The following is a 72,089-nucleotide window of genomic DNA, read 5'->3' as shown; positions in this document are numbered from 1 at the left end:
AATATTATCAAAAAAAGTGTATGTATCTCACACGTACAGAACCACACTAGGCCCCAATTACTATTTTTTGTACCCCTAAAAGGCAGGATGAGGAGTAGGAGGAGTTTGGAACAGGCAGCACCCTCAAATCTTCGGAAGTATGAGATGAACCCCAAAAATTGGAAAGGTGTATCTCACACGTACCAACACAGACTATCCCTCAATTTAATTGTTTATACCCAAAGGTTTTTATTGAATAGCGGAATAGAAAATATTATCAAAAAAAGTGTATGTATCTCACACCTACAGAACCACACTAGGCCCCAATTACTATTTTTTGTACCCCTAAAGGCAGGATGAGGAGTAGGAGGAGTACGGAACAGGCAGCACCCTCAAATCTTCAGAAGTATGAGATGAACCCCAAAAATTGGAAAGGTGTATCTCACACATACCAACACAGACTATCCCGCAATTTAATTGTTTATACCCAAAGGTTTTTATCGAATAGCGGAATAGAAAATATTATCAAAAAAAGTGTATGTATCTCACACGTACAGAACCACACTAGGCCCCAATTACTATTTTTTGTACCCCTAAAAGGCAGGATGAGGAGTAGGAAGAGTTTTTGAACAGGCAGCACCCTCAAATCTTCGGAAGTATGAGATGAACCCCAAAAATTGGAAAGGTGTATCTCACACGTACCAACACAGACTATCCCTCAATTTAATTGTTTATACCCAAAGGTTTTTATTGAATAGCGGAATAGAAAATATTATCAAAAAAAGTGTATGTATCTCACATGTACAGAACCACACTAGGCCCCAATTACTATTTTTTGTACCCCTAAAGGCAGGATGAGGAGTAGGAGGAGTACGGAACAGGCAGCACCCTCAAATCTTCAGAAGTATGAGATGAACCCCAAAAATTGGAAAGGTGTATCTCACACGTACCAACACAGACTATCCCGCAATTTAATTGTTTATACCCAAAGGTTTTTATTGAATAGCGGAATAGAAAATATTATCAAAAAAAGTGTATGTATCTCACACGTACAGAACCACACTAGGCCCCAATTACTATTTTTTGTACCCCTAAAAGGCAGGATGAGGAGTAGGAAGAGTTTTTGAACAGGCAGCACCCTCAAATCTTCGGAAGTATGAGATGAACCCCAAAAATTGGAAAGGTGTATCTCACACGTACCAACACAGACTATCCCTCAATTTAATTGTTTATACCCAAAGGTTTTTATTGAATAGCGGAATAGAAAATATTATCAAAAAAAGTGTATGTATCTCACATGTACAGAACCACACTAGGCCCCAATTACTATTTTTTGTACCCCTAAAGGCAGGATGAGGAGTAGGAGGAGTACGGAACAGGCAGCACCCTCAAATCTTCAGAAGTATGAGATGAACCCCAAAAATTGGAAAGGTGTATCTCACACGTACCAACACAGACTATCCCGCAATTTAATTGTTTATACCCAAAGGTTTTTATTGAATAGCGGAATAGAAAATATTATCAAAAAAAGTGTATGTATCTCACACGTACAGAACCACACTAGGCCCCAATTACTATTTTTTGTACCCCTAAAAGGCAGGATGAGGAGTAGGAGGAGTTTGGAACAGGCAGCACCCTCAAATCTTCGGAAGTATGAGATGAACCCCAAAAATTGGAAAGGTGTATCTCACACATACCAACACAGACTATCCCGCAATTTAATTGTTTATACCCAAAGGTTTTTATCGAATAGCGGAATAGAAAATATTATCAAAAAAAGTGTATGTATCTCACACGTACAGAACCACACTAGGCCCCAATTACTATTTTTTGTACCCCTAAAAGGCAGGATGAGGAGTAGGAAGAGTTTTTGAACAGGCAGCACCCTCAAATCTTCGGAAGTATGAGATGAACCCCAAAAATTGGAAAGGTGTATCTCACACGTACCAACACAGACTATCCCTCAATTTAATTGTTTATACCCAAAGGTTTTTATCGAATAGCGGAATAGAAAATATTATCAAAAAAAGTGTATGTATCTCACATGTACAGAACCACACTAGGCCCCAATTACTATTTTTTGTACCCCTAAAGGCAGGATGAGGAGTAGGAGGAGTACGGAACAGGCAGCACCCTCAAATCTTCAGAAGTATGAGATGAACCCCAAAAATTGGAAAGGTGTATCTCACACGTACCAACACAGACTATCCCGCAATTTAATTGTTTATACCCAAAGGTTTTTATTGAATAGCGGAATAGAAAATATTATCAAAAAAAGTGTATGTATCTCACACGTACAGAACCACACTAGGCCCCAATTACTATTTTTTGTACCCCTAAAAGGCAGGATGAGGAGTAGGAGGAGTTTGGAACAGGCAGCACCCTCAAATCTTCGGAAGTATGAGATGAACCCCAAAAATTGGAAAGGTGTATCTCACACGTACCAACACAGACTATCCCGCAATTGAATTGTTTATACCCAAAGGTTTTTATTGAATAGCGGAATAGAAAATATTATCAAAAAAAGTGTATGTATCTCACACATACAGAACCACACTAGGCCCCAATTACTATTTTTTTTACCCCTAAAGGCAGGATGAGGAGCAGGAGGAGTACGGAAAAGGCAGCACCCTCAAATCTTCAGAAGTATGAGATGAACCCCAAAAATTGGAAAGGTGTATCTCACACATACCAACACAGACTATCCCGCAATTTAATTGTCTATACCCAAAGGTTTTTATTGAATAGCGGTATAGAAAATATTATCAAATAAGTGCATGTATCTCACACGTACAGAACCACACTAGGCCCCAATTACTATTTTTTGTACCCCTAAAGGCAGGATGAGGAGTAGGAGGAGTTTGGAACAGGCAGCACCCTCAAATCCTCGGAACTATGAGATGCACCCCAAAATTTGGAAAGGTGTATCTCACACGTACCAACACAGACTATCCCGCAATTCAATAGTTTATATCCAAAGGTTTTTATTGAATAGCGGAATAGAAAATATTATCAAAAAAAGTGTATGTATCTCACACGTACAGAACCACACTAGGCCCCAATTACTATTTTTTGTACCCCTAAAAGGCTGGATGAGAAGTAGGAGGAGTTTGGAACAGGCAGCACCCTCAAATCTTCAGAAGTATGAGATGAACCCCAAAAATTGGAAAGGTGTATCTCACACATACCAACACAGACTATCCCGCAATTTAATTGTTTATACCCAATGGTTTTTTTTGAATAGCGGAATAGAAAATATTATCAAAAAAAGTGTATGTATCTCACACGTACAGAACCACACTAGGCCCCAATTACTATTTTTTGTACCCCTAAAAGGCAGGATGAGGAGTAGGAGGAGTTTGGAACAGGCAGCACCCTCAAATCTTCGGAAGTATGAGATGAACCCCAAAAATTGGAAAGGTGTATCTCACACGTACCAACACAGACTATCCCTCAATTTAATTGTTTATACCCAAAGGTTTTTATTGAATAGCGGAATAGAAAATATTATCAAAAAAAGTGTATGTATCTCACACCTACAGAACCACACTAGGCCCCAATTACTATTTTTTGTACCCCTAAAGGCAGGATGAGGAGTAGGAGGAGTACGGAACAGGCAGCACCCTCAAATCTTCAGAAGTATGAGATGAACCCCAAAAATTGGAAAGGTGTATCTCACACATACCAACACAGACTATCCCGCAATTTAATTGTTTATACCCAAAGGTTTTTATCGAATAGCGGAATAGAAAATATTATCAAAAAAAGTGTATGTATCTCACACGTACAGAACCACACTAGGCCCCAATTACTATTTTTTGTACCCCTAAAAGGCAGGATGAGGAGTAGGAAGAGTTTTTGAACAGGCAGCACCCTCAAATCTTCGGAAGTATGAGATGAACCCCAAAAATTGGAAAGGTGTATCTCACACGTACCAACACAGACTATCCCTCAATTTAATTGTTTATACCCAAAGGTTTTTATTGAATAGCGGAATAGAAAATATTATCAAAAAAAGTGTATGTATCTCACATGTACAGAACCACACTAGGCCCCAATTACTATTTTTTGTACCCCTAAAGGCAGGATGAGGAGTAGGAGGAGTACGGAACAGGCAGCACCCTCAAATCTTCAGAAGTATGAGATGAACCCCAAAAATTGGAAAGGTGTATCTCACACGTACCAACACAGACTATCCCGCAATTTAATTGTTTATACCCAAAGGTTTTTATTGAATAGCGGAATAGAAAATATTATCAAAAAAAGTGTATGTATCTCACACGTACAGAACCACACTAGGCCCCAATTACTATTTTTTGTACCCCTAAAAGGCAGGATGAGGAGTAGGAGGAGTTTGGAACAGGCAGCACCCTCAAATCTTCGGAAGTATGAGATGAACCCCAAAAATTGGAAAGGTGTATCTCACACATACCAACACAGACTATCCCGCAATTTAATTGTTTATACCCAAAGGTTTTTATCGAATAGCGGAATAGAAAATATTATCAAAAAAAGTGTATGTATCTCACACGTACAGAACCACACTAGGCCCCAATTACTATTTTTTGTACCCCTAAAAGGCAGGATGAGGAGTAGGAAGAGTTTTTGAACAGGCAGCACCCTCAAATCTTCGGAAGTATGAGATGAACCCCAAAAATTGGAAAGGTGTATCTCACACGTACCAACACAGACTATCCCTCAATTTAATTGTTTATACCCAAAGGTTTTTATTGAATAGCGGAATAGAAAATATTATCAAAAAAAGTGTATGTATCTCACATGTACAGAACCACACTAGGCCCCAATTACTATTTTTTGTACCCCTAAAGGCAGGATGAGGAGTAGGAGGAGTACGGAACAGGCAGCACCCTCAAATCTTCAGAAGTATGAGATGAACCCCAAAAATTGGAAAGGTGTATCTCACACGTACCAACACAGACTATCCCGCAATTTAATTGTTTATACCCAAAGGTTTTTATTGAATAGCGGAATAGAAAATATTATCAAAAAAAGTGTATGTATCTCACACGTACAGAACCACACTAGGCCCCAATTACTATTTTTTGTACCCCTAAAAGGCAGGATGAGGAGTAGGAGGAGTTTGGAACAGGCAGCACCCTCAAATCTTCGGAAGTATGAGATGAACCCCAAAAATTGGAAAGGTGTATCTCACACGTACCAACACAGACTATCCCGCAATTTAATTGTTTATACCCAAAGGTTTTTATTGAATAGCGGAATAGAAAATATTATCAAAAAAAGTGTATGTATCTCACACGTACAGAACCACACTAGGCCCCAATTACTATTTTTTGTACCCCTAAAAGGCAGGAGGAGTTTGGAAATGGCAGCACCCTCAAATCTTTAAAAGTATGAGATGAACCCCAAAAATTGGAAAGGTCTATCTCACACGTACCAACACAGACTATCCCTCAATTTAATTGTTCATACCCAAAGGTTTTTTTGAATAGCGGAATAGAAAATATTATCAAAAAAAGTGTATGTATCTCACACGTACAGAACCACACTAGGCCCCAATTACTATTTTTTGTACCCCTAAAAGGCAGGATGAGGAGTAGGAGGAGTTTGGAACAGGCAGCACCCTCAAATCTTCGGAAGTATGAGATGAACCCCAAAAATTGGAAAGGTGTATCTCACACATACCAACACAGACTATCCCGCAATTTAATTGTTTATACCCAAAGGTTTTTATCGAATAGCGGAATAGAAAATATTATCAAAAAAAGTGTATGTATCTCACACGTACAGAACCACACTAGGCCCCAATTACTATTTTTTGTACCCCTAAAAGGCAGGATGAGGAGTAGGAAGAGTTTTTGAACAGGCAGCACCCTCAAATCTTCGGAAGTATGAGATGAACCCCAAAAATTGGAAAGGTGTATCTCACACGTACCAACACAGACTATCCCTCAATTTAATTGTTTATACCCAAAGGTTTTTATTGAATAGCGGAATAGAAAATATTATCAAAAAAAGTGTATGTATCTCACATGTACAGAACCACACTAGGCCCCAATTACTATTTTTTGTACCCCTAAAGGCAGGATGAGGAGTAGGAGGAGTACGGAACAGGCAGCACCCTCAAATCTTCAGAAGTATGAGATGAACCCCAAAAATTGGAAAGGTGTATCTCACACGTACCAACACAGACTATCCCGCAATTTAATTGTTTATACCCAAAGGTTTTTATTGAATAGCGGAATAGAAAATATTATCAAAAAAAGTGTATGTATCTCACACGTACAGAACCACACTAGGCCCCAATTACTATTTTTTGTACCCCTAAAAGGCAGGATGAGGAGTAGGAGGAGTTTGGAACAGGCAGCACCCTCAAATCTTCGGAAGTATGAGATGAACCCCAAAAATTGGAAAGGTGTATCTCACACGTACCAACACAGACTATCCCGCAATTGAATTGTTTATACCCAAAGGTTTTTATTGAATAGCGGAATAGAAAATATTATCAAAAAAAGTGTATGTATCTCACACATACAGAACCACACTAGGCCCCAATTACTATTTTTTTTACCCCTAAAGGCAGGATGAGGAGCAGGAGTACGGAAAATTCAGCACCCTCAAATCTTCAGAAGTATGAGATGAACCCCAAAAATTGGAAAGGTGTATCTCACACATACCAACACAGACTATCCCGCAATTTAATTGTCTATACCCAAAGGTTTTTATTGAATAGCGGTATAGAAAATATTATCAAATAAGTGCATGTATCTCACACGTACAGAACCACACTAGGCCCCAATTACTATTTTTTGTACCCCTAAAGGCAGGATGAGGAGTAGGAGGAGTTTGGAACAGGCAGCACCCTCAAATCCTCGGAACTATGAGATGCACCCCAAAATTTGGAAAGGTGTATCTCACACGTACCAACACAGACTATCCCGCAATTCAATTGTTTATATCCAAAGGTTTTTATTGAATAGCGGAATAGAAAATATTATCAAAAAAAGTGTATGAATCTCACACGTACAGAACCACACTAGGCCCCAATTACTATTTTTTGTACCCCTAAAAGGCTGGATGAGAAGTAGGAGGAGTTTGGAACAGGCAGCACCCTCAAATCTTCAGAAGTATGAGATGAACCCCAAAAATTGGAAAGGTGTATCTCACACATACCAACACAGACTATCCCGCAATTTAATTGTTTATACCCAATGGTTTTTTTTGAATAGCGGAATAGAAAATATTATCAAAAAAAGTGTATGTATCTCACACGTACAGAACCACACTAGGCCCCAATTACTATTTTTTGTACCCCTAAAAGGCAGGATGAGGAGTAGGAGGAGTTTGGAACAGGCAGCACCCTCAAATCTTCGGAAGTATGAGATGAACCCCAAAAATTGGAAAGGTGTATCTCACACGTACCAACACAGACTATCCCTCAATTTAATTGTTTATACCCAAAGGTTTTTATTGAATAGCGGAATAGAAAATATTATCAAAAAAAGTGTATGTATCTCACACCTACAGAACCACACTAGGCCCCAATTACTATTTTTTGTACCCCTAAAGGCAGGATGAGGAGTAGGAGGAGTACGGAACAGGCAGCACCCTCAAATCTTCAGAAGTATGAGATGAACCCCAAAAATTGGAAAGGTGTATCTCACACATACCAACACAGACTATCCCGCAATTTAATTGTTTATACCCAAAGGTTTTTATCGAATAGCGGAATAGAAAATATTATCAAAAAAAGTGTATGTATCTCACACGTACAGAACCACACTAGGCCCCAATTACTATTTTTTGTACCCCTAAAAGGCAGGATGAGGAGTAGGAAGAGTTTTTGAACAGGCAGCACCCTCAAATCTTCGGAAGTATGAGATGAACCCCAAAAATTGGAAAGGTGTATCTCACACGTACCAACACAGACTATCCCGCAATTTAATTGTTTATACCCAAAGGTTTTTATTGAATAGCGGAATAGAAAATATTATCAAAAAAAGTGTATGTATCTCACACGTACAGAACCACACTAGGCCCCAATTACTATTTTTTGTACCCCTAAAAGGCAGGATGAGGAGTAGGAGGAGTTTGGAACAGGCAGCACCCTCAAATCTTCGGAAGTATGAGATGAACCCCAAAAATTGGAAAGGTGTATCTCACACGTACCAACACAGACTATCCCGCAATTGAATTGTTTATACCCAAAGGTTTTTATTGAATAGCGGAATAGAAAATATTATCAAAAAAAGTGTATGTATCTCACACATACAGAACCACACTAGGCCCCAATTACTATTTTTTTTACCCCTAAAGGCAGGATGAGGAGCAGGAGTACGGAAAATTCAGCACCCTCAAATCTTCAGAAGTATGAGATGAACCCCAAAAATTGGAAAGGTGTATCTCACACATACCAACACAGACTATCCCGCAATTTAATTGTCTATACCCAAAGGTTTTTATTGAATAGCGGTATAGAAAATATTATCAAATAAGTGCATGTATCTCACACGTACAGAACCACACTAGGCCCCAATTACTATTTTTTGTACCCCTAAAGGCAGGATGAGGAGTAGGAGGAGTTTGGAACAGGCAGCACCCTCAAATCCTCGGAACTATGAGATGCACCCCAAAATTTGGAAAGGTGTATCTCACACGTACCAACACAGACTATCCCGCAATTCAATTGTTTATATCCAAAGGTTTTTATTGAATAGCGGAATAGAAAATATTATCAAAAAAAGTGTATGAATCTCACACGTACAGAACCACACTAGGCCCCAATTACTATTTTTTGTACCCCTAAAAGGCTGGATGAGAAGTAGGAAGAGTTTGGAACAGGCAGCACCCTCAAATCTTCAGAAGTATGAGATGAACCCCAAAAATTGGAAAGGTGTATCTCACACATACCAACACAGACTATCCCGCAATTTAATTGTTTATACCCAATGGTTTTTTTTGAATAGCGGAATAGAAAATATTATCAAAAAAAGTGTATGTATCTCACACGTACAGAACCACACTAGGCCCCAATTACTATTTTTTGTACCCCTAAAAGGCAGGATGAGGAGTAGGAGGAGTTTGGAACAGGCAGCACCCTCAAATCTTCGGAAGTATGAGATGAACCCCAAAAATTGGAAAGGTGTATCTCACACGTACCAACACAGACTATCCCTCAATTTAATTGTTTATACCCAAAGGTTTTTATTGAATAGCGGAATAGAAAATATTATCAAAAAAAGTGTATGTATCTCACACGTACAGAACCACACTAGGCCCCAATTACTATTTTTTGTACCCCTAAAAGGCAGGATGAGGAGTAGGAAGAGTTTTTGAACAGGCAGCACCCTCAAATCTTCGGAAGTATGAGATGAACCCCAAAAATTGGAAAGGTGTACCTCACACGTACCAACACAGACTATCCCTCAATTTAATTGTTTATACCCAAAGGTTTTTATTGAATAGCGGAATAGAAAATATTATCAAAAAAAGTGTATGTATCTCACATGTACAGAACCACACTAGGCCCCAATTACTATTTTTTGTACCCCTAAAGGCAGGATGAGGAGTAGGAGGAGTACGGAACAGGCAGCACCCTCAAATCTTCAGAAGTATGAGATGAACCCCAAAAATTGGAAAGGTGTATCTCACACGTACCAACACAGACTATCCCGCAATTTAATTGTTTATACCCAAAGGTTTTTATTGAATAGCGGAATAGAAAATATTATCAAAAAAAGTGTATGTATCTCACACGTACAGAACCACACTAGGCCCCAATTACTATTTTTTGTACCCCTAAAAGGCAGGATGAGGAGTAGGAGGAGTTTGGAACAGGCAGCACCCTCAAATCTTCGGAAGTATGAGATGAACCCCAAAAATTGGAAAGGTGTATCTCACACATACCAACACAGACTATCCCGCAATTTAATTGTTTATACCCAAAGGTTTTTATCGAATAGCGGAATAGAAAATATTATCAAAAAAAGTGTATGTATCTCACACGTACAGAACCACACTAGGCCCCAATTACTATTTTTTGTACCCCTAAAAGGCAGGATGAGGAGTAGGAAGAGTTTTTGAACAGGCAGCACCCTCAAATCTTCGGAAGTATGAGATGAACCCCAAAAATTGGAAAGGTGTATCTCACACGTACCAACACAGACTATCCCTCAATTTAATTGTTTATACCCAAAGGTTTTTATTGAATAGCGGAATAGAAAATATTATCAAAAAAAGTGTATGTATCTCACATGTACAGAACCACACTAGGCCCCAATTACTATTTTTTGTACCCCTAAAGGCAGGATGAGGAGTAGGAGGAGTACGGAACAGGCAGCACCCTCAAATCTTCAGAAGTATGAGATGAACCCCAAAAATTGGAAAGGTGTATCTCACACGTACCAACACAGACTATCCCGCAATTTAATTGTTTATACCCAAAGGTTTTTATTGAATAGCGGAATAGAAAATATTATCAAAAAAAGTGTATGTATCTCACACGTACAGAACCACACTAGGCCCCAATTACTATTTTTTGTACCCCTAAAAGGCAGGAGGAGTTTGGAAATGGCAGCACCCTCAAATCTTTAAAAGTATGAGATGAACCCCAAAAATTGGAAAGGTGTATCTCACACGTACCAACACAGACTATCCCTCAATTTAATTGTTCATACCCAAAGGTTTTTTTGAATAGCGGAATAGAAAATATTATCAAAAAAAGTGTATGTATCTCACACGTACAGAACCACACTAAGCCCCAATTACTATTTTTTGTACCCCTAAAAGGCAGGATGAGGAGTAGGAGGAGTTTGGAACAGGCAGCACCCTCAAATCTTCGGAAGTATGAGATGAACCCCAAAAATTGGAAAGGTGTATCTCACACGTACCAACACAGACTATCCCTCAATTTAATTGTTTATACCCAAAGGTTTTTATTGAATAGCGGAATAGAAAATATTATAAAAAAAAGTGTATGTATCTCACACCTACAGAACCACACTAGGCCCCAATTACTATTTTTTGTACCCCTAAAGGCAGGATGAGGAGTAGGAGGAGTACGGAACAGGCAGCACCCTCAAATCTTCAGAAGTATGAGATAAACCCCAAAAATTGGAAAGGTGTATCTCACACATACCAACACAGACTATCCCGCAATTTAATTGTTTATACCCAAAGGTTTTTATCGAATAGCGGAATAGAAAATATTATCAAAAAAAGTGTATGTATCTCACACGTACAGAACCACACTAGGCCCCAATTACTATTTTTTGTACCCCTAAAAGGCAGGATGAGGAGTAGGAAGAGTTTTTGAACAGGCAGCACCCTCAAATCTTCGGAAGTATGAGATGAACCCCAAAAATTGGAAAGGTGTATCTCACACGTACCAACACAGACTATCCCTCAATTTAATTGTTTATACCCAAAGGTTTTTATTGAATAGCGGAATAGAAAATATTATCAAAAAAAGTGTATGTATCTCACATGTACAGAACCACACTAGGCCCCAATTACTATTTTTTGTACCCCTAAAGGCAGGATGAGGAGTAGGAGGAGTACGGAACAGGCAGCACCCTCAAATCTTCAGAAGTATGAGATGAACCCCAAAAATTGGAAAGGTGTATCTCACACGTACCAACACAGACTATCCTGCAATTTAATTGTTTATACCCAAAGGTTTTTATTGAATAGCGGAATAGAAAATATTATCAAAAAAAGTGTATGTATCTCACACGTACAGAACCACACTAGGCCCCAATTACTATTTTTTGTACCCCTAAAAGGCAGGAGGAGTTTGGAAATGGCAGCACCCTCAAATCTTTAAAAGTATGAGATGAACCCCAAAAATTGGAAAGGTGTATCTCACACGTACCAACACAGACTATCCCTCAATTTAATTGTTCATACCCAAAGGTTTTTTTGAATAGCGGAATAGAAAATATTATCAAAAAAAGTGTATGTATCTCACACGTACAGAACCACACTAGGCCCCAATTACTATTTTTTGTACCCCTAAAAGGCAGGATGAGGAGTAGGAGGAGTTTGGAACAGGCAGCACCCTCAAATCTTCGGAAGTATGAGATGAACCCCAAAAATTGGAAAGGTGTATCTCACACGTACCAACACAGACTATCCCTCAATTTAATTGTTTATACCCAAAGGTTTTTATTGAATAGCGGAATAGAAAATATTATAAAAAAAAGTGTATGTATCTCACACCTACAGAACCACACTAGGCCCCAATTACTATTTTTTGTACCCCTAAAGGCAGGATGAGGAGTAGGAGGAGTACGGAACAGGCAGCACCCTCAAATCTTCAGAAGTATGAGATAAACCCCAAAAATTGGAAAGGTGTATCTCACACATACCAACACAGACTATCCCGCAATTTAATTGTTTATACCCAAAGGTTTTTATCGAATAGCGGAATAGAAAATATTATCAAAAAAAGTGTATGTATCTCACACGTACAGAACCACACTAGGCCCCAATTACTATTTTTTGTACCCCTAAAAGGCAGGATGAGGAGTAGGAAGAGTTTTTGAACAGGCAGCACCCTCAAATCTTCGGAAGTATGAGATGAACCCCAAAAATTGGAAAGGTGTATCTCACACGTACCAACACAGACTATCCCTCAATTTAATTGTTTATACCCAAAGGTTTTTATTGAATAGCGGAATAGAAAATATTATCAAAAAAAGTGTATGTATCTCACATGTACAGAACCACACTAGGCCCCAATTACTATTTTTTGTACCCCTAAAGGCAGGATGAGGAGTAGGAGGAGTACGGAACAGGCAGCACCCTCAAATCTTCAGAAGTATGAGATGAACCCCAAAAATTGGAAAGGTGTATCTCACACGTACCAACACAGACTATCCCGCAATTTAATTGTTTATACCCAAAGGTTTTTATTGAATAGCGGAATAGAAAATATTATCAAAAAAAGTGTATGTATCTCACACGTACAGAACCACACTAGGCCCCAATTACTATTTTTTGTACCCCTAAAAGGCAGGATGAGGAGTAGGAGGAGTTTGGAACAGGCAGCACCCTCAAATCTTCGGAAGTATGAGATGAACCCCAAAAATTGGAAAGGTGTATCTCACACGTACCAACACAGACTATCCCGCAATTTAATTGTTTATACCCAAAGGTTTTTTTGAATAGCGGAATAGAAAATATTATCAAAAAAAGTGTATGTATCTCACACGTACAGAACCACACTAGGCCCCAATTACTATTTTTTGTACCCCTAAAAGGCAGGATGAGGAGTAGGAGGAGTTTGGAACAGGCAGCACCCTCAAATCTTCGGAAGAATGAGATGAACCCCAAAAATTGGAAAGGTGTATCTCACACGTACCAACACAGACTATCCCGCAATTTAATTGTTTTTACCCAAAGGTTTTTTTGAATAGCGGAATAGAAAATATTATCAAAAAAAGTGTATGTATCTCACACGTACAGAACCACACTAGGCCCCAATTACTATTTTTTGAACCCCTAAAAGGCAGGATGAGGAGTAGGAGGAGTTTGGAACAGGCAGCACCCTCAAATCTTCGGAAGAATGAGATGAACCCCAAAAATTGGAAAGGTGTATCTCACACGTACCAACACAGACTATCCCGCAATTTAATTGTTTTTACCCAAAGGTTTTTTTGAATAGCGGAATAGAAAATATTATCAAAAAAAGTGTATGTATCTCACACGTACAGAACCACACTAGGCCCCAATTACTATTTTTTGTACCCCTAAAAGGCAGGATGAGGAGTAGGAGGAGTTTGGAACAGGCAGCACCCTCAAATCTTCAGAAGTGTGAGATGAACCCCAAAAATTGGAAAGGTGTATCTCACACGTACCAACACAGACTATCCCGCAATTTAATTGTTTATACCCAAAGGTTTTTATTGAATAGCGGAATAGAAAATATTATCAAAAAAAGTGTATGTATCTCACACGTACAGAACCACACTAGGCCCCAATTACTATTTTTTGTACCCCTTAAAGGCAGGATGAGGAGTAGGAGGAGTTTGGAACAGGCAGCACCCTCAAATCTTCGGAAGTATGAGATGAACCCCAAAAATTGGAAAGGTGTATCTCACACGTACCAACACAGACTATCCCGCAATTTAATTGTTTATACCCAAAGGTTTTTTTGAATAGCGGAATAGAAAATATTATCAAAAAAAGTGTATGTATCTCACACGTACAGAACCACACTAGGCCCCAATTACTATTTTTTGTACCCCTAAAAGGCAGGATGAGGAGTAGGAGGAGTTTGGAACAGGCAGCACCCTCAAATCTTCGGAAGTATGAGATGAACCCCAAAAATTGGAAAGGTGTATCTCACACGTACCAACACAGACTATCCCGCAATTTAATTGTTTATACCCAAAGGTTTTTATTGAATAGCGGAATAGAAAATATTATCAAAAAAAGTGTATGTATCTCACACGTACAGAACCACACTAGGCCCCAATTACTATTTTTTGTACCCCTAAATGGCAGGAGGAGTTTGGAACAGGCAGCACCCTCAAATCTTCAGAAGTATGAGATGAACCCCAAAAATTGGAAAGGTGTATCTCACACGTACCAACACAGACTATCCCTCAATTTAATTGTTCATACCCAAAGGTTTTTATTGAATAGAGGAATAGAAAATATTATCAACAAAAAGTGTATGTATCTCACACCTACAGAACCACACTAGGCCCCAATTACTATTTTTTGTACCCCTAAAGGCAGGATGAGGAGTAGGAGGAGTACGGAACAGGCAGCACCCTCAAATCTTCAGAAGTATGAGATGAACCCCAAAAATTGGAAAGGTGTATCTCACACGTACCAACACAGACTATCCCGCAATTTAATTGTTTAAACCCAAAGGTTTTTATTGAATAGCGGAATAGAAAATATTATCAAAAAAAGTGTATGTATCTCACACATACAGAACCACACTAGGCCCCAATTACTATTTTTTGTACCCCTTAAAGGCAGGATGAGGAGTAGGAGGAGTTTGGAACAGGCAGCACCCTCAAATCTTCGGAAGTATGAGATGAACCCCAAAAATTGGAAAGGTGTATCTCACACGTACCAACACAGACTATCCCGCAATTTAATTGTTTATACCCAAAGGTTTTTTTGAATAGCGGAATAGAAAATATTATCAAAAAAAGTGTATGTATCTCACACGTACAGAACCACACTAGGCCCCAATTACTATTTTCTGTACCCCTAAAAGGCAGGATGAGGAGTAGGAGGAGTTTGGAACAGGCAGCACCCTCAAATCTTCGGAAGTATGAGATGAACCCCAAAAATTGGAAAGGTGTATCTCACACGTACCAACACAGACTATCCCGCAATTTAATTGTTTATACCCAAAGGTTTTTTTTGAATAGCGGAATAGAAAATATTATCAAAAAAAGTGTATGTATCTCACACGTACAGAACCACACTAGGCCCCAATTACTATTTTTTGTACCCCTAAAAGGCAGGAGGAGTTTGGAACAGGCAGCACCCTCAAATCTTCAGAAGTATGAGATGAACCCCAAAAATTGGAAAGGTGTATCTCACACGTACCAACACAGACTATCCCTCAATTTAATTGTTCATACCCAAAGGTTTTTATTGAATAGCGGAATAGAAAATATTATCAAAAAAAGTGTATGTATCTCACACCTACAGAACCACACTAGGCCCCAATTACTATTTTTTGTACCCCTAAAGGCAGGATGAGGAGTAGGAGGAGTACGGAACAGGCAGCACCCTCAAATCTTCAGAAGTATGAGATGAACCCCAAAAATTGGAAAGGTGTATCTCACACGTACCAACACAGACTATCCCGCAATTTAATTGTTTATACCCAAAGGTTTTTATTGAATAGCGGAATAGAAAATATTATCAAAAAAAGTGTATGTATCTCACACATACAGAACCACACTAGGCCCCAATTACTATTTTTTGTACCCCTTAAAGGCAGGATGAGGAGTAGGAGGAGTTTGGAACAGGCAGCACCCTCAAATCTTCGGAAGTATGAGATGAACCCCAAAAATTGGAAAGGTGTATCTCACACGTACCAACACAGACTATCCCGCAATTTAATTGTTTATACCCAAAGGTTTTTTTTGAATAGCGGAATAGAAAATATTATCAAAAAAAGTGTATGTATCTCACACGTACAGAACCACACTAGGCCCCAATTACTATTTTTTGTACCCCTAAAAGGCAGGAGGAGTTTGGAACAGGCAGCACCCTCAAATCTTCAGAAGTATGAGATGAACCCCAAAAATTGGAAAGGTGTATCTCACACGTACCAACACAGACTATCCCTCAATTTAATTGTTCATACCCAAAGGTTTTTATTGAATAGCGGAATAGAAAATATTATCAAAAAAAGTATATGTATCTCACACGTACAGAACCACACTAGGCCCCAATTACTATTTTTTGTACCCCTTAAAGGCAGGATGAGGAGTAGGAGGAGTTTGGAACAGGCAGCACCCTCAAATCCTCGGAAGTATGAGATGCACCCCAAAAATTGGAAAGGTGTATCTCACACGTACCAACACAGACTATCCCGCAATTTAATTGTTTATATCCAAAGGTTTTTATTGAATAGCGGAATAGAAAATATTATCAAAAAAAGTGTATGTATCAAACACGTACAGAACCACACTAGGCCCCAATTACTATTTTTTGTACCCCTTAAAGGCAGGATGAGGAGTAGGAGGAGTTTGGAACAGGCAGCACCCTCAAATCCTCGGAAGTATGAGATGCACCTCAAAAATTGGAAAGGTGTATCTCACACGTACCAACACAGACTATCCCGCAATTTAATTGTTTATACCCAAAGGTTTTTATTGAATAGCGGAATAGAAAATATTATCAAAAAAAGTGTATGTATCTCACACGTACAGAACCACACTAGGCCCCAATTACTATTTTTTGTACTCCTAAAAGGCAGGATGAGGAGTAGGAGGAGTTTTGAATAGGCAGCACCCTCAAATCTTCAGAAGTATGAGATGAACCCCAAAAATTGGAAAGGTGTATCTCACACGTACCAACACAGACTATCCCTCAATTTAATTGTTTATACCCAAAGGTTTTTATTGAATAGCGGAATAGAAAATATTATCAAAAAAAGTGTATGTATCTCACATGTACAGAACCACACTAGGCCCCAATTACTATTTTTTGTACCCCTAAAGGCAGGATGAGGAGTAGGAGGAGTACGGAACAGGCAGCACCCTCAAATCTTCAGAAGTATGAGATGAACCCCAAAAATTGGAAAGGTGTATCTCACACGTACCAACACAGACTATCCCGCAATTTAATTGTTTATACCCAAAGGTTTTTATTGAATAGCGGAATAGAAAATATTATCAAAAAAAGTGTATGTATCTCACACGTACAGAACCACACTAGGCCCCAATTACTATTTTTTGTACCCCTAAAAGGCAGGAGGAGTTTGGAAATGGCAGCACCCTCAAATCTTTAAAAGTATGAGATGAACCCCAAAAATTGGAAAGGTGTATCTCACACGTACCAACACAGACTATCCCTCAATTTAATTGTTCATACCCAAAGGTTTTTTTGAATAGCGGAATAGAAAATATTATCAAAAAAAGTGTATGTATCTCACACGTACAGAACCACACTAAGCCCCAATTACTATTTTTTGTACCCCTAAAAGGCAGGATGAGGAGTAGGAGGAGTTTGGAACAGGCAGCACCCTCAAATCTTCGGAAGTATGAGATGAACCCCAAAAATTGGAAAGGTGTATCTCACACGTACCAACACAGACTATCCCTCAATTTAATTGTTTATACCCAAAGGTTTTTATTGAATAGCGGAATAGAAAATATTATAAAAAAAAGTGTATGTATCTCACACCTACAGAACCACACTAGGCCCCAATTACTATTTTTTGTACCCCTAAAGGCAGGATGAGGAGTAGGAGGAGTACGGAACAGGCAGCACCCTCAAATCTTCAGAAGTATGAGATAAACCCCAAAAATTGGAAAGGTGTATCTCACACATACCAACACAGACTATCCCGCAATTTAATTGTTTATACCCAAAGGTTTTTATCGAATAGCGGAATAGAAAATATTATCAAAAAAAGTGTATGTATCTCACACGTACAGAACCACACTAGGCCCCAATTACTATTTTTTGTACCCCTAAAAGGCAGGATGAGGAGTAGGAAGAGTTTTTGAACAGGCAGCACCCTCAAATCTTCGGAAGTATGAGATGAACCCCAAAAATTGGAAAGGTGTATCTCACACGTACCAACACAGACTATCCCTCAATTTAATTGTTTATACCCAAAGGTTTTTATTGAATAGCGGAATAGAAAATATTATCAAAAAAAGTGTATGTATCTCACATGTACAGAACCACACTAGGCCCCAATTACTATTTTTTGTACCCCTAAAGGCAGGATGAGGAGTAGGAGGAGTACGGAACAGGCAGCACCCTCAAATCTTCAGAAGTATGAGATGAACCCCAAAAATTGGAAAGGTGTATCTCACACGTACCAACACAGACTATCCTGCAATTTAATTGTTTATACCCAAAGGTTTTTATTGAATAGCGGAATAGAAAATATTATCAAAAAAAGTGTATGTATCTCACACGTACAGAACCACACTAGGCCCCAATTACTATTTTTTGTACCCCTAAAAGGCAGGAGGAGTTTGGAAATGGCAGCACCCTCAAATCTTTAAAAGTATGAGATGAACCCCAAAAATTGGAAAGGTGTATCTCACACGTACCAACACAGACTATCCCTCAATTTAATTGTTCATACCCAAAGGTTTTTTTGAATAGCGGAATAGAAAATATTATCAAAAAAAGTGTATGTATCTCACACGTACAGAACCACACTAGGCCCCAATTACTATTTTTTGTACCCCTAAAAGGCAGGATGAGGAGTAGGAGGAGTTTGGAACAGGCAGCACCCTCAAATCTTCGGAAGTATGAGATGAACCCCAAAAATTGGAAAGGTGTATCTCACACGTACCAACACAGACTATCCCTCAATTTAATTGTTTATACCCAAAGGTTTTTATTGAATAGCGGAATAGAAAATATTATAAAAAAAAGTGTATGTATCTCACACCTACAGAACCACACTAGGCCCCAATTACTATTTTTTGTACCCCTAAAGGCAGGATGAGGAGTAGGAGGAGTACGGAACAGGCAGCACCCTCAAATCTTCAGAAGTATGAGATAAACCCCAAAAATTGGAAAGGTGTATCTCACACATACCAACACAGACTATCCCGCAATTTAATTGTTTATACCCAAAGGTTTTTATCGAATAGCGGAATAGAAAATATTATCAAAAAAAGTGTATGTATCTCACACGTACAGAACCACACTAGGCCCCAATTACTATTTTTTGTACCCCTAAAAGGCAGGATGAGGAGTAGGAAGAGTTTTTGAACAGGCAGCACCCTCAAATCTTCGGAAGTATGAGATGAACCCCAAAAATTGGAAAGGTGTATCTCACACGTACCAACACAGACTATCCCTCAATTTAATTGTTTATACCCAAAGGTTTTTATTGAATAGCGGAATAGAAAATATTATCAAAAAAAGTGTATGTATCTCACATGTACAGAACCACACTAGGCCCCAATTACTATTTTTTGTACCCCTAAAGGCAGGATGAGGAGTAGGAGGAGTACGGAACAGGCAGCACCCTCAAATCTTCAGAAGTATGAGATGAACCCCAAAAATTGGAAAGGTGTATCTCACACGTACCAACACAGACTATCCCGCAATTTAATTGTTTATACCCAAAGGTTTTTATTGAATAGCGGAATAGAAAATATTATCAAAAAAAGTGTATGTATCTCACACGTACAGAACCACACTAGGCCCCAATTACTATTTTTTGTACCCCTAAAAGGCAGGATGAGGAGTAGGAGGAGTTTGGAACAGGCAGCACCCTCAAATCTTCGGAAGTATGAGATGAACCCCAAAAATTGGAAAGGTGTATCTCACACGTACCAACACAGACTATCCCGCAATTTAATTGTTTATACCCAAAGGTTTTTTTGAATAGCGGAATAGAAAATATTATCAAAAAAAGTGTATGTATCTCACACGTACAGAACCACACTAGGCCCCAATTACTATTTTTTGTACCCCTAAAAGGCAGGATGAGGAGTAGGAGGAGTTTGGAACAGGCAGCACCCTCAAATCTTCGGAAGAATGAGATGAACCCCAAAAATTGGAAAGGTGTATCTCACACGTACCAACACAGACTATCCCGCAATTTAATTGTTTTTACCCAAAGGTTTTTTTGAATAGCGGAATAGAAAATATTATCAAAAAAAGTGTATGTATCTCACACGTACAGAACCACACTAGGCCCCAATTACTATTTTTTGAACCCCTAAAAGGCAGGATGAGGAGTAGGAGGAGTTTGGAACAGGCAGCACCCTCAAATCTTCGGAAGAATGAGATGAACCCCAAAAATTGGAAAGGTGTATCTCACACGTACCAACACAGACTATCCCGCAATTTAATTGTTTTTACCCAAAGGTTTTTTTGAATAGCGGAATAGAAAATATTATCAAAAAAAGTGTATGTATCTCACACGTACAGAACCACACTAGGCCCCAATTACTATTTTTTGTACCCCTAAAAGGCAGGATGAGGAGTAGGAGGAGTTTGGAACAGGCAGCACCCTCAAATCTTCAGAAGTGTGAGATGAACCCCAAAAATTGGAAAGGTGTATCTCACACGTACCAACACAGACTATCCCGCAATTTAATTGTTTATACCCAAAGGTTTTTATTGAATAGCGGAATAGAAAATATTATCAAAAAAAGTGTATGTATCTCACACGTACAGAACCACACTAGGCCCCAATTACTATTTTTTGTACCCCTTAAAGGCAGGATGAGGAGTAGGAGGAGTTTGGAACAGGCAGCACCCTCAAATCTTCGGAAGTATGAGATGAACCCCAAAAATTGGAAAGGTGTATCTCACACGTACCAACACAGACTATCCCGCAATTTAATTGTTTATACCCAAAGGTTTTTTTGAATAGCGGAATAGAAAATATTATCAAAAAAAGTGTATGTATCTCACACGTACAGAACCACACTAGGCCCCAATTACTATTTTTTGTACCCCTAAAAGGCAGGATGAGGAGTAGGAGGAGTTTGGAACAGGCAGCACCCTCAAATCTTCGGAAGTATGAGATGAACCCCAAAAATTGGAAAGGTGTATCTCACACGTACCAACACAGACTATCCCGCAATTTAATTGTTTATACCCAAAGGTTTTTATTGAATAGCGGAATAGAAAATATTATCAAAAAAAGTGTATGTATCTCACACGTACAGAACCACACTAGGCCCCAATTACTATTTTTTGTACCCCTAAATGGCAGGAGGAGTTTGGAACAGGCAGCACCCTCAAATCTTCAGAAGTATGAGATGAACCCCAAAAATTGGAAAGGTGTATCTCACACGTACCAACACAGACTATCCCTCAATTTAATTGTTCATACCCAAAGGTTTTTATTGAATAGAGGAATAGAAAATATTATCAACAAAAAGTGTATGTATCTCACACCTACAGAACCACACTAGGCCCCAATTACTATTTTTTGTACCCCTAAAGGCAGGATGAGGAGTAGGAGGAGTACGGAACAGGCAGCACCCTCAAATCTTCAGAAGTATGAGATGAACCCCAAAAATTGGAAAGGTGTATCTCACACGTACCAACACAGACTATCCCGCAATTTAATTGTTTAAACCCAAAGGTTTTTATTGAATAGCGGAATAGAAAATATTATCAAAAAAAGTGTATGTATCTCACACATACAGAACCACACTAGGCCCCAATTACTATTTTTTGTACCCCTTAAAGGCAGGATGAGGAGTAGGAGGAGTTTGGAACAGGCAGCACCCTCAAATCTTCGGAAGTATGAGATGAACCCCAAAAATTGGAAAGGTGTATCTCACACGTACCAACACAGACTATCCCGCAATTTAATTGTTTATACCCAAAGGTTTTTTTGAATAGCGGAATAGAAAATATTATCAAAAAAAGTGTATGTATCTCACACGTACAGAACCACACTAGGCCCCAATTACTATTTTCTGTACCCCTAAAAGGCAGGATGAGGAGTAGGAGGAGTTTGGAACAGGCAGCACCCTCAAATCTTCGGAAGTATGAGATGAACCCCAAAAATTGGAAAGGTGTATCTCACACGTACCAACACAGACTATCCCGCAATTTAATTGTTTATACCCAAAGGTTTTTTTTGAATAGCGGAATAGAAAATATTATCAAAAAAAGTGTATGTATCTCACACGTACAGAACCACACTAGGCCCCAATTACTATTTTTTGTACCCCTAAAAGGCAGGAGGAGTTTGGAACAGGCAGCACCCTCAAATCTTCAGAAGTATGAGATGAACCCCAAAAATTGGAAAGGTGTATCTCACACGTACCAACACAGACTATCCCTCAATTTAATTGTTCATACCCAAAGGTTTTTATTGAATAGCGGAATAGAAAATATTATCAAAAAAAGTGTATGTATCTCACACCTACAGAACCACACTAGGCCCCAATTACTATTTTTTGTACCCCTAAAGGCAGGATGAGGAGTAGGAGGAGTACGGAACAGGCAGCACCCTCAAATCTTCAGAAGTATGAGATGAACCCCAAAAATTGGAAAGGTGTATCTCACACGTACCAACACAGACTATCCCGCAATTTAATTGTTTATACCCAAAGGTTTTTATTGAATAGCGGAATAGAAAATATTATCAAAAAAAGTGTATGTATCTCACACATACAGAACCACACTAGGCCCCAATTACTATTTTTTGTACCCCTTAAAGGCAGGATGAGGAGTAGGAGGAGTTTGGAACAGGCAGCACCCTCAAATCTTCGGAAGTATGAGATGAACCCCAAAAATTGGAAAGGTGTATCTCACACGTACCAACACAGACTATCCCGCAATTTAATTGTTTATACCCAAAGGTTTTTTTTGAATAGCGGAATAGAAAATATTATCAAAAAAAGTGTATGTATCTCACACGTACAGAACCACACTAGGCCCCAATTACTATTTTTTGTACCCCTAAAAGGCAGGAGGAGTTTGGAACAGGCAGCACCCTCAAATCTTCAGAAGTATGAGATGAACCCCAAAAATTGGAAAGGTGTATCTCACACGTACCAACACAGACTATCCCTCAATTTAATTGTTCATACCCAAAGGTTTTTATTGAATAGCGGAATAGAAAATATTATCAAAAAAAGTATATGTATCTCACACGTACAGAACCACACTAGGCCCCAATTACTATTTTTTGTACCCCTTAAAGGCAGGATGAGGAGTAGGAGGAGTTTGGAACAGGCAGCACCCTCAAATCCTCGGAAGTATGAGATGCACCCCAAAAATTGGAAAGGTGTATCTCACACGTACCAACACAGACTATCCCGCAATTTAATTGTTTATATCCAAAGGTTTTTATTGAATAGCGGAATAGAAAATATTATCAAAAAAAGTGTATGTATCTCACACGTACAGAACCACACTAGGCCCCAATTACTATTTTTTGTACCCCTTAAAGGCAGGATGAGGAGTAGGAGGAGTTTGGAACAGGCAGCACCCTCAAATCCTCGGAAGTATGAGATGCACCTCAAAAATTGGAAAGGTGTATCTCACACGTACCAACACAGACTATCCCGCAATTTAATTGTTTATACCCAAAGGTTTTTATTGAATAGCGGAATAGAAAATATTATCAAAAAAAGTGTATGTATCTCACACGTACAGAACCACACTAGGCCCCAATTACTATTTTTTGTACTCCTAAAAGGCAGGATGAGGAGTAGGAGGAGTTTTGAATAGGCAGCACCCTCAAATCTTCAGAAGTATGAGATGAACCCCAAAAATTGGAAAGGTGTATCTCACACGTGCCAACACAGACTATCCCGCAATTTAATTGTTTATACCCAAAGGTTTTTATTGAATAGCGGAATAGAAAATATGATATAAAATTGGTGTGATTTATCAATAGCACATGTGAACAGCAGTGTCTTATATCATTCAGCTCTGCTGCAGGCCACAATTTAATTTTTTTAACCCAAGTCTGTATACTGAATAGTGGAATAGAAAAAAGTGTATGATTTTTGAAACCACTCAATAATTGCACATGTGAACACTGAACACAGCAGTGTATGATCAGAGTCAGCACAGCACAGCTGAAGGAAAAACGCTGCACACAGTGACTGATAAAAATAGATTTTTCTCCCTCCTCCTCAGTGGGCAAAAAGATTGTGTTCACTGCACCCCACGCACAGCAAAATCGATGTGGACCACTGACACCTGCCTATCTCCAGCCTCTCCCTAAAAGGATTGATAAGATCGGTCACTGCAAACCCCACCCCCCACACAGCAAAATCGATTGTAGAAAACTGACCCTAAAAATCAGCAGCCGCGCCCTAAAAGGATTGATAAGATCGGTCACTGCAAACCCCCCCACACAGCAATATCGATTGTAGAACACACTGTCTGACCCTAAAAATCAGCAGCCTCTCCCTAAAAGGATTGATAAGATCGGTCACTGCAAACCCCCCCCACACAGCAATATTGATTGTAGAACACACTGTCTGACCCTAAAAATCAGCAGCCTCTCCCTAAAAGGATTGATAAGATCGGTCACTGCAAACCCCCCCCCCCCCACACAGCAATATCGATTGTAGAACACACTGTCTGACCCTAAAAATCAGCAGCCTCTCCCTAAAAGGATTGATAAGATCGGTCACTGCAAACACCCCCCCCCCCCCCACACAGCAATATCGATTGTAGAACACACTGTCTGACCCTAAAAATCAGCAGCCTCTCCCTAAAAGGATTGATAAGATCGGTCACTGCAAACCCCCCCCCCCCACACAGCAAAATCGATTGTAGAAAACTGACCCTAAAAATCAGCAGCCTCTCCCTAAAATGCCCTACAACTCGCCCTGCCTAACACACTCCGACCTGTCCCTCAATTCTATACGGACACAAATGAGTTTTGCCTGTCTGTCCCTAATCAGCAGCCAGCAAGTATGATGTGTGCTCTGTCCCTGAACTACACAGCAGAATGACGCAGCGGCGCTCGGTCTCGAACTTAAAGACTTGGTCACATGCTTCAGATGGCCAATCACAGCTACTAATACATTTGTAGGCATGGCTGGGATGGCTTAAGGCACACCAGTTAAACGCTTGTTGATTGGCTGTTGAAAGCCCGCCATGAAAAGCGCGCCAATGCATACAAAACCCGGAAATAAAACGACCGAACACGGATTTTTACCCGAATATAAAGTAAAGTTTTCGGGTCCGTGTTCGGGTAACAAAAATCCAATTATTCGGTACGAACACGAATAAAACAGTCCGTGTTCGCTCAACCCTATCCAAGACCATAGAGTCGAGTGAGGGCCATCTTGCCCTCACTCAACTTCCTGTCTCTGAGGATCCGGGACCGGATCATTTTTTCCCGCTGCCGGCGGGTCCGGTAAGCTGGGAAAACGTCTAGAATGCGGCGGGAGGGGGGGGCCACCTCTTCCCATGCACCGTTGCGGCAGATTCGGCGGTGAATCTGCCACTGGGACCACCCTTATCTGAAAGCCGACCGCCCGCCGTTTAAAAAAATACCGGGGTTATGGCAGCTATCTGCTGCCATAACCCCAGTATTTAGCTTTAAATGGCCGATGTATATAGTCGTTAGGCGGTCGGTAAGTGGTTGCATGTATATAGCAAAAATTGTACCCCAAAATACATTCTGCTACTCCTCCTAATTATGGCAATACCACACGTGTGAGACTTTTACATAAAATGCACATCTAATTTCCTGACAACCTATCATTTTTGAAGGCCCCTCACATTTTTAACACATAGCATGTACATAGCAAGAAATACATTACAAAATACATTCTATAAAGGAAAGTGTAAAAAAAATTATTACCTGTGGTTGTAGTAGTGCAGTTGTCCACAGAGGAGAGCATTAGTCCAGGCAGCAGGCAGGGACATGCTTAGTGACGACAATAGCAATTTTCCAGGCAGCAGGCAGGAATATAGTCTATAGTCAATACTGGGATATTGTCAGCACAGCCGCAGCATTTGTCCAAAGGAATTTTCCAGGCAGAGACATGGTCAGCACAGCCATAATATTGGTCCCGGTACACTACAGACAATCATTGTACCACTCTCCAGCTAATATCATGCAGCAGGCAGAGGCATCATGGTAGTAAGTCAGCTGAGGGCCTTGGTCAGGTGAGACCTGGGGACAGGGGTAGAGGCTTCTCCCACCCAAATCTCTTTGAAGCCTCCGGACTCCAGACCCTAATCCGGAATTTACGAAACCCAGAGAGAACCAGAAAAAAATTTTTTTTCTCTATCTGGAAAAACAACTCTGGAGCCCCTCACATATGTGAGATCAGTTCAAGCGGTAGGCAGAAGAATAGTCGGTAAAACAAGCCAGGGTCAGTTCACGTGCAAGCAATCCAAGCGGCAGGCAGAAGGGTAGTTGAAAAAACAGGCCAGGGTCAGTTCACAGGGAAGCAATCCAAACAGTAAGAAGAAGCGTAATCGGTAAAACAAGCCAGGGTCAGTTCACGTGAAAGCAGTCCAATCAGTAGGCAGAGGCATAGTGGAAAAACAGGCCAGGGTCAGTTTATGTGGAAGGCAGTGGCATGAGGAAAATTGGTCAGCACAGATGAAAACGGGGAAATGGGCTAGTAATTTACGAATGTATGGTAGCATGTGAAGCATTCTCCAATGCACAGGCCAGGTTGGGAGGGACAGTACTGACAATAGAAGCTGGTGTCTTTACGAAACCCCCTTCTGCTGCATACACGGCATCTTTTTTGGCGTCTTCGGCCTCCTTCAGACGGTGGAAGGTAGTCTGGGAAGTGGCGCTCACTAAGTCGGCTAACAGCCTCAGAGCGAAGGTTTTCTCGGGGGAGTCCTTGTGGGTAGACGAGGGTCGTGACATTTTCCTCAATGAATTTTAGGAAGGAGATGGGGCTCTCAGTGGATATGGAGTAGATTACATAAGCGTTATAAAAGGCCAATTGAAATAAATAAATTGCAACTTTCTTATACCAGAATCGGGACGTCCTTGTGGCCAAGTAGGGCTGAATCATTTGGTCGTTAAAATCCACCCCCCCATGTAAAGATTGTAATCGTGGACACATTTTGGCTTTTCAGTGGGACCTCTTCTTCTTCGAACCTCCACTGTGGTGTCGTTATGAATGGTGGACATCATGTACACATTTCTGTTATCCTTCCATCTCAAGGCCAGCACCTCGTTGTTTCTCAAGGCTGCTATTTCCCCCTTCCTCATTCTTTTATTCACCAAGGACTGTGGGAAGCCCTTCCTGTTCTTCCTGGTGGTTCCGCAGGCCAGGGTTCCTTTAAGGTACAGATGTCTAAAAAGGGGCAGGCTGGTATAATAATTATCCAGGTAAAGGTGGTAGCCTTTCCTCAGCATTGGGTATGCCAGGTCCCATACAACCTTTCCGTTTGTGCCCATGTAGGCCGGGCAATCAGGGGGATCGAGCTGGAATCTCTTCCTTCGTATATGCAAAACGCATACAGATATCCCGTAGCTCTGTCGCACAGTTTGTACAATTTGACCCTATATTTGGACCTTTTGCTCGGAATGTATTGCTTTATTCCTAGCCGGCCTGTGAAGTGTAGTAGGGACTCATCTACACATATATTTTGATCAGGGACGTAAAGTTCTGCAAAACTTTGGGAAAGAAAATTTATGAGGGGGCGAATTTTATATAGCTTGTCAAAATTTGGATGATTTTGGGGGGGGCACTGGCTGTTGTCACTAAAATGAAGGAAGCGCATGATAATTTCATACCTGGACCTGGACATTAGGGCAGAATATATGGGCATACTGTGTATGGGGTGGGTGGACCAATAGGCATGTCCTTCATTTTTTTTTGTAACCCCCATGTATATTGTGAGGCCCAAAAACATTTTGAACTCCTCCAAGGTTAACTCTCTCCACTCAAACGGACGGGAATAGGAAGATTGGGGGTTGTTAACAATAAACTGCTGGGCATACAGATTTGTTTGGTCCACGATGTATTGCAGAAAATCGTTGGGCAAAAATAAATGGAGAAAATCAATAAACGAAAAATTTTCTGTATTGGCCTGCACACCTGGCAGTGCGGTAAAAGGGGGAATATTTGCTGATCCCGAGTTGGAGGGCAGCCATCTTGGGTTGGCAAGAGCATCTGGGAGGTGGATAGTGGCCCTGGCTCTTGGGGGATGTGACACTCCAGTGCTGGTAGAAGGGGGATTCGAAATTGGGAGTGATGCCGCAGCGCTGGTGCTGGGCCTGGGCATTCGCTCCTGGGGTGTTTCGCTGGGGGCAGAGCGGGTACTGGGCCTCGGTATAGGATCCTGGGGTGTACTGGTGGTGGCAGTGCTGGTACTGGGCATAGGATCCTGGGGTGTATCCCTTGTGGCTGCCTGGTTTCCAGAGCGCCGTGCCCTTTTGGGAGGGACCCATTCTTCCTCCGAGTCCATCTCCGATCCGCTACTATTAGCAACTTCAAATTCCGAATCGGATTCGGAATTGGATTCAGATACTGATGAGAGCTCCCCGGTGCTCTCATTAGTCATAGAGATGATCTGAAATGCCTCCTCGCTGCTGTACATCCTTTTTGACATTCTGGCTGTGCGACGGGTGACTGCGGATGATCACTGATGGGTGGCAGGTGACTGATAGGTGGTAGGGGATGGTCACTGATGGGCTGACAGATGACGATGACTGATGGGGTGACAGATGACGATCACTGATGGGGTGACAGATGACGATGACTGATGGGATGACAGGTGACGGTGATTGATGGGGTGACAGATGATGATCACTGATGGGGTGACAAGTGACGATGACTGATGGGGTGACAGGTGACGGTGATTGATGGGGTGACAGGTGACGGGCGCTGGTCACCGATGGGTGACAGGTGCACCGCTGGCGATACTGATGGCAGTCTCTGGTGACAGGTGCACTTTATAGGTAGCGATTTTTGGGCACTGATGGTGACAGGTGACTGTTGGGTGACAGATGCAATTGGGGGGGCTGATGACACTTTTTTTTTACACTGACAGACACAGATCAGTAACTCACTGTTTCTGCCTCTGCTCTCCTCACACTGGAAACGGTGTGTGAGGGGAGAAGAGCTAGTAACAGTGAGTTACTGCTCTTTGTTTACATTTGTGATGGGCTGTGAATGGATTCACAGCCCATCACGTGGTAATCAGCCACTGTCATTGGCTGTTTTACACTGTCGGTGACTAGCTGTGTTCCTAGGGAACACATAGCCACCGACATGACCGCGCTGCGTGCTCCCGATCGCGCATGCGCGGTCTTCTTCCAGGATCTACTGTTGTGATCGGCTATGTCATTGAAACATAGCCGATCACGTGGGAAACAGCCATGCCCATTGGCTGTTTCCCCCCTGCCGGTGACCGGCTGTGTCCCGGGGACACGCCGACACCGGCAGTGCACGGTGGCGCGCACGCGATCGCGCGCCTGTCCTGCATTCCTGGATCATGTCATATGACGTCCGCCCAGGATAATGGCCGCACTGTCCCGCCGTCATATGACGGCGGGCGGGCGGCAAGTGGTTAAAAAGCCAGTTTTAGACAAGATTTTAGACATTTGGGCCTGAAAACCTTTTTTTGGTCAAAATGACTCTATTTTGGTCTCCAAGTGTCTAAAAAGACTTTTTGTTAGTCAAAATAACTGCATTTGGTCACCAAAGGTCTGAAAAAAATATTTAGTCAAAATTACTGTATTTTTGTCTTTTCGAGCCTTAAAAAGCAGATTTTAGACAAGATAACTTTATTTGGGCTCCAATGGCCTGAAAAAATTTTTTTGGTCAAAATGACTCTATTTTGGTCTCCAAGTGTCTAAAAAGCCTTTTTGTTAGTCAAAATAACGGCATTTGGTCACCAAAGGTCAGAAAAAGAAATCTAGTCAAATTGACTGTATTTTTGTCTTTTAGAGCCTTAAAAAGCCGGTTTTAGACAAGATTTGTCTAAAACCGGCAATTTAGTCTCAAATGGCCTGAAATTATTTTTGGGTCAAAATTACTCTATTTTGGTCTCCAAGTGTCTAAATAGCCTTCTTTAGTCAAAATAACTGCATTTAGTCACCAAAGGTCTGACAAAATGACTGTATTTTTGTCTTTTAGAGTCTTTAAAAGCTGGTTTTAGACAAGATAACTGCATTTGGTCTCCAATGGTCTGAAATTTTTTTTGCCAAAATGAATGTATTTAGTATTCTGTGGCTGAAGGTACATTAGGCATTCACAGGATACAGAAGAAAGTGTCGGCCGTAAAAGTCCCCAAAAATTAGCCTGACAGCTAAGAACGTAGCATTTGGTGGCTGAAGGTATATGAGGCATTCACAGGCTACATAAGTGTTGGCCTGTATAGGCCCCAAAAATTAGCCCACATGGGTTTAACTGACAGCTAAGAACGAAGTATTCTGTGGCTGAAGGTAAGTGTCAGGTATACCCATGTGGGCTAATTTCTGGGGCCTTTTATGGCTGACACTTACTTCTGTATCCTGTGAATGCCTAATGTACCTATAGCCATCAAATACTACATTCTTTGCTGTCAGTTAAACCCATGTGAGCTAATTTTTGGGGCCCATACAGGCCGACACTTACTTCTGTTTACTGTGTGAATGCCTAATATACCTCTAGCCATCAAATACTACTTTCTTTGCTGTCAGTTAAACCCATGTGAGCTAATTTTTGGGGCCTATACAGGCCAACACTTACTTTTGTATACTGTGTGAATGCCTAATGTACCTCCAGCCATCAAATACACTACGTTCTTTGCTGTAAGTTAAACCCATGTGAGCTAATTTTTGGGGCCTATACAGGCCAACACTTACTTCTGTATCATGTGAATGCCTAATGTACCTCCAGCCATTAAATACTACATTCTTTGCTGTCAGTTAAACCCATGTGAGCTAATTTTTGGGGCCTATACAGGCCGACACTTACTTCTGTATACTGTGTGAATGCATAATGTACCTCCAGCCACCAAATACTACGTTCTTAGTTGTCAGGTAAACTGATGTGGGCTATTTTATGGGGCCTTTTATGGCCGACACTTACTTCTTTATCCAGTGAATGCCTAATGTACCTTCAGCCACAGAATACTACGTTCTTAGCTGTCAGGTAAACCCATGTGGACTAATTTTTGGGGCCTTTTACGGCCGACACTTACTTCTGCATCCCGTGAATGCCTAATTTACCTTCAGCCACAGAATACTACGTTCTTAGCTTTCAATTAAACCCATGTTTGCTCATTTTTGGGGCCTATACAGGCCGACACTTACTTCTGTACCCTGTGAATGCCTAATATACGTTCAGCCACCAAATACTACGTTCTTAGCTGTCAGGTAAACACATGTGGGCTAATTTTTGGGGCCTTTTACGGCCGACACTTACTTCTGTATCCTGTGAATGCCTAATGTACCTTCAGCCACAGGATACTACGTTCTTAGCTGTCAATTAAACCCATGTTTGCTCATTTTTGGGGCCTATACAGGCCGAAAAGGACGATTTAAAACAATCACCTGGATATGACAAAATTGTGGTGATTTATAATAAATATAGTGGTGGAATACTTTCCAATAAATAACAGTGAGATTAATATTATGGTGAACGATAAAGTAAAAAGGATAAAAAGGTAGTTGCTACAATACAAAGCGGAGAGAATGCTATGAATGCCTTCTTAATGGTATATCTCCAAAAGAGCCACAAGAGGTCGCACTTACCCTATATAATGGAGCCGAATAGGGTATAAGAAAGATAGCTCAAACCTTTTCCCAGAATGTCATCACGGACCGATGGGTCCCATCTGGGTATAAAGGGGAGAAGACAACGATCCTCTTAATGCAGTAGTGAAGGAGAATAATCCAAAAGGCTTGTAGTAACTCACGCTTTAGGATGCAGCTCAGACTCGTGCAGGCAACGCTATGGAAGCTTCCGCGTTCCAACTGGGGCGAGCTGCGGACCGGAAGTGACGTTAGGTTCCGCCCTACGTACGTTTCGTCTCAGGACGTCTACGGGAGCGGTGCCCGTCAGTCACAATCTCTGTCCTCAAATAGCCGGCCTAATTCCCTCGGCCAATCACATCTCGGTATGCAAATTTTCAGTGATGGCTCAGCTGCACAGGAGGCGCAGAATTAGCTCGTGTGTGCAGTTTTATTATGGGATGTTCATCTATGGCTAGATTTGTCATCATGTCTGATCGTGCTGCCATGTTATTAGATCCAAATTAAGTTAAAATAAATTTAATAAACAATTTATTTGGATGTATGAATTAAAAACAGAAAATTTAAAAGAATACACGAAAAAGGGTCAGATTTGTATATAAACACAAGTTCTTTTAATAAAAAGTGGTAGATAGCGTGTGGTGATTTTTATAGTGAAAAGATCCATATCCATAGGGAACGAGTGAAAAGAGGGATGACACCAACCAAAATGATGTATGGTGAAAAAAGAAAATAATCAAATATATATATATATATAAGTGCAGAAAGGTGCATTTCTATCCATAGTGAATAACGATACGTGTGTAGATTATTTTATTTTATTTGCAGGGATGAATGCCCCAAGTGTAAAAAGAGGGTGAATACTGTGATGTGCATCATTAGAAATAGCTTGCAAAACGAATGGAGTAAAAAATCCAAAAATAAAAAATCAATGAAAATAAAGTGTAAATTATATCCACGTGTCAGCTGCTTGCTGAGAAGAGAGATATATAGCAAAAAAACCTCAGATCAGTGAAAATGAAAGAAGAGGGATCCTCAAAAAGGTAAAAATAACTTGGAAATTTTTTTTAATTAAAAACATTAAAAAAATGTAAAAAATTTGAGATGATGTTGGATGAGAAGGCTAGAAATCCATATATATGGAACAGGGATGAATCTTGAGTCGTTTGATGATTTGGGCATGGTGGTCATTGAAGAGAAAGAGTCCGACTATTCCTATCGGATAGATGCTGGATGAGAAGGCTGTAAGCTGCCAGAAACATATCAAAAAATTTTTGAAGAAATTTAAAATTAAAAATAGGAGATAAGTAAAAATAAGAGGAAATTCCGTACAGATAGAGTATATCCCATAAAAAAAGGGAAAGAACACCCATAAAAATAGGTTTATAAGAGCATAAAAAATGTTTAAGGCACATGAAAAATGTTGTTTAAGCACATAAAAAATTATTGGGCACATGGAAATGTTTCAAAGCATAAAAACATATAAAAACATATAAAAGAGGGAGTACCCAGAAAACTTGCCAAACGGATATTAAAAAAGGAATAAAACGGAAAAAATAAGAATCCAAAGGGTCTAAAAGAATTTAAAAAAAAAATGGACTCATGTATCTGTGATAAAACAGTTCAAATCAATATCAGCATTCAACCCTTCGGGGCGGAGAGAGCGCATTAAAAAAATCCATTTCGCTTCGTTTTTTGATACCATTCTTTTTTTGTTGCTGCCTCTCCAGTCGCCTTTTATCTTATCAATTCCGTAGAAAATCATTCCTGCCGGGTTTTGGTTATGAACCTCTTTAAAATGTCTTGACAAAGTATGCTTCTCAAAACCTTTTTTATTGTTCTTTATATGCTCTCGGATTCTGACAAAGAGGGGTCTTGTGGTTCTTCCTATGTACTGCAATTTACATGGGCACTCCACTACATATGTAACGTGCGTACTCGTACATGTGATTGTGTCTTTGATCTTCTATGTTGTGCCCGTAACGTTAGATGTAAAACTTTTTATTTTTTTCTGTTGTTTTCTATTGTTTCTACATGGGAGACATTTCTGACACCGAAAAAAACCATTGATGGCTGTGGGTAACAAAATCTTTTTTGGTGGATTAATCACATTGTGCACAATTTTGTCTCTGAGGGTGGGAGCTCGTCTATAGATAAAAGACGGTTTCGTTGGCAGGATCTGTTTCAGGGTTCTTTCTGCTCTTAGAATCGGCCAGTGTTTTCTGATGATTTTTTCCATATCCTTATGTTGCCTGTTAAAACCTGTGATGAATGCATAGTCAAACCTATTGTTGTTATCTTTTTTCCGGTTGTTATTCTCTGTAATTAAATCTTCTCTTTTCATTTTTCTGACCATTTGTTTCACGTGTTCCAGCTCCTTCCTCTTATAACCCTTCTCCAGGAATCTTTCAATTAAGATGTTAGCTTGGGTGTCAAAATCCTGTATATCGCTACAATTCCTCCTGATCCTTAATAATTGACCTTTGGGTATGTTGCCCAACCATTGTTGATGGTGGCAGCTTCGTGTAGGTATATACCCATTTTTGTCTGTTTTTTTGAAGTAGGTCTTGCTGCGTAGTTTCCCATCCTTCTTAAAAAGTTCTAGGTCCAGGTATGAGATTTTGTTAATATCCCAATTTCCTGTAAAGGTGATCCCATACCCATTATTGCTGATTTCGTCAAAAAACAATTGTAACGATTCTGGGTTGCCCCGCCATATCAAAATAATGTCATCAATATATCTTCAGTAAAATTTTAAAAGGGGTCTATCAACACTAAAAACCTGTTCCTCCTCCCACTTCTGCATAAAAATATTGGCCACACTAGGGGCATATCTTGCCCCCATGGCTACTCCCTTTGTTTGTACATAGTGCTGCCCTTTATACCAAAAATAATTGGAATTCATGGCCATTTCAAGTCCCTCCAAAATAAAGTGCAATTGTGCTTGTTTAAAATCGGTAAAATTCATCAAAGCCCACTCCACTGTGTCTAAGCCATCTTTTTGTATTATATTGGTATACAAAGAGTTAACATCTATTGTAACCAGAATGTCATCCTCCAATATCTCAAGATTTTCCAATTCGTGTAGCAATTGTTTGCTGTCTCTGAGGTATGATTTGCCCTGGGGTACCAGTGGCTGGATGAATTTGTCTAGATATTCTCCTAATCTGGAGTGGACTGAGTTTATTGCACTAACAATTGGACGTCCCGGCGGTTTAGTTTCATTTTTATGTATCTTGGGGAGATAGTATATAACCGGGGTCCTTGCTGCTTCCAGCTTCAAATATTGGGCTTCTTTTTTATTCAGAATATTCATCTCCTTTCCCTTCTTTATGTAACCGTCTGAAGTCGAAGAAGAGGACTATGAAACATGGATGGAGGTTACCACACCATTGACACCAAGAACTCCTAGAACACCGAGGAATTTGGAAGGTCCATCTAACGAACAAATCGGGGAATTAAGACCACCACGGAATGGGTCACATCCAAATGTACACTATGATAGAACACCGACCTACAACCAATATCGGGTTGACACCTACAACAGGTTCTCACCCCTGAATTATTACAATGAAGGTCAGTATGAAAATAGAGGACCACCTACCAGAAGAGGTTTTTTTCCGAGAGGAAACAGAGGTCGACCCCCAAGGAATTTTGGAGGCCCACGGAGAAACCAAGATTTTTGGGACGACCAGAGGAACAATTGGAGACCCTTCCCCCCCGAGACGAGACCACCCGGGTGGAACACAAGGAGGTGGATACAGACCACAGAGGGGACGCAATATGAATTGGAGGGACAATATAAGAAGACCCCACCAGGAGAGAGACTGGTATCCACCCAGAACACAAGGAGAATACCACCCACACAGACCGCAACAAGAGAGAGATTGGGATCTACCCAGAACTCAAGGAGGATATTACCCATACGGGAGGGAAGGAACCAACACTCACATGGAACAAGAAAGAAATGTAAACCGCGAGGAAAACGAGGTGGGACAAAGAAAAAGAAGAAGACGTTTTTAGGAAAAGGAATTTTTATTCTTAGAACAGTCACTTTTGATGAGGATGAACTTAAACTTTTGGACCTGGGACTTAAATACGCTCCAGACAAAAATTTGGACAAGTTTGAAGCATTTATCGACCTCCAGAAATACGTCCGCAAGCTCAATATTAAGAAATCTTTTGCCCTTAAGACAGAAACAAATAAAAATACGAACAAGACTGAATATGAACACACCAACTTAAAGAACAAGTCCACATTCAACCCTAAAAATCCTCAAAACGAAAACCTAGAGGTTTTCAAAAGAATGGTGGAACAAGAAATTAGGGACTTGAAGATACGGAAAAGGAAGGAAGAAGAGACTTGGAACACTATTAAAAAACTGGAAAAGAGGAAGGGCATTGTAATAAGACCGGCGGACAAGGGAGGAGGATTGGTCATATTAAATAAAAAAGAATATGAGGAAGAGATGGAAAGGCTCCTTAAGGAAGAGAATACATATAAAAAGCTGACGGGAGACCCAAAGAAAAAATTTGAAAAGGCTTTAGACACATACATAAAGAAGGGAAAGGAGATGAATATTCTGAATAAAAAAGAAGCCCAATATTTGAAGCTGGAAGCAGCAAGGACCCCGGCTATATACTATCTCCCCAAGATACATAAAAATGAAACTAAACCGCCGGGACGTCCAATTGTTAGTGCAATAAACTCAGTCCACTCCAGATTAGGAGAATATCTAGACAAATTCATCCAGCCACTGGTACCCCAGGGCAAATCATACCTCAGAGACAGCAAACAATTGCTACACGAATTGGAAAATCTTGAGATATTGGAGGATGACATTCTGGTTACAATAGATGTTAACTCTTTGTATACCAATATAATACAAAAAGATGGCTTAGACGCAGTGGAGTGGGCTTTGATGAATTTTACCGATTTTAAACAAGCACAATTGCACTTTATTTTGGAGGGACTTGAAATGGCCATGAATTCCAATTATTTTTGGTATAAAGGGCAGCACTATGTACAAACAAAGGGAGTAGCCATGGGGGCAAGATATGCCCCTAGTGTGGCCAATATTTTTATGCAGAAGTGGGAGGAGGAACAGGTTTTTAGTGTTGATAGACCCCTTTTAAAATTTTACCGAAGATATATTGATGACATTATTTTAATATGGCGGGGCAACCCAGAATCGTTACAATTGTTTTTTGACAAAATCAGCAATAATGGGTATGGGATCACCTTTACAGGAAATTGGGATATTAACAAAATCTCATACCTGGACCTCAAACTTTTTAAGAAGGATGGGAAACTACGCAGCAAGACCTACTTAAAAAAAAACAGACAAAAATGGGTATATACCTACACGAAGCTGCCACCATCAACAATGGTTGGGCAACATACCCAAAGGTCAATTATTAAGGATCAGGAGGAATTGTAGCGATATACAGGATTTTGACACCCAAGCTAACATCTTAATTGAAAGATTCCTGGAGAAGGGTTATAAGAGGAAGGAGCTGGAACACGTGAAACAAATGGTCAGAAAAATGAAAAGAGAAGATTTAATTACAGAGAATAACAACCGGGAAAAAGATAACAACAATAGGTTTGACTATGCATTCATCACAGGTTTTAACAGGCACCATAAGGATATGGAAAAAATCATCAGAAAACACTGGCCGATTCTAAGAGCAGACAGAACCCTGAAACAGATCCTGCCAACGAAACCGTCTTTTATCTATAGACGAGCTCCCACCCTCAGAGACAAAATTGTGCACAATGTGATTAATCCACCAAAAAAGATTTTGTTACCCACAGCCATCAATGTTACATACATAGTTACATAGTAGGTGAGGTTGAATAAAGACAATAGTCCATCCAGTTCAACCTGTGTAGGCATGTGTGGCTGTAATCATCTCCCATACCCCTGAATGTTCTGATCCTTGAGATGTAAGTCTAAGAGTCTTTTGAAAGCCACCATACTACCCGCAGAAACCACCTCTTGTGGTAGAGAATTCCACAATCTTGTTGCCCTAACAGTAAAGAACCCCCCGCGTTGCCTGAGGTTAAAACGCTTCTCCTCTAATCGCATTGTATGCCCTCGAGTCCTCATGCAATCCCTTCGAATGAACAGCTTTTTTTCTAAGCTGGGATCCCCATTAAGATATTTATAAATTGCTATCATGTCCCCCCTCAGACGTCTCTTCTCCAGGGAGAATAAATCGAGCGATTGTAGACGCTCTTCATAGTCAAGGTCCTCCAATCCCCTAATTAGTTTAGTTGCCCTTCTCTGGACTCTCTCCAGCTCCAACACATCCCTCCTGAGGACTGGCGACCAGAACTGGACGGAATACTCCAGATGCGGTCGGACCAGAGTTTTATAAAGTGGAAGGATTATAGTCTTATCTCTGGAATGCATCCCTTTCTTTATGCATGCTAATATTCTGTTGGCTTTGGAAGCTGCCGCTTGACATTGCATGCTGTTTCCTAATCTATCATCAACCAATACTCCCAGATCCTTCTCCATTTTTGATTCCCCCAAGGGCTCCCCTCCTAACGTGTATTGTGATTTTATGTTTTTAGTCCCCAAGTGCAAAACCTTACACTTCTCCACGTTAAACCTCATTTGCCATGTCGTTGCCCACTCTGTTATTTTGTCCAGGTCATTCTGCAGGATATCTGCTTCATGTTGTGAAGTTATTGCCCTGCCCAATTTTGTGTCATCTGCAAAAACTGATATCGAACTACTGATCCCGACCTCAATGTTGTTTATGAATAAATTGAACAAGGTTGGTCCCAGGACTGAGCCTTGGGGGACCCCGCTTACCACCTCAGACCAGTCTGAGTATGCGCTGTTTATTACTACCCTTTGGACCCGCCTTTTTAGCCAGTTCCGTATCCAAGAGCAAACCCTGCTATCGATACCTGCAGACCTTATTTTATAAATTAAGCGCTTGTGGGGAACTGTATCAAACGCCTTAGCGAAATCCAAGTACACCACATCCACTGGTCTCCCCCTATCTAGCTCACAGCTCACCTCCTCGTAGAATGTAAGGAGATTGGTTTGACAAGAACGCCCATTTGTAAACCCGTGCTGATTACTGCTGATGATGTTGTTGTCCTTAGCAAACTCTACAATATAGTCCCTTATCATCCCCTCCAGAAGTTTACATACTACTGATGTCAAACTGACAGGCCTATAATTTCCCGGGATATGCCTCTGGCCCTTTTTGAATATTGGAATCACGTTAGCTTTCTTCCAATCCCCTGGTACATCTCCTGTCCTAATACTGTCAGCAAAGATCAGGAACAGTGGTCTCGATATAACTTTACTGAGTTCCTTGAGTACTCTCGGATGTATGCCATCCGGTCCTGGCGATTTGTTTGTGTTAAGTTTATCCAGCCTTTCCCTGATTTCCCCCTCTGTTAGCCATGGTGGCAAGTCCTGTTTATTACTACTAACCATACAGTCATGGTCAGTGTACCCCTCCTTTTCCTGTGTAAAGACTGACGAGAAAAAAGCATTTAGCACGGTTGCTTTTTCAGTGTCCTCTGTAACCATCCTCCCATCATTGTTAATTATGTGTGCAATATGCTCTGCCTTAGTTTTTTTGCTGTTGATATATTTAAAGAATTTCTTTGGGTTTTTTTTACTATCCTCCGCTATTTGTCTCTCAAAGTTGATTTTAGCCATCTTGATTTCTTGTTTACTTTTCTTATTTGCCTCCTTGTATTGCTCGAAAGCCGATACTGTGCCCTCTGATTTATACTTCTTGAAGGCCAATTTTTTCCCCCTAATAAGTTTTATGACGCTACAGTTTAGCCAGCCAGGTTTGGCTTTGTCTCTTCTAAATTTATTTCCCATAGGAATGCACTGCAAGATGCCTTTGCCTAATATGTTCCTAAAGCATTCCCATTTTTCCTCTGTGGTCAGGGATCCCAGGGTTTGGTCCCAGTTTACCTTTTCCATCATTGAGTACAATTTTGGAAAGTTTGCCCTTCTGAAGTTTAGGGTTCTTATGTTCCCCACTTGTCTTGTTATGTTGTTATTTACACTAAATGTGATCATCCTGTGATCGCTAGAGCCCAGGTTGTCCTGGACTCCTACCTCCGAGATTATGTCTGGGTCATTAGTGAGCAATAGATCCAGGACTGCGTTTTCTCTGGTGGGGGAATCCACCAACTGTGACATGTAATTATCCAGTAAGGTTTCCGTGAATAGGCGGGCCTTCTGTGAGTGTGCAGTCCCCTCTTCCCAGTCAATGTCGGGGTAATTGAAGTCCCCCAATACGATGACTGATCCCAATTTTGCCACTTTACCCATTAGAATGATTTTCTACGGAATTGATAAGATAAAAGGCGACTGGAGAGGCAGCAACAAAAAAAGAATGGTATCAAAAAACGAAACGAAATGGATTTTTTTAATGCGCTCTCTCCGCCCCGAAGGGTTGAATGCTGATATTGATTTGAACTGTTTTATCACAGATACATGAGTCCATTTTTAAAAAAAATTCTTTTAGACCCTTTGGATTCTTATTTTTTCCGTTTTATTCCTTTCTTAATAACCGTTTGGCAAGTTTTCTGGGTACTCCCTCTTTTATATGTTTTTATGTGTTTTTATGCTTTGAAACATTTCCATGTGCCCAATAATTTTTTATGTCCCTAAACAACATTTTTCATGTGCCTTAAACATTTTTTATGCGCTTATAAACCTATTTTTATGGGTGTTCTTTCTCTTTTTTTATGGGATATACTCTATCTGTACAGAATTTCCTCTTATTTTTACTTATCTCCGATTTTTAATTTTAAATTTCTTCAAAATTTTTTTGATATGTTTCTGGCAGCTTACAGCTTTCTCATCCAGCATCTATCCGATAGGAATAGTCGGACTCTTTCTCTTCAATGACCACCATGCCCGAATCATCAAACGACTCAAGATTCATCCCTGTTCCATATATATGGATTTCTAGCCTTCTGATCCAACATCATCTCAAATTTTTTTAATTTTTTTTAATGTTTTTAATTAAAAAAAATTTCCAAGTTATTTTTACCTTTTTGAGGATCCCTCTTCTTTCATTTTTACTGATCTGAGGTTGTTTTGCTATATATCTCTCTTCTCAGCAAGCAGCTGACGTGGATATAATTTACACTTTATTTTCATAGATTTTTTATTTTTGGATTTTTTACTCCATTCGTTTTGCAAGCTATTTCTAATGATGCACATCACAGTACTCACCCTCTTTTTACACTTGAGGCACTCATCCCTGCAAATAAAATAAAATAATCTACACACGTATCGTTATTCACTATGGATAGAAATGCACCTTTCTGCACATATATATATATATATATATATATATATATATATATATATATATATATATATTTGATTATTTTCTTTTTTCACCATACATCATTTTGGTTGGTGTCATCCCTCTTTTCACTCGTTCCCTATTCATATGGATCTTTTCACTATAAAAATCACCACACGCTATCTACCACTTTTTATTCAAAGAACTTGTGTTTATATACAAATCTGACCCTTTTTCATGTATTCTTTTAAATTTTCTGTTTTTAATTCATACATCCAAATAAATTGTTTATTAAATTTATTTTAACTTAATTCGGATCTAATAACATGGCAGCACGATCAGACATGATGACAAATCTAGCCGTAGATGAACATCCCATAATAAAACTGCACACACAAGCTAATTCCGCGCCTCCTGTGCAGCTGAGCCATCACTGAAAATTTGCATACCGAGATGTGATTGGCCGAGGGAATTAGGCCGGCTATTTGCGGACAGAGATTGTGACTGACGGGCACTGCTCCCGTAGACGTCCTGAGACGAAACGTACGTAGGGCGGAACCTAACGTCACTTCCGGTCCGCAGCTCGTCCCAGTTGGAACGCGGAAGCTTCCATAGCGTTGCCTGCACGAGTCTGAGCTGATCTGCTGCATCCTAAAGCGTGAGTTACTACAAGCCTTTTGGATTATTCTCCTTCACTACTGCATTAAGAGGATCGTTGTCTTCTCTAGGGTTGAGCGGACACCTAGATGTCCGTGTTCGACGGGTTCGGCCGAACTTTAAAAAAAAGTCCGGGTCCGTGTCCCGGACTTTTACCGAACTTTTCCCGGACACCGAACCCCATTGAAGTCAATGGGGACCCCAACTTTAAGGCACTAAAATGGCTCTAAAACACCAAAGGAAAGGGCTAGAGTGCTGCAAATGGCAGCAAAACGTAATTAAGAGCATGGCAAGTGCTCTGCAAACAAATGTAACAAAATAACTTAAAACAACAAAAAAAAACAGAAAAATAAAACAATGTTCTTCTTCATCTCTGAAGGACGAGGCCCATATGGAGTAGGAGGGAGGTTGAGGTGGTGGTGGATGTGTCGGTGACATAGGCATGCGCACAGGGTGTGCCGGGTGTGCCTGGGCACACCCTAATCACCTAGGGCACATAGCATTGCCAGTGATTAGATGGGAAAGATCTCCCTCGGACCTGCTCTGCTCTATTTCTCTTTGCCTACAGGTACATGGCCCCGATACATTACTCTCCCTGCTGGCAAACACATGCATGTGTATTTCAACTTTGGGGTGCACACCTTAATGCAATAGGCTGCGCACACCTATGGGCGGTGTAGGTGGAAGCGGCGGTGGAGGAGGACCAGGGCCGGATTAAGAGCATCATGGGCTTGGTGCTGAGGATTTTGAAGAGCCTTAAGGGCCGTGCCTTGCCATGCACCCAGAGGAGGAAGGGTGCAGCCATGCATGCCTAATTCAACATGGGATGCTGTCTCTGAAGCCCATAAACTTTGCCTTTTGTATCAATTGACCCTCCCTTTTAGATTGTAAGCTCTAACGAGCAGGGCCCTCTGATTCCTTTTGTTCCAAATTGTAGTGTAACTGTAATGTCTGCCCTCATTTTGTTAAGCGCTGCGCAAACTGTTGGCGCTATATAAATCCTGTATAATAATAATAATAATAATAATAATAAACACATCCATGCATCGGCAACTGTCCCTCCTTGTCCGGCCTTCGCGCTGTGTGGGGAGGTTCTGAGGGTGCTGCCTGGGGAAGCGAGCATAGAAGCCAGACTTCTGTGTTTACAAGTGACAGAAGAGCGGTAACAGTGAATATGGCCAACCCGGGGCCTATATAAAAGGTAGGGGCCTGGAGCTGCAGCTCCAATAGCCCCTACGTTAATCTGGCCCTGAGGAGGAGGACGAGGTAGCCAACACTGCTTCTTTTCACAAATTTTAAATGAGGGTACACCCCAAAAGAGTGAGAAAGAGCAAAAATGGAACAATGGGTGGGTAAGGTCGGTATCCATTGCTATTCTGCATAAGGTATGGAAAAGTCCCGTGGGATCCATGCCTGGTTCATTTTAATGAACGTGAGCTTGTCCACATTGTCTCTGGACAGGCGGCTGCGCTTGTCTGTTATAACGCCCCCAGCCGTGCTAAATACCCGTTCAGATAATACACTGGCTGCAGGGCACGCCAGCACCTCCAAGCGTAAAGGGCAAGCTCAGGCCATGTGCCCAATTTGGAGACCCAGAAGTTGAAGGGGGCAGACCCCTCATTCACTACATGTAGGCGTGTGCTCACATACTGCTCCACCATGTTGGTAAAATGCTGCCTCCTGCTAAGACGTTCCATCTGAGCTGCTGGTGCTGCTGTTTGTTGTGGCGTGCTGACAAAGCTTTTCCACATTTCGGCCATGCTAACCCTGCCTTCTGAGGTGCTGGCGGTGCCCTGGTTGCGTTGGCGACCTCCTCCTCCTCCTCCTCCTCTGCCTTGTGCTTCCACTGCGGCCCCGCTGTCAGATGGGAATGCCAGCAGCATGGCGTCTACCAGCGTGCGCTTGTACTCGCGCATCTTGCGATCGCGCTCCAGTGAGTGAATTAAGGACGGTACGTTGTCCTTGTAACGGGGATCCAGCAGAGTGGCCACCCAGTAATCAACACAAGTTAGAATGTGGGCAACTCGGCGGTCGTTGTGGAGACACTGCAGCATGTAATCGCTCATGTGTGCCAGGCTGCCCAGAGGCAATGAAAGGCTGTCCTCTGTGGGAGGTGTATCGTCCGTGTCCTCTGTATCCCCCCAGCCACGCACCAGTGATGGCCATGAGCTGGCCTGGGTGCCACCCTGCTGTGAACATGGTTCCATCTCCTCCTCCAGCTCCTCCTCCTCCTCATCCTCCTCATCCTCCAGAACTGTGCCCCTGCTGGACAATTGTGTCCCTGGCGTTTGTGTGTGCAGGAACCCACCCTCGGAGCCCCTTGCGAATGACTGCCCTGAAAGCCTTGGAAATGTTACCTCTTCATCCTCCTCCTCCTCCTCATCCTGTGCCACATCCTCTTCCATCATCGCCCGAATTGTTTTTTCAAGGAGGCATAGAAGTGGGATAGTTAAGCTGAGAACGGCGTCATTGCCACTGGCCATGTTGGTGGAGTACTCAAAACAGCGCAACAAGGCACACAGGTCTCGCATGGAGGCCCAGTTATTGGTGGTGAAGTGGTGCTGTTCCGCAGAGCGACTCACGCGTGCGTGCTGTAGCTGAAACTCCACTATGGCCTGCTGCTGCTCGCACAGTCTTTCCAGCATGTGCAAGGTGGAGTTCCACCTTGTGGGCACGTCACATATGAGGCGGTGAGCGGGAAGGCCGAAGTTACGCTGCAGCGCTGCCAGGCGAGCAGCAGCAGGGTGAGAACGCCGAAAGTGCGCACAAACGGCCCGCACTTTCTGCAGCAGCTCTGACATATCGGGGTAGTTTTTAAGGAACCTCTGCACCACCAAATTCAGCACATGCGCCAGGCAAGGGATGTGCGTCAAACCGGCTAGGCCCAGAGCTGCTATGAGATTTCGCCCAGGCCGGGCTTGAGGCTCGCTGGCAGCAACCACTCATTTGTCTGCTGTTCCATGCTCCTCCACAACTCCTGCGCGGTGTGTGGTTTGTCCCCCAAACAGGCAAGTTGTAAAACTGCCTGCTGTCGTTTACCCCTGGCCGTGCTGAAGTTGGTGGTGAAGGTGTTACGCTGTCCGGATGAGGAGGCGGTAGAGGATGAGGAAGCGGAGTAGGAGGAGTTAGGAACAGGAGGCAAACTGAAGCGCCCTGCAATCCTCGGTGGTGGAAGGACATGCGCCAAATTGCTATCCGCCTCAGGCCCATCCGCCACTGCATTTACCCAGTGTGCCGTTAGGGAGATATAACGCCCCTGACCGTGCTTACTGGTCCACGTATCGGTAGTTAGGTGGACCTTGGCACAGATGGCGTTGCGCAGTGCACACCTGATTTTTTCCCCCACTTGGTTGTGCAGGGAAGGGATGGCTTGCCTGGAAAAGTAGTGGCGGCTGGGCACGACGTACTGTGGGACAGCCACCGACATAAGGTTTTTAAAACTGTGCGTCTCCACCAGACGGAATGACAGCATTTCAAAGGCCAATAATTTTGAAATGCTGGCATTCAGGGCCAGGGATCGCGGGTGGGTAGGGGGGTACTTCCTCTTCCTCTCAAGTGTTTGGGAGATGGAAAGCTGAACGCTTCCACGGGACATTGTGGAGATGGTTGTTGGTGACCCAGGTGGTGGTGTTGCTGACAGATCGTCTGTTTGCGGGGTGGCAGGTGCCGGTATCACTACAGATGTGGCTGGAGCGGCCGAGACTGCAGCAGAAGAGGAAGCAGGATGAGCCAGAGACGTTTCTTGGTTTTGAAGGTGTGTACTCCACTGCAGCTCGTGCTTTGCACTTAGATGCCTGATCATGCAGGTTGTGCTCAGGTTGAGAAGGTTTATGCCTCGCTTCAAGCTCTGATTGCACAGGGTGCAAACCACTCGTGTCCTGTCATCAGCACATTTTCTAAAGAACTTCCACGCTAGAGAACTCCTTTGAGCTGACTTTGGTGCGCTCGTTCCCTTGCTGCGTTGGGCAGTAGCGGGCGTAGTGTCTAGGGCACGGCCGCTCCGCTTCTGCACCCTGCTCCCTCTTCTACTGTGCTGGTGGCTCTGTGCGACCACCGCCTCTTCCTCCAAACTACTCAGGTCACCTGCATGACGTTCATTCCATGTGGGGTCGAGGACCTCATCGTCCTCCACATCATCTTCCACCCAGTCTTCACCCCTGCCCTCCTTGTCGGTCTCCACAATGCTGAACGCCGCAGCAGTTGGCACCTGTGTTTCGTCATCATCGGAGACGTGCTGCGATGATCCTTGCATGTACTCATCTTGAGAAATAAGTGGTTGGGCATCGCTGCACTCAATCTCTTCCACTTCTGGGGCAGGGCTAGGTGGATGGCCCTGGGAAACCCTGCTGACAGAGTCATCAAAAAGAAGAAGAGACTGCTGTATGGCTTGGGGCTCAGACTGCTTGCCTGATTTGCAAGGGGGTGAGGTGAAAGACGGTTGGACATCGGCTGCAGGTGCCAACTGTGACCTTTCTGCAGTAGACTGGGTGGGAGACAATGTGAAGGAACTGGAGGCACTGTCAGCAGCAAACCAATCTACTATCGCCTCCACTTGTTCTGGCCTCATCACTTCTAGGGGCGTATGATGCCCTACCAAATACTGATGCAGGTTCTGTCGCCTACTCACACTTGAGGAAGGTGTTTCACTTGTGCGTGTAGCTGGCACAGATCGACCACGTCCTCTCCTTGCAACAGGAGCTCTACCAGCAGCACCACGACCCAGGCCACGGCCCTTATTTGACGGTCTCCTCATATTTCTGTAATTTAAGATCTTGCCCTAGAAAGGTTTTTATTGAATAGCGGAATAGGAAATATGATCCAAAAAAGTGTATGTATCTCGCACGTACAAAACCACACTAGGCCCCAATTACTATTGTTTCTACCCATAAAAGGATGGATGAGGAGTAGGAGGAGTATGGAACAGGCAGCACCCTCAAATCTTCAGAAGTATGAGATGAACCCCAAAAACTTGGAAAGGTGGATCTCACACGTACCGACACAGACTATCACGCAATTTAATTGATCCCCAAAGGATTTAATTGAATAGCGGAATAGAAAATATGATCAAAAAGAAAGTGTATGTATCTCACACGTACACCACCACACTAGGCCCCAATTACTATTGTTTGTACCCCTAAAAGGATGGTTGAGCAGTAGGAGGAGGAGTATGGAACAGGCAGCACCCTCAAATCTTCAGAAGTATGAGATGAACCCCAAAAACTTGGAAAGGTGGATCTCACACGTACCGACACAGACTATCACGCAATTTAATTGATCCCCAAAGGATTTAATTGAATAGCGGAATAGAAAATATGATCAAAAAGAAAGTGTATGTATCTCACACGTACACCACCACACTAGGCCCCAATTACTATTGTTTGTACCCCTAAAAGGATGGTTGAGCAGTAGGAGGAGGAGTATGGAACAGGCAGCACCCTCAAATGTTCAGAAGTATGAGATTGTGTTCACTGTACCCCACAAAGATTGTGTTCACTGCACCCCACAAAGATTGTGTTCACTGCACCTCAAAAAGGATTTTGTTCACTGCACCCCACAAAGATTGTGTTCACTGCACCCTAAAAGGATTTTGTTCACTGTACCCCCCAAAGATTGTGTTCACTGCACCCCACAAAGATTCTGTTCACTGTACCCCACAAAGATTGTGTTCACTGCACCCCACAAAGGATTTTGTTCACTGCACCCCAAAAAGATTGTGTTCACTGCACCCCAAAAAGGATGTTGTTCACTGCACCCCAAAAAGGATTTTGTTCACTGCACCCCAAAAAGATTGTGTTCACTGCATCCCACAAAGATTGTGTTCACTGCACCCCACAAAGGATTTTGTTCACTGCACCCCAAAAAGATTGTGTTCACTGTACCCCCCAAAGATTGTGTTCACTGCACCCCACAAAGGATTTTGTTCACTGCACCCCAAAAAGATTGTGTTCACTGTACCCCAAAAAGATTGTGTTCACTGTACCCCCCAAAGATTGTGTTCACTGCACCCCACAAAGATTGTGTTCACTGTACCCCACAAAGATTGTGTTCACTGCACCCCACAAAGGATTTTGTTCACTGCACCCCAAAAAGATTGTGTTCACTGCACCCCAAAAAGGATTTTGTTCACTGCACCCCAAAAAGGATTTTGTTCACTGCACCCCAAAGAGATTGTGTTCACTGCACCCCACAAAGATTGTGTTCACTGCACCCCAAAAAGATTGTGTTCACTGCACCCCAAAAAGGTTTTTGTTCACTGCACCCCAAAAAAGATGTTGTTCACTGCACCCCAAAAAGGATTTTGTTCATTCCACCCCAAAAAGATTGTGTTCACTTCACCCCACAAAGATTGTGTTCACTGCACCCCACAAAGGATTTTGTTCACTGCACCCCAAAAAGATTGTGTTCACTGCACCCCACAAAGATTGTGTTCACTGCACCCCACAAAGGATTTTGTTCACTGCACCCCAAAAAGATTGTGTTCACTGTACCCCCCAAAGATTGTGTTCACTGCACCCCACAAAGATTCTGTTCACTGTACCCCACAAAGATTGTGTTCACTGCACCCTAAAAGGATTTTGTTCACTGCACCCCAAAAAGGATGTTGTTCACTGCACCCCAAAATGGATTTTGTTCACTGCACCCCAAAAAGGATTTTGTTCACTGCACCCCAAAAAGGATGTTGTTCACTGCACCCCAAAAAGATTGTGTTCACTGCACCCCACAAAGATTGTGTTCACTACACCCCACAAAGGATTTTGTTCACTGCACCCCAAAAAGATTGTGTTCACTGCACCCCAAAAAGGATGTTGTTCACTGCACCCCAAAAAGGATTTTGTTCACTGCACCCCAAAAAGATTTTGTTCACTGCACCCCAAAAAGGACATTGTTCACTGCACCCCAAAAAGATTGTGTTCACTGCAGCCCAAAACGATTGTGTTCACTGCAGCTCACACACAGAAAAATGGATGTGGATCACTGACACCTGCCTATCTCCTATCCCACACCACACAGCAATATCGATTGTAGTTTGTAGAACACAGTTTCCCTAAAATTCAGCAGCAGCAGCCTCTCCCTAACAGGATTGAGAAGAGATCGTAGATCAGGATTGAGTGCAGAGTCACCCCACCCCCCACACAGCAATATCGATTGTACTTTGTAGAAGACACTGACCCTATAATTCAGCAGACTCTATCCCTAAAATGCCTACAACTTGCCCTGCCTAAACACTCCGACCTGTCCCTCAATTCTATCCGGACACAAATGTTTTTTTCCTGCCTGTCTTTCCCTAATCAGCAGCCAGCACGTTGATGTGTGCTCTGTCCCTGATCTAAGCAGCAGAATGAAGACGCTGCGGCTGCCTGGAACTTATAAAGACTTGGTCACATGCTTCAGACGGCCAATCACAGCTACTGAGACATTTGCAGGCATGGCTGGGATGGCTTAAGGCACACCAGTTAAACGATTGTTGATTGGCTGTTGAAAGCCCGCCATGAAAAGAGCGCCAAAGCATGCAAAACCCGGAAATAAAACGACCGAACACGGATTTTTACCCGAACATACAGTAAAGTGTCCGTGTCCGTGTTCGGGTACAAAAAGTCCAATTATTCGGTACGAACACGAATAATACAGTCCGTGTTCGCTCAACACTAGTCTTCTCCCCTTTATACCCAGATGGGACCCATCGGTCCGTGAGGACATTCTGGGAAAAGGTTTGAGGTATCTTTCTTATACCCTATTCGGCTCCATTATATAGGGTAAGTGCGACCTCTTGTGGCTCTTTTGGAGATATACCATTAAGAAGGCATTCATAGCATTCTCTCCGCTTTGTATTGTAGCAACTACCTTTTTATCCTTTTTACTTTATCGTTCACCATAATATTAATCTCACTGTTATTTATTGGAAAGTATTCCACCACTATATTTATTATAAATCACCACAATTTATTCATATCCAGGTGATTGTTTTAAATCGTCCTTTTTAGCCAGTGACTTGGCATATACACCTACACATGTTTGCACTATATACTATGCACTAAGCACTTTCTTCCTCTATTTCTCACCCGCATCTTTGCACATGCGCTAGGTAGCCCTTTCACCCCCACATTATATATTCTAGCCCCTAAGTTTCTTAGGGGTCGGTTGGTGGCTGCAACCTAACTCACCTTATAAAGCCTGGTAGTTCTTATCCATAGCGCTGGTTTCCACCCTCTCCCCTATACAGGCCGACACTTACTTCTGTACCCTGTTAATGTCTAATATACGTTTAGCCACCAAATACTACGTTCTTAGCTGTCAGGTAAACCCATGTGGGCTAATTTTTGGGGCCTTTTATGGCCGACACTTACTTCTGTATCCTGTGAATGCCTAATGTACCTTCAGCCACAGAATACTACATTCTTAGCTGTCTAATAGTGATGTCGCAAACATAAAATTCGCTGTTCGCGAACGGCGAACGCGAACATCGGCGAATGTTCGCGAACCGGCGAACATTGCGAACCGCCATAGACTTTAATAGGCAGGCGAATTTTAAAACCCACAGGGACTCTTTCTGGCCACAATAGTAATGGAAAAGTTGTTTCAAGGGGACAAACACCTGGACTGTGGGGGATCCATGGCAAAACTCCCATGGAAAATTACATAGTTGACGCAGAGTCGGGTTTTATTCCATAAAGGGCATAAATCACCTAACATTCCTAAATTGTTTGGAATAATGTGCTTTAAAACATCCAGTGTGTGTATACGATCAGGTATGATGTTGTATCGATCAGGTAGTGTAAGGGTTACGCCCGCTTCACAGTGACAGACCAAACTCCCCGTTTAACGCACCGCAAACAACCGCAAACAGACCAGAACTGACCAAAATCGGACAGGAACTGGGCTTTAAGGGTTAGGGTTAGGTTTAGTGTTAGGGGCTAGGGTTAGGGTTATGGTGAGATACTTAGGGTTAGAGTTAGTAACCCTACCCCTACTCCTCTAACCCTAACCGTCTAACCCTAAGCACTAAAAATAACCCTAACCCTAGCCCTAACCCTAACCCTAGCCCTAACCCTAATTCTAATTTTTTTCTGGTTCTGGACATGCTACAGAGATGAAACTTCACAGGTACACTTTTTAGACCCCCAGACACTGAATCACACAAAAAAAGTTCTTAACCACTTTACCTCCGCCCACAGTAATATTACTGTGGCAGAGTGGCTCGTTATCGTCTGACGACGTAGTACTACGTCGTCAGACACTCCCCCTTCTGGGCGGCGCTTGCACGCCGCCGGAGGCTCGCTCCCGTTGTTTTCATTCACAGTGGGAGTCGGGCCAGGGGAGGGGCAGCGGCGATCGCCGCTGCTCTGCCCCGATCGCCGGGGATCTAGTGTGGAGATCCACCCGCCTGTGTAAACACAAGCGGGCGGATCTCCATAGTGACAGGGAGTGACAGATCGGAGTGTTCAGCATAGCTGGACATCCGATCTGTCCATGACTCACTCAGTCACCCCCCCCCTACACGTCAGTAAGCACCAGGCATACATTAACCCCTTCCTCTCCAATAAAATTAACCCCTTCCCTGCCAGTGTCATTTTTACAGTAACAGTGCATATATATAGCACTGATTACTGCAGTAATGTCACTGGTACCCCCAAAAGTGTCAAAAATGTCAATCAAGGGTCCGATCTGTCCGCCGCAATGTCGCAGTCCCGCAAAAAAAATCGCAGATCGCCGCCATTACGCGTAAAAAAAAAAACACCAAAAATGACAGAAATCTTTCCCTTTGTTAGTAAACGCAATACCTTTTGCGCAAACCAATCAAAATACGCGTATTGCGATTTTTTTTACCAAACATAGGTAGCAGAAAACAAATTGGCCAAAAATTTTTAAAAAAATTGGTTTTTACATCTTTTTTGGGGGGAATTTCATATAAAAAAAATTTAAAAATATTGTTATTTTTTCAAAATAAACGCTTTTTTTTTTGTTTATAGCGCAAAAAGTAAAAATCGCACAGGTGATCAAATACCACCAAAAGAAAGCTCTAAAAATAACCCTAACCTTAGCCCTGACCCTAACCCTAGCCCTAACCCGAACCCTAACCCTATCCCTAACCCTAATTCTATTTTTTTTCTGGTTCTGGACATGCTACAGAGCTGAAACTTCACAGGTAAACTTTATAGACCCCCCAGACAATAAATCCAAAGAAATTTTTTTTAAGTTTTTTTAATTTTTCCAATAATTGTCTCTCTATCAAAAATGACAATTTTTAAGAACTTTTTTTGTGTGATTTAGTGTCTAGGGGGTCTAAAAAGTGTACCTGTGAAGTTTCAGCTCTGTAACATGTCCTGAACCAGAAAAAAGATCATTTTCAGTAGAGCAGGGATGGTGGGAACCCCTTTTACACCTATATGATCTTTTTTTTTTCTGGTTCTGGACATGCTACAGAGCTGAAACTTCACAGGTACGCTTTTTAGACCCCCCCAGACACTAATCCAAAAAAAGTCATGCCTGCCACCGTATATATCAGTGGTGGGTGGGCAGTGGCACTGCAGTGGGCACAGTACACTCTGTGGACCTGACAGTCACTGGCAGCCCAGGCAACTGCAATAATAAAAAATATATATTTTTTTCAATTTACAACAAGATGCTGTGCCACCCTATATATATCAGTGGGGGGCAGTGCACTGTAGTGGGTACAGTACACTCTGTGGACCTGACACAGCACTCACTGCAATTATGACAGAGAAAAAGAAAAAATATTTTTTAAAATGCAAGGTACTGTGCCTGTGCCACCCGAAATGAGTGTGGTGTGCACACAGTACAGTCTGTGGTGGGTCTTTGGCCTCTCACACACAGCGGGCAGGTAACTGCAGTGCACAATAGATATATATATATATATATATATATATATATATATGATACTCAAATACCAGCCCTCAAAAGGGCTTTTGGGGACAATAGATATATATATATATCCCAAAAATCCCTTAAATACCAGCCCTAGGAAGGGCTTTTTGGGGTGCTGTCCTTACAGCAGGAGTGTACCAAGAACACTGGCTAACAAGACCGGGAACACTGACTAACTGTCCCTAGCTATAACAGCAGCAGCAGCAGCACTTTCCCTGCTCTCAGTAACACAGAAATGATCTAAGATGGATGCTGCCCTTGCTTATTTATAGGAGGTGGGAGGGTGTGAGAGGGAGGTATGCTGATTGGCCTGGAATGTGTCTGCTGACTGTGAGATTCAGGGTCAAAGTTTGCCTCAATGATGATGTATAGGAGGCGGACCGAACATCGCATATGTTTGCCCGCAGCGGCGAACGCGAACATGCGAAGTTCGCCGGGAACTGTTCGCCGGTGAACAGTTCGGGACATCTCTATCAATTAAACCCATGTGGGCTAATTTTTGGGGCCTATGCAGGCCGACACTTACTTATGTACCCTGTGAATGCCTAATATACCATCAGCCACCAAATACTACGTTCTTAGCTGTCAGGTAAACCCATGTGGGCTAATTTTTGGGGCCTTTTATGGCCGACACTTACTTCTGTATCCTGTGAATGCCTAATGTACCTTCACCCACAGAATACTATGTTCTTAGCTGTCAGGTAAAAACATGTGGGCTAATTTTTGGGGCTTTTTACGGCCAACACTTACTTCTGTATCCTGTGAATGAAAAAATTTTTTAGTCAAAATGACTGTATTTTTGTATTTTAGAGTTTTAACAACCCGGTTTTAGTCAAGATAGCTGCATTTTGCTCTCCAATTGACTGAAATTTTTTTTGGTCAAAATGACTCTATGTTGGTCTCCAAGTGTCTAAAAAGCCTTTTTTAATCAAGATAACTGCATTTGGTCACCAAAGGTCTGAAATTTTTTTTAAGTCAAAATGACTGTATTTTCGTCTTTTAGAGTCTTAAAACGCCGGTTTTAGACAAGATAATTGCATTTGGCAACCAATGGCCTGAAACATTTTTTTGGGTCAAAATGACTCAATTTTGGTCTCCAAGTGTCTAAAAAGCCTATTTTAGTCAAAAAAACTGCATTTGGTCACCAAAGGTCTGGAAAAACTTAGTCAAAATTACTATTTTTGTCTTTTAGAGCCTTAAAAAGCCGGTTTTAGACAAGATTTTAGACATATGGGTTCCAATGGGCTGAAAATTTTTTTGGTCAAAATGACTCTATTTTGGTCTCCAAGTGTCTAAAAAGCCTTTTTTAGTCAAAATAACTGCATTTGGTCACCAAAGGTCTGAAAAAAATATTCAAATTGACTGTATTTTTGTCTTTTAGAGCCTTTGTTTTGCGTGCGTTTCTAGCAACGTTACTTTGCGGTACAACCAAGGAAACTTAGACCTTTGTGGTGTATAAATGTGCTTTTACTATGCAAAAACTATCTGTACATACAAAACTATTACAATATTTAGGAGCGTAATACAAGACTAGCAGATACAGATAAAGATAAAGCAAATATACTTAACTAAAAAGAAGATTGCAGCCATGGAGTCCCGTTTGCTTTTCAAGCACATGGCACAGAGAGGTCAGTCCTCGCTTCATGGATGTTTCGTTTGAGACTGCCTTCTTGCAGCCTTGAGCAGTCATTTAGACTTGTGATTAAGGAATATACCATCCCCCCAAACCAACACCATTTGTCCTGAGGACAAAAGGGCTGTTTATCCATTGTACAGTGACTTTGAAGGGGGGGGGGGGGTTAGGCTTGGCCAAACTTCCTTCCAAAATCTTTACAAAAGAAAGGTATCATTTAGTGAGCCACTGTCAAATATGCAACTTCCACAACACTCCACCCCTTGGCTCACAAATGACATAATGTCTCCAACTTTACATAAAGACATCTAATAATTCTCCCACCCCCGGTTTATCTTAAATAAAACACAATGGGGGAACTAAACTAAAATACAACCCCCTCCTATAACTATGAAGGTATTTCAGTCTTTGGCTAAAAGTTCATTAGAAAAGTCCAATCTAACGTTCTTTAGAAAACAAGTCCAGGCTTGTAATACATCAAAAAGGCCTTGCTCTCCATAGATCTTGCGGTCTTCCATCATTCTGTCCATCATGTAACCACTTTCTCTGGTCTTCCTATGGATCAAATCGGAGACAGCCTGTGGAGTGGAAAACAAAGCGGATTATCTGTTCCTTCTAATAATACATATACAGTAGATCCCGGCCCTTCAGCTACAATCTCTCCTCTAACTGACTTCTTGCCTGGATCTCTGACCAACACTTTTCCACCTGCCTGCATCCACTTCTGACCCTCCCAAAGAACATCAATAGGGAGGAGAGGAAATATACTGATATTTCCTAGAATATCACTGCTGTTTATTTTGGAAGGTTTGATATTATAGAGCCTCAGTTTCCACTCTTGCTGGGAAGTATCCACTAACCAATCAGAGTCCCAGCCACTATCCTGAAGCTCATCTGCCAATGCAAATATAACTTCAAACCTTCCTGCCAGATTCCCTCTCATTCCTAGATAGGCTTCAGCTTCAGATACGTCACTCTTGGTTTCTATGTCATGGGAAGCAGTAACTTGGTATCTGTTAAACCCTGTTCTTTCAGGAACCTTGTGTAAATACTGAACTCTGCACTCTAGCTGTGGAATCTGCACCCCAGCCCCAACCATCCTTTCATATGGTGTGCTTTTGGCTAGTGGCCTAGAATTTAACAACATGACTGCCTGTGTGAGGACCCGATCCCACCCCCTTAGTATACGTGTGAGTGTAAGTTTGCGTATCTGGTCCTTCAATAGCCCATTGTATCTTTCAATCAAACCAGCTGCCTGTGGATGGTATGGGATGTGGCACAACCAGTACACTCCAGAATCTTTGGCCCATTGCTGTACTGTAGATCCGGTGAAGTGTGAGCCGTTATCACTTTGGACTTGTTTGGGACAGCCATACGCAACAACAATTTTCTGTAGCAGTTGAAGTGTTGCGGCTTGATCTGCCCGTTTGCAAGGATGAACAAACAAAAGTCCTGAATAGGTGTCCACTGCAGTGCAACAATACCTCAGTCCATTGTTTCCCTGGGGCAGGGGACCGATGAAGTCAATCTGCCAAATCTCTGCAGGCCTCTCTCCCCTCTTAATCGACCCAGTGGAGTACTTTTGCAATGGCCATTGTCGCACTTCTCCACACACAGTACAGTTGCCTATTACAGTCCTTATCATGTCCATTGATATGGGCAATCCTCTTTGCTGTGCCCATTCATATGTGGCTTTCTGCCCCAAATGTCCAGATTGCTTGTGGGCCCAGTTGGCCAAGTTCATCAAGACAGGATCAATTGGCACAACTGCATTTACCTTGGCAATTTCGTCTGCCACTCTGTTATAGTTCTCAAAGTCTGGGACCAGGGGCACATGTGCATCAACATGCCCCACTTTTATGGTGCGGGAGTTAGCTTCCTTCCAGATGAAGTCCCAGACTTCCTTGCCTCCCCACACCACCTTTCCATGAATCAACCATTCATTGGACTTCCACGTGGGCATCCAAGTTGTCAGTCCTTTAAAGACCGCCCAGCTGTCAGTGTAGATAGTGACATGGGAAGAAAGATCCTCCTGAAGAGTCATCACTACAGCTTTCAACTCTGCATACTGACTGGACCCTCCAATTCCGGTCTCCTGCAGGACTGTGTCTGTACTCGGGTTGTAGGCTGCTGCTGTCCATTTACGCCCAGACGAGGGGACTATGGCTGAACCATCAGTGAACCATGCTGACTCCTTCATCTTATCGGACAAAGACTCAAAGGGTGGAGCCTCATGAATGGGGGATGACTGCAGCACAGGAATTTCTTCTTCCGTATGGGTGCTGGTAAAATGACAAGCCCAGCCAACTGTTTTGAAATGTCTCTGACATCCCCAGCTGCAATACCCCCTCTTTCTTGAAGGTACCATTTCATCAGTGTTTGGTTCTGGGCTACAGCTGCCCTAGTGGTCAGTCCATCATCTCTCACCCATCCTGCTATTGGCAATGCAGTATGGATGGTGACTGTGTCCTTTCCTGTAATGGTCTCTACGTGTTGAAGTGCTGTGTAGGCCCCAAACAGGTACTTCTCTAGGGGCGTGTATCTTTTCTGTGCCCCTGTAAGTTGTTTGGACCAAAATCCAATGGGTATTGCTCTCAGTCCCTTCTTTTCATTTGGCTGCCACAGACTCCAAGATATTGTACCATCCTGCTCCACTACATCCAGCTGAAATGGTACTCCTTGTCTCACAGGTCCCAATCCTTGATGCTGCAAAATGGCTTCTTTAGCAGCCAGAAATGCGGTCCGCTGCTCTGAACCCCATGTGAACTCAGTCTTTTTCCTTGTGACATTGTATATAGGCCTCAGAATCAGTCCAAGATGTGGGATGAATGATCTCCAGAATCCCACAACTCCAATGAACTTCTGTGCCTCCTTTTTGGTAGTAGGTGGCAACAATGCCTGGATAGTTTGCACAACTGTCTCTGGAATTTTCCTCTGTGGCCCAGTCCACATCATTCCCAGGAATTTCACCTCTGTGGCAGGTCCTTGGACTTTGTCTCTGTTGATAGCCCACCCTCTGTTCTCCATGTGCTGTATCAGCAGGTGCAGTGCTTCAGTTACATCTTCCTTTGTTCCAGAGATCATGATGTCATCAATGTAGTGAAACACAGCGACTTTCAGATTTAGGGTGCTTAAATCTCGGGCAATCAGTCCATGACAAATCGTTGGAGAATGAAGGTATCCTTGAGGAAGAACAGTGAAAGTGTACTGGCGGCCATTCCACACAAAGGAAAACTGGTTCTGACACTCTGGGTCTATTGGAATCGAAAAGAAAGCATTAGCCAGGTCTATCACAGCATGATATTCTCCTGCCTCTTTAGCAATTTTCTCAATGATTGAGATCATATCAAGTACAGCTGACTTTAATGGAGGTGCCACTTTGTTTAGACCTCTGTAATCCAAAGTCATTCTATATATCCCATCAGGTTTCTTTACTGGGAACACCGGAGATGAGAATGGACTTACAGCAGGTCTAAGGATCCCTACTCTTAATAGTTCATGAATAGTCTCCCCAATTTCTTTGTGGCCTCCGGGAAGTCTGTATTGCTTGAGACAGACTGGCTTCTCTGGTGGAGGAATAAAGACAGGGGTCCATTTTGCATGACCTCTGACCACAGCCTTCACCGCCCTGACCAGATACGTTTTATCAGGATGCCCGAATGTGAATGTACCTTGTTCAGTCTGAATAGACTGACCTTGAAGTACATCCATCCCAAGAATATTTTCAGGTAACTCTGATACCAAAACATTTGTCCAAAATCCTGGTCCCTTGCCAATAGCCAATTTCACCCGTGTCCTAACTGCTGGTGTGGTTTGCCCTCCCAAACCTTCTACATAAATCACTTCTCCTTTGTGATGGGAAGGATCTCCTTGCAAAAGTGTAACTTCAGCTCCAGTATCCACTAAAGCCATGACATGTGTAGGAGGAGACGACTTCCCCCACCATACAGTGACAGGTGCATATGGGCGTCGGTCTCCTGCTGTCACTGTTCTTATTGCTATTACAGGAGACCCACCTTCCCTTCATAAAGGATAAGGAACCTCCCAATCCCCTTTTCTAATTCTCTCTAACTCCTCCCCAGGATAAAGGGTTTTGGGTTTGGGTTCATGTTCAGTTTTGGGAATGGGTTTGGGACTAACAGGAGGGGTCTGTTCTGTTGTCTCTAAATCTAGGCTGATGTTTTCTTCACTAGGAGTAGTGTTTCTAACCCTGACAGTTTTCCCCACTTAATGTTTCCACCGCTTCAAAATTTCTGCAGTAGAGATGCCATCTATCTCACTTTTAGGTACTCCTGCCTTTAATAGGTCCACCCACATTTGTTTCCTAGAGATAACTAGCCTGGTTTTCTCTTCACCTCCTGTCTTCTCTCCCACATTCCCTTTCTTCTCTTTAAAAGTCCTTTTCAGCCTGTTCTCTGCCTGTCTGACCTTATCTACTGCCCTGACAGGTTTTGTTTTAGTCTCCTCTACCTCCCCCAACTGGCTTAAAAGGGTTGTTGCTTCATGAATTTTGCTGTTTAAACCCAGGCCTCCCAGCAAAGACAATAAAGGAGCCCTGAGATTAAATGGTGCAGACTTCATTAGCTTAGAGCGCAGAGCAGACGTGAAGGGTTCCATATCTGGACCCATCCATTCTGGAAATGTATTTAATCCGGTTATACAACCCATCTCACGTAACCTGGAAATACCTTCTCCTAATGTTCTCCACGAGTAGGTATTTTCCAGGTCACTAGGATTAGCGTATACTCGGACTATACCTCTCTCACGAGGTCTAAGAGTGAAAAATTCACACTAAACTCTCGGGCTTTTCGCATGGCCTGACGCAATTGTGGATCATGGGTTAACACTCCCAAAGCCACTGCTTCCTTGCCTGACAAAACAACACTGTCCGCCCCTTCATCCCACAAACGTAAGAGCCAACTCAATAGGGGTTCCCCGGACCTTTGTTTGTATTGTTTTGCCAGCTCATGGAGTTCAGTTTGTGTAAACTCCCTGACTTCTTCAAATTCAACATCTCTGGGGTTGCGATAATGCACCTCCCCATCTGCCATATCCTCTCTATCATGTTGCCTTTTCCTATGCTTAGTAATGAGAGGTCTGGCACACTTTTTCTTTCCCATTGGATGATCATCATCAGAAACATCAAATTCTATCTCCTCATCCTCACTATCATTGGAGGAGACATCCTCACAATCCCAGTTTTGGGATGTGACAATGGCACGTACCCTGGCTTTACTAACAGGTTTACGTCCCTTTCTTTTCCTTAAGGCATTAATTGATTTGGTCGTGAGGGCTGCACACCGCTCTTGCAAATCATCAGCCCTACTAGCAGTTGAATGCACACACTCTGAAGCAACTGCTAGCTGGTCTTTCAATAACTTAACTTCTGCCTCTGCCTTCTCCCTTCTCTGTGATTCTGTATAGAGAGCATGAAGAAAATACCAACCTACTGTGGAAACTGTCCTCTTCTCTGCTTTACTTAAATCCAACCCCTTATGGCTAAAATCTACAAAATGATCTGAGATTTTACCACCCCAAGTCTTATTCAAAGGAGAAGCATACTTTGCAAATACTTTAGCAATAGACTCATTGTCTCTGGCCCAGATAGGTAAACTGCACATTTCCTTCTGGACACCAGAAACCTCTGCAGCCTTGCTTTTCCTAAACAGCTTACGCAGCATTTTTTTACCTAGCACAAGCTACACAACACACCACAGAAAACAGGTCTGTTTCAGTTGAATTTATAGCGCAAATCGCGGACGAGCCCCCAAATGTTTTGCGTGCGTTTCTAGCAACGTTACTTTGCGGTACAACCAAGGAAACTTAGACCTTTGTGGTGTATAAATGTGCTTTTACTATGCAAAAACTATCTGTACATACAAAACTATTACAATATTTAGGAGCATAATACAAGACTAGCAGATACAGATAAAGATAAAGCAAATATACTTAACTAAAAAGAAGATTGCAGCCATGGAGTCCCGTTTGCTTTTCAAGCACATGGCACAGAGAGGTCAGTCCTCGCTTCATGGATGTTTCGTTTGAGACTGCCTTCTTGCAGCCTTGAGCAGTCATTTAGACTTGTGATTAAGGAATATACCATCCCCCCAAACCAACACCATTTGTCCTGAGGACAAAAGGGCTGTTTATCCATTGTACAGTGACTTTGAAGGGGGGGGGGTTAGGCTTGGCCAAACTTCCTTCCAAAATCTTTACAAAAGAAAGGTATCATTTAGTGAGCCACTGTCAAATATGCAACTTCCACAACGGCCTTAAAACGCCGGTTTTAGACAAGATTTTAGACATTTGGGCTCCAATGGCCTGAAAATTTATTTTTGGTCAAAATGACTCTATTTATGTCTCCAAGTGTCTAAAAAGCCTTTTTTAGTCACAATAACTGAATTTGGTCACCAAAGGTCTGATAAAGAAAATTAGTCAAAATGACTGTATTTTTGTCTTTTAGAGCCTTAAAAAGCCGCTTTTAGACAAGATTTGTCTAAAACCGGCCATTTGGGCTTCAATGGCCTGAAAAAAGTTTTTGGTCAAAATGACTCTATTTTGGTCTCCAGGTGTCTAAAAAGCCTTTTATTGTCAAAATAACTGCATTTGGTCCCCAAAGGTCTGAAATAAAAATTAGTCAAAATGAATGTATTTTTGTCTTTTAGAGCCTTAACCACTTTAATACAGGGCACTTCCCTCCCTTCCCGCCCAGGCCAATTTTCCCCTTTTAGCGCTGTTGCATTTTGAATGACAATTGCGCGGTCATGCAACACTGTACTTACACCAAATTTATATCATTTTCCCCCCACAAATAGAGCTTTCTTTTGGTGGTATTTGATCACCTGTGCGATTTTTACTTTTTGCTAAACAAATAAAAAAAGACAGAAAAGTTTGAAAAAAAAAAAGTTTTTTTGTTTATGTTATACAATTTTGTAAATAAATAAGTTTTTTCCTGCACTGATGAGCACTGATGAGACTGCACTGACAGGCACTGATGAGGAGGCAATGATGGGGTGGCACTGATGGGGTGGCACTGATGGGGTGGCATTGATAAGCAGCACTGATAGGCGGCACTGATAGGCAGCACTGATAGGCACTGATATGTGGCACTGATAGGTAGCACTGATATGCAGCATTGGTGGGCACTGATAGGCGACACTGCTGGGCACTAATAGGCGGCATTGATGGGCACTGATAGGCGGCACTGATGGGCACTGATAGGTGGCACTGAGGGGCACTAATGGGCCCTGATAGGCAGCACTGGTGGGCACTGATGGGCGGCACTGATCGCCACTGACGGGCGGCACTGATGGGCACTAATGGGCACTGATAGGCAGCACTGGTGGGCAATAATGGGCACTGGTGGGCGACACTAAAGGATGGCAATGATGGGCACTTGTGGGCAGCACTGATAGGGAGGACACTAGTGGGCATCACTGATGGGGAGGGCAATGGGGGGCTCCCTGAGACCTGATCGCCATCCCTGGTGGCCATAGTGGGCATCCCTGGGGTCATAGTGGGCATCCCTGGGGTCATAGTGGGCATCCCTGGTGGATCTAGTGGCATCCCCCCCGAGGGTCTGCACTGGTAATCAATGATCTGATTACCAGTGCCGACACCCCCCCTGTCAGGGGAGCCGCCGATCGGCGCTCCTTTACTCGTGCCTGTCAGGCACGAACTAAGGAAAGCCGATCAACGGCTGTTCCTGTTTTACTATGTGACCAGCCGTGATTGGACACGGCTGATCACATGGTAAAGAGCCTCTGTCAGAGGTTCTTTACCGAGATCGGAGATGCAGGGTGTCAGACTGACACCCCGCATCACCGATCGCCGCTCTGCGCGCCCCCGGGGGGCGCCCAGAGCGGTGTTATCCTGCCGCTGTCATATGACGTCCGGTCAGGATAACTCAACCACATTCCCGCCGTCAATTTGTAATAGGGCGGGCGGGAAGTGGTTAAAAAGCCGCTTTTAGACAAGATTTGTCTAAAACAGGCCATTTGGGCTTCAATGGCCTGAAAAAAGTTTTTGGTCAAAATGACTCTATTTTGGTCTCCAGGTATCTAAAAGGCCTTTTTTAGTCAAAATAACTGCATTTGGTCACCAAAGGACTGACAAACTTTTTTAGTCAAAATGACTGTATTTTTGTCTTTTAGAATCTTAAAAAGCCGGTTTTAGACAAGATCTGCAGAGTCGGCGAAACATGTTGGACCTGGGTGACCCCACTACTCTAGGATATGGTTCATAATTTTATGTATCACATATTTTCTATATTGACTGTCTTTTGATGCCTTTGCATCTGTGTCTTTTTTAACAATTTTGTACACATGTATTAATAAAATCATTATATTTTAAATTGGTCTTCTATTTATCTATTCATGCCAAGTAACTCCTGCCTACAAAGTCCCAGGTTGGGTGTTTCCTCAGAATACACAGTTCTCTGTGGGGCTCATTTAGGGTCTGGTGTATTGGAACACCAACACCACTTGATACACTTTTTTCTCATATGTCCTTAGGGATGAGGCAGGACCTTTCTTGGCTTACTGGCATTTAGGGTCGGCACCTAACATTTTCTACTTACTTCTGTATCCTGTGAATACCTAATGTACCTTTAGCCACAGAATACTACGTTCTTAGCAGTCAGGTAAACCCATGTGAGCTAATTTTTGGGCCTATAGAGGCCGACACTTACTTCTGTATACTGTGTGAATGCCTAATGTACCTCCAGCCATCAAATACTACGTTCTTTGCTGTCAGTTAAACCCATGTGAGCTAATTTTTGGGGCCTAAACAGGCCGCCACTTACTTCTGTATACTGTGAATGCCTGATGTACCTCCAGCCATCAAATACACTACGTTCTTTGGTGTCAGTTAAACCCATGTGAGCAAATTTTTGGGGCCTATACAGACCGACACTTACTTCTGTATCCTGTGAATGCCTAATGTACTTCCATCCTTTAAATACTACGTTCCTTGCTGTCAGTTAAACCTATGTGAGCTAATTTTTGGGGCCTATGCAGGCCGACACTTACTTCTGTATACTGGAAATGCCTAATGTACCTCCAGCCATCAAATACAGTACGTTCTTTGCTGTCAGTTAAACCCATGTAAGCTAATTTTTGGGGCCTATACAGGCTGACACTTACTTCTGTATCCTGTGAATGCCTAATGTACCTTCAGCCACCAAATACTACATTCTTAACTGTCAGGTAAACCCATGTGAGCTAATTTTTGGGGCATATACATGCCGACACTTACTTCTGTATACTGTGTGAAAGCCTAATGTACCTCTAGCCATCAAATACTACGTTCTTTGCTGTCAGTTAAACCCATGTGAGCTATTTTTTGGGGCCTATACAGGCCGACACAAACTTCTGTATACTGTGTGAATGCCTAATGTACCTCCAGCCATCAAATACACTACGTTCTTTGCTGTCACTTAAACCCATGTGAGCTAATTTTTGGGGCCTATACAGGCCGACACTTACTTTTGTATACTGTGTGAATGCCTAATGTACCTCCAGCCATCAAATACACTATGTTCTTTGCTGTCAGTTAAACCCATGTGAGCTAATTTTTGGGGCCTATACAGGCCGACACTTACTTCTGTATACTGTGTGAATGCTTAATGTACCTCCAGCCACCAAATACTACGTTCTTAGTTAGTAGTCAGGTAAACTGATGTGGGCTAATTTTTAGCACCTTTTATGGCCGACACTTACTTCTTTATCCTGTGAATGCCTAATGTACCTTCAGCCACAGAATACTATGTTCTTAGCTGTCAGGTAAAACCATTTGGACTAATTTTTGGAGCCTTTTATGGCCGACACTTACTTCTTTATTCTGTAAATGCCTAATGTACCTTCAGCCACAGAATACTACGTTCTTAGCTGTCAGGTAAACCCATGTGGGCTAATTTTTGGGGCCTTTTACGGCCGACACTTACTTCTGTATCCTGTGAATGCCTAATGTACCTTCAGCCACAGAATACTACGTTCTTAGCTGTCAATTAAACCCATGTGGGCTAATTTTTGGGGCCTATACAGGCCGACACTTCTGTACCCTGTGAATGCCTAATATACGTTCAGCCACCAAATACTACATTCTTAGCTGTCAGGTAAACCCATGTGGGCTAATTTTTGGGGCCTTTTATGGCCGACACTTACTTCTGTATCCTGTGAATGCCTAATGTACCTTCAGCTACAGAATACTACGTTCTTAGCTGTCAGGTAAAAACATGTGGGCTAATTGTTGGGGCCTTTTACTTCCGAGATCAGACGAGATTGGGTGCGTTCAGGGTGATGTGGCCGTAGGTGATCACCACTGCCACCCTCGACCCCTTTGAACTGGGCCATGGCAAGATGGCTCCTCAGGAGAAACAAAAAGAAAGCCAACGAATAAAGGAAAAGCCAAAAGCCTACAGCACCTGATATTCCCAGGCGGCCTCCCATCCAGGTACTAACCAGGCCCGACCCTGCTTAGCATCCGAGATCAGACAAGATCGTGCGCGTTCAGGGTTATGTGGCCATAGGCAATCACCACTGCCACCCTCGACCCCTTTGAACTTGGCCGTGGCAAGATGGCACCTCAGGAGAAACAAAAAGAAAGCCAACGAATAAAGGAAAAGCCAAAAGCCTACAGCACCTGATATTCCCAGGCGGTCTCCCATCCAGGTACTAACCAGGCCCAACCCTGCTTAGCTTCCAAGATCAGACGAGATGGGGCGCGTTCAGGGTGAAGTGGCCGTAGGCGATCACCACTGCCACCCTCGACCCCTTTGAACTTGGCCATGGCAAGATGGCACCTCAGGAGAAACAAAAAGAAAGCCAACGAATAAAGGAAAAGCCAAAAGCCTAAAGCACCTGACATTTTCAAATAATCCAAATTACGGTATGGATCCCCCACATATAATCACAGGCTGACTGCTCTCCCGTGCGTTCTAGGGCCTCTCCTAGACCAAGATATGATCAGATACTGAATGGTAGTTATTTTCTGTGTTGAGATATAGTGGATAAAAAGTTGTAATGTAATATACATTTGTGTGAAAATGTTAATAACCTGTCTGCATAGCATTTTTCAATATGTATTGTGACAGGAAGTCAGCTAAATCTGGGAATGTAGTCACAGGAAGGAGATACATTTCCACCTGATTTAGAAAGTCCATTAATTAATTTAGGGTGTTGGCTACAGAGCTAGCCAGCAGGAAGTTGAAAGGCCTTCACCTGTTCAGAATGAGGGAGTTAAGGCTCTATAATTTGTTCAGAGAAAGTCCTATTGTTTGCTGCCTCCAGAAGCTGCATCCTGAAGCCATGTGGGCTGGGAGCAGGAGGACAGTCAGCGTGTGCCTCCCGACAGGATGTGTGGGCCTGGGAGAAGACCCCCCGGAGTGATGTGTGCCCGGGACGGTAACCAAGGGTGAAATCGTCTCAAAGGTGAGAAGACGAACTGTTGATGTGAAAGAAACAAAGGACTGTGTTGCCCTGTGAAGCTATTATAAAAGGACTATTGAGTGTCCGCTGTAGGACAAGGAAGTCTGCCCGACGGTAGGTTGGAGACAGACACTTAGGCAGGTTCCAGTTGTGAGAAGGTAGCCGCCCACAGAGGCAAGGATTTATTTTCTGTTTTATTTTATTTTGGATGTTTTGCTGCATACAGCCTGGTGAAGAAAACACCATTTAATAAACCACACTGTTTGTTTGCAAGCACTTGTCGGCTACCTCTCTGGGAAAACGCACCCCCCAAGGGGTCATCCACACCCGCCACCGAGCTAATCCCTCACATATGGTGGAGGTATGCAGTGGGCATAAGCAGAGATCCCTGCAAGGAAGTGCAAATGTTTGATGAACTTTATCTGGTGCATGAGATTGCACAATCTATGTGTGCAGGAGAGAAGATCCTGACAGAAAAAAAAAAGTGTTTTAAAGAGACAGCGGTCTCAAAATTATTTGATGAACTTTGTTGTGTCTGGTGCAAGTGACTGCACAAACTGTGTGTGCAGGAAAAGAGATCTTGCAAGAGAGAGAGAAAAACTACATGTGTTAAAGAGACAGTGGTCTGAAAAATTTTTGCTGGACTGTGAAAAATTTGTTTGTGGAGTTATTGAAGATGGGGCGTTCAAAACGCCTGAAGAATGCAAAGATAGATGAAATGAGAGACCGGATTCTATGGATGGAGGGGATGCTACCGTCTGAACCAGCCCCATCCATGCCTAAAGAGAGTCTACTAAAGAGGAAGGTTGTTGTCCCTAGCAACACTGATGAAACTGCTATGGAGACGCAGTGTGCTCAGATGAAAAGTAAGCTCAAAATGGAGGAGATGTTGAAACAACTGATTATATCAAATACAGCTCAACAGCAGGCAAATGCAGCTCAACAGCAGGCAAATGCGGATTTTCAGCAGAGCTTTGCAGCTCAACAAAAGGCTCATCAAGAGAGCATGGCAGGCTGGAAACAGAGACGCCAGCAGCCAATGGAGGCCATCGGTTTGGAGGAAACCGAGTATGTGTGCAGGGCTGAGTTGGATGCCTTGCAATGGAAAATGGAAGAAAAGGAACAAGCCTTGGAATTGCTTAAAATGGAGCATAGAAACTTGCAGGAAACGAATGAACTACTCAAGTCTCATGTGTCACAGTGGGAAGAATCCACTGCTCTTCTTTTGGTCGAGTTGCAAAAACTCAGAGAGACTATAATGGAGAAAGATACCATCCTCATGGAAAAGGAAAGTGAAATTCAGACTTTGCAGAAGCAAAGTATGGTTGATATGTTGGAGTTGCGTAATCAGCTGAAAAAAAGTCTTCAGTGTTTGGAAGTTACAAAAATAGACCTGCAGGAGTCGCAGGAACAGAATGTCGCTCTGAAAACGACATTGTCTCTCAGCGACAACGAGAAAAGTGAAAGAGAGGCTAAATTACTGAGTACTGTGTATGAGCTCACCACTTGGAGCAATGTGGTAGATTAATTACGTGCAGACTGTGAAAGTTGGAAAGGTGAAGCCCAACGTTTCCAGCAGCAGTTAAAGGAGAAAGAAGCCTGTGTGGCAGAATTACAGTCTCATTCCCAGAAACTAGCCAATGAGGTGAAGGCTCTTATGCAGGGAAAAGGAGATTGTGAACATAAGAGGGAAAAAGTAGAGGCACAGCTTCTGGAATCGCAAGTCAAGGTGTCAGAAGGTGACCGATTGTGTGCTAAGCTGTCAGAGAAGGCAAACCGATTGCAGGTTGAGTTGGACAGTGTCACAAATCGGCTTTCTCAAGCAGACAGCAAATCTAGAGAAATTGCGGAAGCTTTTTCTATCTTGGAATCGCAGCTGCAAGACACGCAGGAACTCTTACAGGAAGAGAGGTGTCAAAGGCTGAGTTTTAGCACAAAGCTCAAACAAATGGAAGATGAGAAAAATGGCTTCCTGGAACAATTAAAAGAGGAGGCGGAAGCAAAGAAAAACCTATCAGAGCAAGTCGCAACATTGCAAGCTCAGATAGCGGATATGAAAAAACGCATGGAAGAAAGCGTTGGTTCATTACAGTGTGTTGAAAAGGTGAAAAAGAAGTTTGATCAGATGCTTGGTGAAGAGAAGACTGTGTCTGCAAAATATGCAGAAGAACGCGCCCGTGCAGAAACGGAGGTGCGTGATAACGAGAGCAAAGCCCTGTTCTTGGCTCGCTCTTTGGAGGAAGCTCTAGAGTGTAAGGTTGAACTAGAAAGAGTTAACCAACAGCTGTGTACAGAAATGGAAGATTTGGTCAGCTCCAAGGATGATGTTGTGAAAAGCGTTCAGGAGCTAGAAAAGTCTAAGCGAGCCTTAGAACAGCAAGTAGAAGAGATGAAGATTCCGTTGCAGGAACTGGAAGAGGAATTCCAGGCAACAGAGGATCTGTCCCAAAGAGGGGATAGTGTGCCTGATGCAGTTTTTAAAAGGATCAGTGTTTTGGGGTCTGTCCTGAGTGAGCCTCAGAAATGTGACGACATGTGGCTTGAATCACCCCGTTGGAATAAACCGTTCCTTCAAAAACTTCAAGCATTGGAAAATGTATCATTAGAACTTCAGCAAACAAAGGAGCTGAGTAAGAAATGTGGTGATTTCTCAGTTCAGGCTGAAAACCTAGTGGAGAAAACTAAGGCTGTTGGTGAAAACGTGAAGCAAATGAATAAGTGCCTTTCAGGGAGTGTTTCCAAAATGGAACTGGTGAAAGACGGGTGGCAGAAGTTTGATCGTGATCTTGAGATGCATTCCATGTGGAATTCAGATAGAGAAAAAGAACTAGGTGACCTTGAGCGGTCAAATAGTTCAGCAGAAAGTGCATTGAAGAAACCTGTAAAAGAATGTGTTGCAGTTCCATGCTTCTTCACTGATGCAGAGAGGAGGTCTATAATGGATACCACCCAGATCGCTGGGTTCAACTGTGTTGTTGCCTTTGACCCCTATGTTGGTGGAAGGAAAGTTGATGATGTTCTGGTTGGCTTCTTCTGTGAAGAGTTTGGCAAGAAATATAAACTGAATATCAAATCAAATAGTAGGCCTTTACTGCGACTCGCTCAGGAGGGCGAAAAGTTTAAGAAGTTGATGAGTGCAAATGCTTCAGATCTGCCTATGAATATGAAATGTTTGGTGAATGATATTGATATCTCTGGGAAAAGGAACAGGGGTCACTTTGAAGAAATGTGTGACAGCCTGTTGTCTCAATTGGAAAATCCTCTGCACAGCATCTTAGAGCAAGCAAAGCTCAAGAAGGAAGATCATTCCCTTTTACAACAAAAAGTCAATGATTGTGTACAGATGTATGGAGAGGCAACTCAAGTCACAGAGGGATGTCAAGAGTCCCTACTTGGAACAAAGCTTAGTGAAGCAAAGGTTCTCAAAGTTTTGTGGAAAACATTTATGGATTGCAGAGAGAGGCGTCTTAAGAATGTTGAAGACATTAAGACTAGCCCAATTGAGTTGCCTATGGATCACGGTCCTCCATGGTGGATTGGACAGACGGTTATGAGGGACAAGCTGTCTGACATTTATGAGAAAGCTGTCAATGAAGATGACAGAAACGAGAAGGAGCAAAATGATGCCAAAAATGCAGTTGAAGAATGTGTATATGAGATGAGAGACAAACTGTGTGGCATTTATGAGAAATCCGTCAATGAAGATGACAAAACAGTTTCATCCGGAAGCTTGAGGATAATAGGAGGCTTATCAGTGAGTCAGCAGTGCCTGACACATGCGTGCCTGGAAATATGTGTCCCAACCCTAGGGTTGAAACAAGAGGGGGGGGTATGTGACAGGAAGTCAGCTAAATCTGGGAATGTAGTCACAGGAAGGAGATACATTTCCACCTGATTTAGAAAGTCCATTAATTAATTTAGGGTGTTGGCTACAGAGCTAGCCAGCAGGAAGTTGAAAGGCCTTCACCTGTTCAGAATGAGGGAGTTAAGGCTCTATAATTTGTTCAGAGAAAGTCCTATTGTTTGCTGCCTCCAGAAGCTGCATCCTGAAGCCATGTGGGCTGGGAGCAGGAGGACAGTCAGCGTGTGCCTCCCGACAGGATGTGTGGGCCTGGGAGAAGACCCCCCGGAGTGATGTGTGCCCGGGACGGTAACCAAGGGTGAAATCGTCTCAAAGGTGAGAAGACGAACTGTTGATGTGAAAGAAACAAAGGACTGTGTTGCCCTGTGAAGCTATTATAAAAGGACTATTGAGTGTCCGCTGTAGGACAAGGAAGTCTGCCCGACGGTAGGTTGGAGACAGACACTTAGGCAGGTTCCAGTTGTGAGAAGGTAGCCGCCCACAGAGGCAAGGATTTATTTTCTGTTTTATTTTATTTTGGATGTTTTGCTGCATACAGCCTGGTGAAGAAAACACCGTTTAATAAACCACACTGTTTGTTTGCAAGCACTTGTCGGCTACCTCTCTGGGAAAACGCACCCCCCAAGGGGTCATCCACACCCGCCACCGAGCTAATCCCTCACAGTATGGTATTTATTGTTTCTAAAATATATCTATTCATTACGCAGAAAAGTCTAGTAATAGCTCCAGACGAAGCTTTCTGAAGCAAAGCGAAACATGTTGAGCAAAATACTAAACATATTATAATGAACACTTGAATACAACATCAGTTGACCCGGTTGGCCGGCACCTCATGGTTTCGGGTATCCGTTAGCAGGAATCTTCTGATGAAAAGTATAAGTGCTGTGACTGTTCAATTGTCCAAAGATTATATATACTATTCTGTATGAAAACTGTGATTCCATCTATTGTGAACCGTATATTACATTATGCCATGGACCTTGTATAGGTCCTTTCTTATCTAACACATGTATGTATGTATGAATTTTTGATTTTAGTCAATTCTTAAATAAAAATTGATTTTATTGATCCAACGTGCCCGAAATCCTTGTCTTCCCAATCCTTCCAATTTGAATAATGGAAAAGCCTACAGCACCTGGTATTCCCAGGCTGTAGCGGAATGGACACTGAGAGTGTTGCTTGTGTTGAAAGAATGGCCATAATATTACTGAACAGTGTCCCTGAGGAAATATATAAAGATATATTGCAGATTTCTAGAATATGGCAGCAGTGTTTCATAGACCCCTGCTAGTGGGGTGGGGTTTGTTATTGTGAATACCTGCATTCCATTGTCCTATTTTTCCTGTCTGCCTTGTAAGCATATTATGGGATGTGTGTTTGTGTGGAATGACTCGAAGAGGGAGGGGGTTTTGGCAGAGTGTAGATCTCTTGTGTTTTCAATAAACAAGGCATTCTGAGTTGACTCCCAGCCTATGTGTCGTCTAGTTCTTGGGAGGGAAGGATTGTATAAGGCTACATGGATTGTTGCATGCTGTACCTGCCTAGTTGGATTATTACCTGTTTTCCTATTTACCAGCAGAGCCAATGTAGATTAAACTACTTCTCCGCTACACAGGCGGTCTCCCATCCAGGTACTAACCAGACCCGACCCTGCTTAGCTTCCAAGATCTGACCAGATTGGGCATGTTCACGGTAATGTGGCCGTAGGTGATCACCACTTCCACCCTCGACCCCTTTGAACTTGGCCATGGCAAGATGGCACCTCAGGAGAAACAAAAAGAAAGCCAACGAATAAAGGAAAAGCCAAAAGCCTACAGCACCTGATATTCCCAGGCGGTCTCCCATCCAGGTACTAACCAGGCCCAACCCTGATTAGCTTCCGAGATCAGACAAGATCGGGCGCTTTCAGGGTGATGTGGCCATAGGCGATCACCACTGCCACCCTCGACCCCTTTAAAAACTTTGCCATGGCAAGATGGCACCTCAGGAGAAAACAAAAAGATAGTCAACGAATAAAGGAAAAGCCAAAAGCCTAGAGCACCTGGTATTCCCAGGTGGTCTCTCATCCAGGTACTAACCAGGCCCGACCCTGCTTAGCATCCGAGATCAGACGAGATCGTGCGCGTTCAGGGTCATGTGGCCGTAGGCGATCCCCACTGCCACCCACGACCCCTTTGAACTTGGCCATGGCAAGATGGCACCTCAGGAGAAACAAAAAGAAAGCCAACGAATAAAGGAAAAGCCAAAAGCCTACAGCACCTGATATTCCCAGGCGGTCTCCCATCCAGGTACTAACCAGGCCCAACCCTGATTAGCTTCCGAGATCAGACAAGATCGGGCGCTTTCAGGGTGATGTGGCCATAGGCGATCACCACTGCCACCCTCGACCCCTTTAAAAACTTTGCCATGGCAAGATGGCACCTCAGGAGAAAACAAAAAGAAAGCCAACGAATAAAGGAAAAGCCAAAAGACTAGAGCACCAGGTATTCTCAGGCGGTTTCCCATCCAGGTTCT

The sequence above is a fragment of the Pelophylax lessonae genome (genome assembly GCF_965119305.1).
Source record: "Pelophylax lessonae genome assembly, chromosome: 4".
NCBI classification, from domain to species: domain Eukaryota; kingdom Metazoa; phylum Chordata; class Amphibia; order Anura; family Ranidae; genus Pelophylax; species Pelophylax lessonae.
The sequence above is the reverse complement of the archived record's forward strand: the minus strand, read 5'-3'. Positions refer to the sequence as shown.